Genomic DNA, 72,089 nt, shown 5'->3' on the forward strand with positions numbered 1-72,089 from the left:
CACACACACACACCATTTCACCTGCCAATCCATCATGACAGACAGGTTTGAAACACACTCTTTGTCAGAGCAGAGGCAGCGACATGGGTAGATAGCAGCAGGAGTGAGAACGTGCTGAAACGAGAGGGAGGATTCCTTTGTCCTCAGTAGCACCCCGCCATCATTACAATGTTTTACAAAATGGCTAAGGACCAGAGAGACGCAGTGCGGTCGGTCACGTCTGTTTCCTGCTGCTGATCTGCCTGAGTGCCGTCGCTACATCACCTCGCTCACAGAGACCCTATGGAGAACACTGACAGCATCAACACGATGCATTATTTATGCTCAAGCATCCTAAGAGACGCGTTCTCGTTGCAGCAGACAATAACTGCTCTCTCCGTCCAAGTAGCTCATGCAGATTATGATGTAACACATTAGATGGGTACGCTCGAAATTCAATATTTCACTGACAACCTTTTAGAGGTGGCGCATTTTTTCCTGTACTGGCACACAGCAATGCAATGTTCAGATATTTTATTTATAATATCTTATTATTTAAATAGTTGAAGGATTATTATTGATTTTATCTCAGGTAGAGAACACTTTTATTAGATTTTCAGAATAAAAGAGAAGTTTAAAAAACAATTATCATGTCTATATAATTACCAAAGCAACCCTATGACTCTGTACTCTAAGAATTCCTATGAAATCATCAGCCAAAATGTTTGCCTGATGTCGTGCAGGTCCCCCGCATCACCAACACAGCATTTACACACTTAGTCCTGTGGTGTCTGGGGGATGTTGGCAGAAGGCCCTGAGAGTCCTGTCGTCTGATCCTGGGGCCTCTAAGCTGAGAGCTTCTTTGGTGCAGGGCTGCTCGATATAATGATATATATCGGACGACGATATCAAACGTCTGTCGTTTCATATTATACGCTATCGTTTGTTTTGTGGTGTCGCAAAATAAACCGTTTGCGGCAATATTTTTTCATCGTTCTGACGGTCACTGTAGTGGCTATATTCATTTTGTAATGTTCTCTCTTTCTCTCATATTTCAAACAACCACACTATGAATGGACAAGCGACGGTTTTATGCGTTGTCATCAGTGATGGGAATAACAGCGTTACTTTTTTCAGTAACGAGTAATCTAACTAATTACTGTTTCTATCGTTACAACGCCGTTACAGTTACTAACAACAAAATGCAGTCGCGTTACTATTCAACAAACAGACGGTTGAAGCTGTGTTCAGCTTACCGCACCTTCAGTTGCAGGAAGTAGCTGTAAGTAATCTGGACGCTACAGCTTTAAGCAGCTGCGCGCTCCCGCAGACGGCGATCACTTTCTGCCCGACGATCACTTTTTGGCAAAACACCTGAAGCTCAGGGGGCAAAACAACGGCATGAGTGTTGCTGTTTGACTGAGGAAGAATAAAGTATCGTGGTAAGCCGATCACATGACCACTTCAAGATGACAAAGCAACAAGGTGACATATACCAGTTTATAAACTGTTGATAGGCCAGTAAAACCAGAGTCATGATGAACAATATACACGCCTGTTTTTCCTCAATAGTTTCGTCACGTTTACTGTCTAAGGACAGCGCAGCGAGACCTCCCTGCTTATGACATAAAGTAAAAAAACAAAAAAAACGCCCGTTCGTGTTGGTGGAAAAATGCACCATGTCGACCAATCAAAAAATGATATGGCAACATGACATTTGGTTGTTTAAGAAGAGGTGGAAGACGGCGAGAGAGAGAGAGAGTTTTGAGATGTGAGAGATTTAATAATAATAATAATAATAATAATAATAATAATAATAATAATGGATAGGATTTATATAGCGCTTTTCTAGGCACCCAAAGCGCTTTACAATACCACTATTCAGTCACTCTCACATTCACACACTGGTGGAGGCAGCTACAGGTGTAGCCACAGCTGCCCTGGGGCAGACTGACAGAAGCGAGGCTGCCATATCGCGCCATCGGCCCCTCTGGCCAACACCAGATTTGTGACGTTTAGCGTGTTTGGAGTGTGTAGTTAATGTGTTGTCTTGTGTAGTTTCTCCCTTTGAAAACACAGCGTTCAGCTGAATAGACTCAACTTTCCACTGTTGCCTTCTGTTGTGCTGAAAAAGCCACAGTATCCGAGTGTTGTTGCCAAGATGCTGTGCTTGGGCTGCAGCAGTGCTTAGCTGACTGGCCCATCCAAACTAACATCAACATAAATACCAGGACTCGAGGTTCCCCAGAAAAACATTGCATTATAACGAGATGATCAATGGTAATCACTTCAGCTGTGCGGGTTTAATAATGTGGCTGATCAGTGTAAACGAGTGCTTTAGTTACAAAAAAAGAAAACGCTCTGACCTAATGCCAGAGTCTCATCAGTTCACTGAAAGAACTCGTATTAACTTTTGACCAACATTTATAAGTTAAATTTAGCCTCTCACTAATTAATTTGCAACCAGTTGTGCTGCAACTACGTGGTGCTGGAGAAATCCCAGTGTCTGTGTCCTATTTCTATAGCAGATATATCAATTAAGGGCATAGTATGTCTGCAGGGTGCAATCAGGAGCTAGAGGACTGTTTTTAATTAACCACAATGTAGTTAGACCGTGTGAGTTTACTGCTGTAAAGACACATAAGAGCCCTAAGAGATGACAAGCTGTAAAGATTAGTTGTTTAGACGAGGAATGAAACCTACTTTTAACTCAAAGCTGATAGGAAACGGCAAAGTGAATGGTTGGTGTCCTCATTTGTCTCCTGTATTGCTCTTTATGATGAAAACTAAATGTTAATGGAGCTAAAAGCGAAATTTGTGCATTCGTTACTACTTTGGTAAATATCATAATCTGGAAATCATGCGAGTAAATGCTTGCATATTCAGAATGAATCTTGGGAATGTACAGAAAAATCCAAGTACGTCCCCCAGAGAATAAACAGGATTATCATATTAAATGTGATGATGACAAAGCTCTGCGGACCTTCTGGATTAACACCACTCTGACCTTGTGACTGGACAAGCTTCTCATCATCGTACTTCCTCTCACCTCTTTCAACGTCCCACTCCTCGTACATGGCCTGAGAAGCCCAATAGCTGCAGTTATTATCTATTCAGTGCTTTGGCTTTGTAATTACATGAAGATATGAAAAGAAATCATAATGGAAGGTTTTTCCAAAAAAGTCGGAACACTGAGTAAAGTGTAAATACAAGCCGGATTCAATGACGCACAAACCCATATTTTATTCACAATGAAACATGAGAACTCATCAGATGTTTAAACTGAGTCATTTTACTCGTTTGTGAAAAATATCTCATTTTGTATTAAATTTTAATGCAACACATCTAAAAAAAAGAAAAGCTGGGATGGAGACAACAAAGGCTGGAAAAGTACGTGGTCCTAAAAAGAAACAGCATGAGGGAAATTTTGCAGCTGATTAAGTGAACTGACAGCAGGCCAGTGACATGACCGGGACAAGCAGAGTTTCTCAGGAGTAAAGATGGGCATAGGTTCACCCCTCTGCAACAAACTGTGGAACAGCTTCAGAATAATGAATACTTGGACTTTCTCATCTACAGTGGGTAATATCATCAAAAGATGCTGAAAATTTCTAGGCTAGAAATCGATATTGGATGCTCGCGATCTTCAGGCTCTCAGGAGACACGGCATTAAAAACACACACAGTTCTATCATGGAAATCACTGCTTGGGCTCAGGAACACTTCAAATAATCAGCGTCTACAAGCACAGTTGACTGCATCATCCTCAAATGCAGCTCTGTCATGTCAAGACGTTGTCAAATGTGAACATGACTCAGACTAGGGCTGCTCAATTAATCGAATTTTAATCACGATTACGATCTGGGCTTTCAACGATCATTAAAAATGACTGAGACGATTATTAGCCCCTCCCTCATTTATCCGCGACACCTTAAAGGCCGGTCGGTGAAAATATTGTCGGGCATAAACCGCTCCGTGGCGCAAAAAAGGTTGGAGACCGCTGATTAAGAGGACCCGAGGGAAGCTCGGAAAGCTAAGCAGAAGTTATTTGGAGAGGAGAGTGACTGCCGTTGGTTGAAAAGAGAGGTAAAAAAAACTTCAGTGGTGTTGCACACTATGTTATATTATTTTTTAAAGTCATTATTCAACACATTGTCATTGTTAACCCTTTAAAGCCGGTCAGAGCAGCACGCTCCGTGTTGTGTAACTATTTTTAAATCCCTGTAGAACCTGAACCGTGTAAGCTAGCACAATAATTTGTTTTGCATATGAAACCGGAGGAGTTGTACTTACATCTGATGCCATCAGCTTGTCCTCGGTCACGGTTTCCTTCCACATAAAGCTTTGCAAAAACTGCATAAAAAGCGCTTGCAGGAACAAAAACATAATATTCCAGGAACACGCTTTGCCGATCCGATCAGCTGTTCGTAACACTTCCCACAGTGAAACAGACGTCAGCGCGAACTGTCGCATGTCCGCCATTTCCTGTCCGAAACCGGAAGTGCGGAAAATGTCGTTTTTTACTTGTAGGCCTTAAAAGCCTCTACTGGTCATGTTTGACTTTTCTGAATAGTTTCTGGGATGCTTAGAACTCGAACTGCACAGCTAGAAATAGTTTATTTTGATGCACCTGCTGTTTTCTTTGCAAATTTGCATCATAGGATTGTTTTTTGTTTTTCCTGCAGTATATAAAAATTGCTGTATCTCCAAAATAAAACTATGAAGACACACAAAATAAATTTCCTGCTGTTGTAAACTAATTTTTGCAACTTTTTTGTATTTAAAGTTTTGAGGGACAAACCTCTTAAATTTCTCCAAGTAGAAATATATGTAAAAAAAACAAAAACGATTTTCAATTTTTTTTGTAGTTTATTGCATTTTTTTGCAATTAATGTAATTACTATGGACTTAATGCATACATATTATTAAAATATGGGCTATAACAGTTGTATTGATGTATAGCAACTTGAAATGCTCCCACAAATGGCACTACAGCATGTAAAAAAATAATATAAGCTCTGGCGGACTTGGTCTTAAAGGGTTAAATAAATATCGTCAAATAATCGAGATCTCAATTTCAGTGAAAATAATCGTGATTATCATTTTTGCCAAAATCGAGCAGCCCTAACTCAGACGCTTCTCTGGGCCAAAGCTCTTTTAAAATGGACAAAGTGGAAAACATCTGTGGTCAAATTAATCAAAATTGGAAATTTGTTTTGGGAAACATGGACGCCACATCCTGCAGGCAATCAGCAGTTTTGCTTCTATCGAGACGACATCTGTCAGGGGAGGCCTCGAATATTTCTGCAAATAATGATAAACTAATAAAACAGCATGGCTTCACATTAGAGTCTAGATACTGTACTGACCTTGTGATGGACTGAATGAGCTACTACGTCACTGATGTTAAGGCTGAAATTACACATTTTCTACACCTTAAATGGTCAACCCTCCTCCACCGTGCAGCTCAGCCAGGTGAGCTGAGCAGCTACGCAGCATCTTGATAGCACCAGTAAATTTGCAGTAGTTGTTACACAGTAACAGATTTTTACTGCGATCATAACAAAAAGTAATAAAGTGTTTTTTGGCAACAACCGTCAGCAGATTTGGGCTAATAATTATTCATTCATGATTCGCTCTGCTAGGGCGTCGTGGGACTTTAGGCTTTACAGTAGTTAGCTGTTCTTCCTCAAATACAGTCTGGCAACACTTCCTCTGGACTTGTCTTCAAGTTTGCACCAGTAATTTTGCTTAATTATGATAAATAACTAATTTCCAAGCTGTGTTTGTGTAACATTTGAACACGTTTGCTGTGTTATTGTGTTTCCAGCACCAGCTACTGCCTGTTCATATACACAAGTAACCTGTTTAACTCATTGTATTTAAGCTCAGAAACATTAAACTCTCTCAGTTATTTACTGGACGATGGTTATTTGGTCAAACAAAGCATTTTAAGATTACTAATATTTTACAAAACTGAACTGGGAACAGTGGAACTGGAACTGGCTATTTGTGAACAATTCAGTGAAACTGTAGTAAACACGTACGTCCAGGTTTCTCAACAACATGATTTGTATTTAAAGCCTCGTCATTTATTTAAGCTGACGCTTGCATGCATTTTATCTGGGTCCAATTTTGTCGACGGACTCGGTTTTCCTTCTCCATCATCGAGCAGACCTGACAGACGACAAATGGCCAATATGAGCCCATCCATCAGAAAATAATAAACACCTGTTAACAGAAATCATACATCCTTTAAATATGAATACGTTTGATTTATGCGCAGCCGAACTCCAAGGATTAATATGATTACAGTTATTAAACCAGCAGGATAATGAGTTATGGAAATTCTAACTCATGAAAGCTTCAGCAGACTGCCTATTAGACATCATTCATAATCAGCTCCTCAGTGTACAGATCGGGTCGATTTATACCCCCACACAGTGCCACACCAGATGGCTAATATTTGGCATGCAGCAGCAGAGTGACAGGAGTTAAATTAGAGCATTGACATATTAACATTATTGTTGACACGAATAATCGCCAGAAAACCTAAAGCTTAAAGAAATGATTCGATTAATCACGTCTCATCATATTCATGACGGTAAACACAACAGCTGTTTTTAGGTTTCCTATAGAAGCAGAAGACACAAACTTAATATGCACCTTAAATGCAGCGTGAGCTTTGGGTGCTTAGACTTTCAGTGACGTGTAAAGGAACAGTAATGAATTTAAGAGTATACCTACTGTGGACTTTTACAAGCAACATCCAGGTTTTTACAGTAAGATGCTGCTGATGAGGATTGTCCTCCCTCGTGAATCATCCTTATAGAAAAATGAATGAGCCAAAGTTACAAACCATTTCAACAATGCATGCAAGATCAAGAGAGTTCAATGTGCCCGTCTCTACAGCACTTTGGGTTGATGTGCTGTAACTATAATAGACGTGACAGTCAATACAAAAAGGTGGCTGTTTGAGATATATGCTAGTAGAAAGATAGTAGGAGTATCGATCCCATCAAGCTAGTGTCAATCAAATGCCAAAATCAGCAATGGTATCAATACTATTGATATTTGGATCACTCCTCTATGGAGTCAAGCTGGCAGTGAAGAGCGACCTGTTTGTGATAATGCAGCGATTACTTGTGATAAGTCATGAAAAACTGCAAACTTGTTGCCATCTGTTGCAAATCTGCCACAAACAGGACAGAATTGTAAAATGACCAAGATGCTCAGCAGCCTTGCTGTAATATACGACTATAACCTGCATACAAGCAGGTGGCAGCCTGCTGAGTCTCCCGCTGCAGACATGTGTCTGACTGTAACTGTGTTAGCAGTCTCTCTGCTTTCATGAGAAAAGTTATTTGCAAAATAAATGTTTGCAAAACTTCCCCAATCTGTCTGAGAGTGACTGCAGCCAGTCCAGGTCGGACTGCTATTGGTTGCCTCCCACTTGGTGACCTACGCAGTATCCTTACGATCAAAGGTCGTCATCTAGAGGTTGTTTGGTTGGTTGAGTGTGTTGAGTGCTCAACCAGTGGGTGGTTGCTCCAATGAAAGACCAATTCATCTGCATCCCCCATCAAATTCTTTTACCACCAGTTGTTGGTTTATGCTCTAGTTAGCAAATAGTTAGCATGCAACAGGCTAATTTCCCACACCCACAATGTCAGCATTTAAGGCAACACTGTGCTTAATTGTACCACACCTAAAACTGCTCTCTGGACTGTTTACATTTGACCATGTGTGCAATCACATATTAAGGAAATGAATTTTCCAAGTTTATAAATCTACATCCAGCTGCAGCATGAACGCTAGCTTTTACTCAGACTCTCGATGATTTGTCTTTTTTCTTTTAAACGTTTGCTTCTAAAATAAATCTTAAATACAAGACGGAGTACGAAGAGCACAAACAGCAAATGTGAATGATGCACATCACCTAACACTTTATGGATTTTTACATTTCTGCTGCTGGAAAAAGCAGAAAAACAGCATTTGTCATCGTCTGAAACCAAGACTTCTTTGTTCCTTTTGTATTTGCTCACCAGCATAGCAAATGAATTTTTTTTAATATGACATACACAAAAATAGATATGTTCCTGAAGAAAAAACTATCATTGGGAATATGTAAGGCAGTGTAGGAAAGTGTGTCGCTACGTGGTGTCAGTCTGTATGCAAATACAACTTCATTAGTTTGGGAGATCAGGAGAATGAGGTGAGGCTGCGATGTGTTATATTAGAATGGAAGGCACATGACAGTCCTATTTCCTTTGAGACTTTCCTGTTCACTGTCTTCTATTATATTAAACCAAATCAATTATCCCAAAGGCAGCAGCTATAATAGGAAGCTGGGTGGGCATTTTTAAACAGAGTAGGCTGGCTGCTCAAATCTAAATAAGCTGCATGTGATTACAATGATGAGGACACTGAAATCCTGTAATTGAGACACGCAACATTATGATTGCATACTGATTGAATATAATTAGCTTTGGCTTTTACTTTGTTTGCTAGCTTCCTTTAATTAAAAAAGATTTTTCCTTTTCTCTTTGTGGGAATGGATTCAAATTATCCGGGGATGTTTGATAAGTGATTAGCCTGGTAAGGCCTGCTAAGATAATTAATGGTCCAAAAATGTGCCGCAGTAGCCGAGCGGCTTCCCCTGTACGCGGCCGCAGCGGCTATAAATCTAGCTGTGCCCATGTTTAATCCATAACGAGTCAGGCCGCCTTAAAGGATGTATTTTCGCTCTTCTCCTTTAGTCATTTTCATTTCAAGCTTCTATGAGCCGCTGATAAGCAGCTTTGACACCCAGGTTAACATTGCTCTGAGAGGTTCATCATGAGCTGCGCTATAAATAGCTGCTGCAGTTACAACCTCATGCATGACTGCTATGCATACTTACTTCTAAACTCTGCTGTGGAGTTGTGTCCTGACACATCCCTTACATTTCCACTGCAGGTCTCCAAATGTGGCTGCCTGCCTGCAGTGAATATTAAGTCCATTCTCCTCCAGTGTCTCCGTGGGTGTAAGGCCTCGTCCTTGCAGAGCAGAGCACACTCCATCCCCGACAAGGGCTCCGCTTTTATCACCTGATGCAGTGAGAGCCAAATGAGGGTTCGGCCATGTTCAGCCATTTATCATCCGCGATCAGCGAGCAGCCACAGGGGCAGAAAGGACCTTGGCTGCGTGTACGCGCCCCCCCTCCCCGCCATTTGTTCTTAAAGTCAACCAGGTTTAGTGTCACTACGGTCTGCTGCATTCTCTGCTGGGAAAACAAACATCAACACGGCGGCTTTGCTGATGCACTTTGGGGCTCGTGGCTCGGGCTTTTGCGTCCAAACATTCTGCATCTTGTGCAAAATACTCGCTCCGAGGTAAAAACGGATGATAATGATGAATGTGGCAAACGTGGTCAGAGTTAAATGGGGTGCTTATTTAGTCTTCTTCCTGGCATCCATTCTGTTTGCCAGCTGTACTGTAGAGCGGAGCGTTCAACCAAGAAATGTCTGCGTCTCATAATCAATTGAGAAATTTGTACACGGCATAAAAAGTTACTTGCGAGTCATTTTGACAAACAGTGCTGCTTTGTAAGATATTCAATAGCCCTAAATTGAACACGTTGGATTACTGCACAAGCCCACACTGTTCTACAAGCTTTTTTGGGGGGTGTTTGATGAATGTGCGCAGAAAACCACCTCCAGAAAGAAAGTAGTTGCTGTTCTCAGCTTGAACAACGAGGAGGAGAGGAAGGTAAATGAGTTGCTTTCCCCTCACATTTTCCTAAAAATAAGGGGGTGTGTATCTCATTTGTGCTGAGGAGAGGGTTGGTATTCTCTTTCATCTGCCTCATTGGCAACACAGCTCCACTCCCTTCGTAATAGCATGTTTGCACTCACCCTCTGACATACTCTTACACATACATTTGCTGGCCGGCTTGCCGAAACGGGAGTGTGGGAGTTGCTTCTATTCACCGTTTAATGGTCACACTTAACGACCGCTTTCACAATTGCTCGAGTGTCCTGGAGAGGATATGCTGCTGTAGGTAAACAAGCAAATTGTATAGAAGAAAAGCTTCTTAAAAAACTGCAATTTGTTTTTTGTGGGATGGCAGTGATTGACCACTGTGGACTGAACCCAAAACATTTGGTCTCCAGAGCAATAAAAGGATGAAAGATTTTTTATTTTACGTTTTTTCCATCTTAAAAAAAATGTATTTCAGAGATAAATGGTGCCTGACGTGTCCTGATGACGAATTCCACTTATCTTTGTATCCCTAATTTTTAAATATGTCAACATTTATGAAATGCAATAAGACAAAACTGTGCAGACAGTAATTGTTCCCCTGAAAAGGAAGTTTAAAACTCATCTCTTTGACTTCCAGGTGTTTACTTACATTCTCATCAGGCTGAAAACGTCTGTTCTTCACATTAAAATTTCACTTTGCTTCTCAGAGACATTTCCATCATTTTAACCTTTTCTTGGGCCATTTTCAGACCTCGGCTTCATTTATTCTGTTCCGAATGAGTCGGTGAGTTTGTACACAGATGTGTCTGAGCAACAAAAGCTAATGCAGGAGGAAGGTGTTACATTCTTTTAGATGCTAGTCTGTGCAGAGCTTTGCACATGTCTAGGACCTTACTGCATCCTGAACGAAAAGCATACGTGGCTACGCAAAGCTCTTTAACTCAAACAGACATCAGGAAGCTGCTTCGGATTGAGGTCTGATCACGTTCACACCAGTGTGGTTGTTTTAGTGTTCACAGCTGCACGAACATTTGTGAGGTCAAGTTGGCAGTTAATCCAGTCTGTGATAGCATAGCAATGAAATCTGATAGATCAGCAAAAATCACAAATCTGCTCCAGTCTACATACAAAGAAATTCATATTAATGACTTAAATTCAACCAGAGCCTCAAAGTTTTGAAACACAAATCCAGAAATTCCTCCAAACGTAGTGGTGTAGTTGCTGCAGGACGGTGGTTACAATATAACCAGTTTAGTCCCCTGCTGCAAAGACATGCATCGCAGACGGACTCAGATGTGCTTTTAAATTAAACACGACTTATTTGCAAACTTTCACCAATCTGTCTGAGAGAGATGGCAGTCAGGACTGGGACTGTTTGCAGATGGGTCCCTCCCCTGCAACGCCCTCAGCCTCTGAGAGCATCACAGCTGCATCGAGCTACTGAACAATCACCGACCTTTTCCTAGTCGCAAGGAGGCCGCCTTTCCATTTTTAGTGTAACTAAGCCAGTACTTCAAAATAACAGTCAGTGCCCAGATGTGTTTCAAGACGGCTGGCACACAGTCAGGCGTGTTGTTGGCCTTTTCTTTTCCTAGTATGGTTTAATAATTTTACATTATATACACGTGTGTGTGTGCATGATAATTCCCTGCTACCCAGCTCAAATGTTAGCATGCTGCTCTGCCAAATAAAGGTGGTGATTATCACCTGGCTTGTTTGGCTGATTAGCATTTTGTTTGAGCTTAAATTAATTTTAGAGTGTGAGCTTTTTACAGCAGCAGATGGTGTGCCTTCTTTCTGTTCCATTTATTCTTGTCGTATTTCATTCTATTAGTACAAAATTAAGGGAAAAAAAGCATTATTATGTTTCGTGCCAGTGCAACTGGTATTTGTTTTAGCAAATCCAAAGCAGAGTTTACTGAAGTATGGAAAACTGTTCCACGTTTATGAACAACTATTTTCAGACCTCGTGAAACTTGTTTTCTAACTTCTGAAGTGAGAACTTGTACCTGTGTGGAGTAGATATAATTTATACTTGTGTTTTTCTAATCTGTTCTGTATTTTTAGCAGCTCATGCCTCCGTCTTCACCATTTTGAATTAGAATAACAAAGGCCAGATGATTTATTTCTGCTCCTTTTGTAGAGCTTTCTTTTCTCCTACCTGTGTTCAGGAGAAAAGAGTGATGCAATGGGCTGATATCAACATCTGTGCATCCGTGAAGACAGTGCTGCCCAGATAAGACGCTCACAAGTGTAGAGAGGAGAGCTGTGCCACGGGGAGAGATATGCAGCACAGACAGATAAAGAGAAAAGCATGAAAAGAAAAGGTTGCTGCGAGAAATGGAACGGATAGTAACTTTACAATGACCTTAATGCAGATGCTGCATAAAAGATTTAAACACACAACCACTTCAGCTAAGAGCAGCATTGCTGTTTGCTTTATACACACTCCAGGCTGTCCATGTTCGAAGTATTGTTGGTTAGAAACAGACATTATTTTTGTTTGTGCAAATTGGATCAATGGATCAATTTTCTTGAATGCCTGTCCTCCTTTGCAAGTCCCACAATGGAAGCAATTTAGACGTATTATGCAAATACCACTCCCGATAAACACTGTGGTAAGCTTCAGAAATGTCTTGGAAAACATACTTAAGTGGGCAACAAAATATGATCACGTTCCATTTTGTCAACATTTTTGTTTTTTGTATCTGTAATTTTTCTTCCCAAATAAAAAAGCAGCGTTATATGCCCCCGTTTTACACCTCTACTATAATTACCAGCTCCAAAAACACTGGGACACTATAACGTGTAGAAAGAGAACGCAGCCATATTTTATCCACAATGAAACACAGAAAACACATCGAATGTTTACGATGAAAAAATGAAGCATTTTGAATTTGATGGCGTGGGGATCGTGGGGATGCATGTCATGGTAATTAATGTTTTTTAACTGTTTGCACGGCATACATCCTTAATGCACTTTAATAACTGGAGAATTGGGTGCACGTGTTTGAACTGGTTTTGCATTTACTCTGGCACTGACCGGATTGACCAATGCTCGGCTGTTTACTGAGCTCTTTAGACTTTTCCATTGTTCTGAGGATGAGAACTGTAGACTGACACAAGCTGTGAAGGTCTCTCAGAGATCACCAGTAACCAAACACCAGTTATTCAGACATGTCACAACTTTGCAAACTGGCCATAAACTGGAAACAACAATGTCACTGCCCACAAAGAACTAAGAGCCATGGACTGTGTCAAAAAGCCTCTGCGCCAACACCGACACCTTTAGCTCCAATGAAACTTGCAGCTCCCCACAAAGCCAAACGTCTTCTTTTTATGGCCAGAACACACAAAGATCGAGCTATTTAGCCAGAGGTATGGTCAGAGGAGTTTGGAGGCAAACACCTCTGCGTTACTGGTACATTGCACAAACCTGACGGAATAGTCTAGGACGACGAACTTCACCTCAAATCAACAGTTAGATGGTTAAAACTTGAACACAACTGAGTGCTCCAACAGGACAATTATCACGAACCAAGGATAGAGCAGGCTAACATTAAGCTTCACGATTATCTTCCCAAAACTCTTACGTCAACCCGAAACATCTGAAGAGACCAGCTGTTGGACATTTGAGTGACGAATCTTGTTTTATTCTTGCCTGGTGAAAAATTCTTGCTCTAAAACTTGAACACAGTTCAAAGCATTGATGGTGCCTTTCCAGATTTGCTAACTAATACATCCCACACCATCAGAGGTCCAGGCGTTAGAACTGAGCACAGGCAGTTCCACAGTTTTCCACTTTGCCTCTATCCATTTTAAATCAGCGGTGGTCCAGAGAAGTGTTCCTTAGCCCATGCAGTGATTTCCACCATTCAATCATCACAGTTTTAAATCCAGTGCTGCGTAAAGTCTAGAAGATCATGGGCCTTGTCACTTGCACACAGAGAAGTCTCCAGATTCTTTGACTCTTTTGATGATATTATCTACTAGAAATGACTGGATATTGAAAGACTTCTCAATTCTACATTTAGAAACATTATTCTAAAATCTTTCCTTGATTCTCAGCATTCTGGTGCCCCTGTACCAACATGCAAATTCAAAATAAGCTAAAATCTTATGTATCCTCTCACATGGAGAGGTGGGGCCTACCTGTGCCGCCACTTAAGGGCAGAGCCGTCCTTTCCTCGTACCTTCACATCCTGTCACCAGGACCAGCTGTGGCTGCCACCTTCCTCCACATTGTTTTGTCTGCTATGGTGATAAACTGGTTCACCCAGTCTAGTCTTTGTACTTGTGCTTTCCATTCTGGAATCCTCTCTCCTTGCTTGCTTCCAAGATACCTACCAGAGGTTTGTTGCGCGTCCCTTGAAGTCCTTACCTCTGTCCCAATATGGAGTGAGAAACAAAGACTCACCTGTTGTTTAAAGGTTTACAGGTAAGCACCTCAAGTTACCCAGAAGTCTGCTTGAGGCTTTTAACCATTTGCAAATGACCATAATCAGCCAGCACTGGCTAATAACCAGTTTCCCTCCAGTTACCTGGCTGTTTTTTGTTAATTCCTTGAGTTCTATAAATAAACCTTGTGAGTCTGATCACTGCAAAAACATCACACTGCGAATAAAATATGAGATTGCAAATCATTGCATTCTGTTTTTATTTCAGTTTTCCTCATCATCCCAAAATTTTTGGAATTTGAATTGCACATAAAAAATATCTTTCTCTATCCTGCTACACCCACCACTCTGTTTCTTAGTAAATATTAAAATGTGCTAATACAGTACCGTGTGTTCTGTTTTGCTCTCCAGGCTCTGTGGGCCACAGGTTTAGGCTTATCTGCTATCAGCTGGTGAACCTGTGGAGCTGCAGCCAAGTGCAGACCACTGCCAGCTAACAAGGAGCGTGTACGAAGAGAATCTGTGTCCTGACTTTGTGAAAAAATCCTTTTCGTGCTGTTGCCAGGGAGCTTGTCGTCCTGTTGTTTCGATTTTAACAGACTTCTCAGGAAACGTTTTAGGAGCCGTTTCGGTTCCTTCTGTTTTCTCTTTTTTGAGTTGTTGGGAACTGCAACGTCAGTAATTTTGGGTGGAAGATTTTACAGTGTTTTGGCCTCTGCTTTCATATTTGACAATAAAAAAACAAATAAGCCTAAAAATGGCACTGAAGGCAATTTATAAGATTTGATCTGAATATGCAGAAGTAATTCTGTCCTACTATAGACTACGATATAACAGAAATCAAGTTTAGACACTAAATTAAATTCAATTGTTTTTGTTGTTGTATGTTGGGGGTTGACCCTCACGTGTTTGGACCCTTGACTCTGAACACTGTGAAACATTCACAGTCAGCAGTGCTTTGCTAGCATTTCTATGATCAGCTAGAACATTTCTCCCAAAAACAGACCGATGGAGAGGGCTGTGCGCTGCGTTTACTCTGAGTAAATGACAAATGTAAATGAGGGCGACTACAAAAGAAAAAAAATAAAGTAGGTCATTGCAGTCAATTCTATAAGAAGCTAGGATGCCATTAACTTCAAAGAAAAACCAGGCTTGAAAACTATACGAACTAAGAAACTACTCTGCACAAGCCCATAGTGAAGCTATCAGAGCACGTAACAGAAAAGAGTGAACGGCAATCAAAGGACTCGTTAGGTATTCGTGCAACTGCTCGATGCAAAGAGGGTTTGGACTTTATTTAACCATATTTAAAACGTGTGGAGAAATGCTGCGGTTCAGCAACAGCGTAACGGACGAGCACCGATCGATTGAAAGCTGCACATCCCTTGATGACCGCTGATAATCACAGCACCGTTTTCATTGGATGGCAGAATGGCGACCTGTCTTCATCAGAACCGAGACGTTACTGTCACACCTTCTGTGGAAATACGACACGCTGCAAAAATAATGGAAGGAACAGACCGGAGGGAGGCACGTTGTTGCCGTGCAGCACGGGTACCTCACAACAAGGAGGTTCTAGGTTTGAATCTCCTGGTCAGCGGGGGCTTGTTCTCTCTTTTTCTCTTCGCCTGTGGCCTTCCTCTCACAGTCCAAAGTGCGCTTGTTGTGTTAACTTGCGAATCTAAATCTGCTGCAGGCATGGATGTGAGTGTGAACGCCTGCCTCTGTGCGTTAGCTCTGTGACTGGCCACCTGTCCAGGGTGTACGTCAGCTGGGATAGACTCTACCTCCCCCGAGGACCCTGAATTAGATATCGGTTGAGAAAACAGGTTGACTGAAGTTAAATGGATGCTTCAGTCAAACAGCAAAACAGATGGAACTCTTCAGAGAAAAGGAGGGTTAGCAGAAATCAAAGCTAGTACATAACCATTACAAAAGAAGGCGAGAACATCCTGGTCATTCATTTTAAAGTCATTGAGCAGTGTTGGAGCAACAAAGACCCGGGAATTCCACACAGGTGTCCCGACTTACTCCTGTTTCTCCTACGGGCGTCCTCTGACACATGGCATACTTGTCATGGCTGTGGCGGCTCATCAATAAGGTCACGGAGCAGCAATACAGATGCTGGGTGAGGTCTCGGTCCTGGAGAGAGGAGCTAATCAGAGTCTCTGCAGGGGAGCAGGCTGTCTAGTAAGACTCTATCTGCATGCGCTCACACAAATACATGCACTGTATACGCTCCTACATAGCCAGCAAACAGGAAGGAGAAACAGGATAAATTTAGATCTGTAGAACTTCGAATTGTAAACAGTTAGCATGCTGTATATTCTCAACAAGTGGAAATAGGAACAGAGAGCTCCAGACTCCAGCACAAGCCCTTTTTAAGGCCATAAACCTCGTTTGTGTTTAAAAAAAGAAGTCTTTAAATTTTCTTTACCGAGCCGTCAACAAAGCTCGTGTCCCACGGAAAAAACTGACGTGAGGTCAAATTCATTCAAGGATTTACTCAGGACGTCTGCTCCATCAATGCCTGTGTAAACTAGCATTAGCAGCGTGTAAAGATATAAAGGGATGAAAGACACACTTACAATGTGATTCAATCAGCAGTAAAACACTCTCAACTGTGAACATGCTGTAAACTCACAGAAAATATAGTCTTGTGGCAAGATAGTGCTGCTTGGCAATAACACACACACACACACACACACACACACACACACACACACACTTATAAGTTTCTTCACTGTCATCAAAATGTAATATTGCGCAATTCACAAAGAGGCCAAGGACATTTGTAAGTTAAGGGGATGGAATTGAATTTATATCAATAAAAAATGACACAAAAGATTTATCAGGTAAATTCTTTAAGCTTATGAGTCATCAGACTCTACGACCTCACCGTGACCTGGATATTTGTGTATTTCAAGTCCGACTCGGGGGGGAAACGATGCAGTTTCATTACTCTTACACTGTGACGAATATCTGGCCACTCACAAAACTTTACCTGGCCTCAGTGATCGATACTTAATTACGCCAGCTTTTCCTGGTTTTGTGGATTATTGGTTGGGGGGAGAGCAGCTTGTTTGAGAAGCCAGTGAAAACCAGCAAGCTTATAAAGACAGAAACTGTGTGAGCGATCAGTAATGCATCATTGCTCAGCAGTCGATAGTAACAAACTGCCTTGAATCAAGTGTAACGACATTAGAGGCAGAGAATAGGGAGGGATGGCAGATGCTTAGTTTGTTACCCAGCCTGCATTTGATGTAGCTATGTCAGCCAAGCCACAATTATGCTGTAATGTTCCTGGCAAACAGTGGGCAGGCCAATTAATAATCCAGAAAACATATGCTTCTGTTTGCAGCTTTAAAGTTTATTGTAGGAATTGTGATTTATAAAAAAAGAGGCAAGAATTTATGTATAAAGTCAGCAAAAAACCAAAAAACCATGAAGAGTTTATCTAAAATATGCTATAAATCTATTATGGCTATATGTGCTATACAATATACTTATGTTGGTTATGAGATTGCGCTCTAGTGCCGACACAGTCTGGGAGCGTGTGAGCATGATCGCCGGGGGCAACCATGAAAGTTTTAGGGCTATTGGTGCAGCCAGCGGATGAAATGCTAACACTAATAAAAACTGTCATTAATCCCTTTTGATTATTTAATCAATGACGACGCAGTGCATGTCAGCAAATGCAAACACGATTAGTCAATAGTCCTCAGACCACGAGCATCGACACTAAAAGGACTCTGGTACCAAAAATATCGTCTCTACCTAACAGATCCTGAATATTCATATGCAGAAAATATTTATAGAAATTAATATCATCAGGAAATATTTGGTCTTTAATGGAATATTTTAAAAGCTGTGGGCTGGATTACCCTGAAATGTGTCCTCTGGTACCCACAAAGAAATAGTTACAGCCTCTGACTTTTCATCCACCTGTAGCTTAAAGTCTTAAGTTGGTCCCAGAACATTCAAATAATCTGACTGATACTCTGGCAAAGAATTTGACAGATATACTTTTGGTCCCAGACGTTCTCATTAAGGTAACTGGCTGCTAGTAGCTGCCAGGGTCAATGTAACATCAGTCCCTGAAGGCCCCTCATGTAGGCCTAAAGGACACCCTCCAGTCCCCAGGGAATGGTTGGAGCGTCTCTAACTGGTTTGAGAGTAGATGAAGGTTGCAGCAGTTGTTAGCATGAAATTATTCAAAAAAGATGAATATAGTGCAGCACTAAAAACCTCCCTGTGATTGCTTCGGTTGATAGCAGGTTTCTGCCATCACCAATAGTTTGCATTAGAAAGGTCGGCTAACTTGCAAACGTCTATTCACCGAGCTGTACTGAAACTGTGAAAAGTAGAAGAGAAATCGGAAACAGAAACTGTTCTAAATAATAAATGCTGTCCCTGTTAAAACATGTTCGCAGCAGTGGTTAGATCCAGTTTCTGGTCTAAAGACTAAGTGACGAGTGTTTGCAGCCAGTTTGGTGTCTCCATGTTAAGTATGGGCGGCTACAGTAACCTGCTTTTGGTGCAGAGCTCTCTTTGCAACCAGTTTCACCCAGTAACAGCCAGCAGCCTCTTGCAACTACTTGCCAGGTAGCCTTTTTCTCACTTTGTTGCTTCCTCTTGTTTTGGCACACCCCTGTTGTAAATTGCAAATACCTGATGACACTGACACACAGCCTGCATAAAAAACGTGCTCCGGGACCTTAATTACAAGAAACAAGAAGCTTGAAAAGCCTGTCCCATTTTATGCATCTATGTCCAGCTGTAATATGTTTGATATGAATATGCGACTGTCCATCGCCCTGTGAGTAACGTCTTCTGTAAATAAGCTATAGTAAAGATTATCCCCATCATCAACCTGTTTTTCTAATGTCTCCGCACTCTCAAGGACGAAGGAGGAAGTTAATAAGACTCATTTAGCACAATGCAGGAATTGAAGGCTCACCAGAATGCAAAGATAATGAGATAATAAGGTTGCTTTGCAGTAGATAAACATCCAGTAAATATCACTGGCTGTCACAGGTGTTTTTGCATAGACCGTGTTTAATCAGCACTCATCAACATTCACAATGCAAAGGGGCCGTCCTTAGGAATTTAAAGAAGGGTAAAAGATGTGGCTGCTGGTAAACTAAAGCACTGCAGCTACAAATCTATCCACCTATAAACCTGCACTGATGACTCTAATGTATGATGCTAATGTAGGCAAGTTTCTTCTTTGTCCTGCTGGAAATCTGTGAGACGTGCTGTGACGCTGGACCGGCGCCGGTGTTTGTTCATCAAGCGGAAATAAGAAAGCTCTTTTTTAGTCTTGGCAACTGGACTCGACTGATGTCAGGAGCATAATGTGGTAGTCATTATCCAAAGGCTAAACACACACGCCTGCATCAGATCAATTACAGATGACTTTGATTTGTTTGCTTATTTCTCAAATGTGCGTCCTGTCGTGTTGTGATGTGACTGATTTATACACAAAAAGGTGCAGATTGCACTTGGCAGTGGTGGATTTATGTATTTGGATTGGAAACCAGAGCAGTTAGAGAATAGCTGTGACTGCAGGTTGGTAAGTTTAGCTTTTCTGCTGCTTTGCACGTTGACAACTTGAATTTAGATTCATCGCTCAACACGAGAAAAAATTATACCGGCCCGACCGAACCACCCCCACCTGGCTGAGCAGCGCCGGAGCAACGTATCGAGCAGTCAGCTCTTATCCAGTCAATAGATTTTTAGCAACTGTGGCTACGCTTGTCAGCTTTAGCTGATTGCCTGACATATTTCCTCAGTGTCTCCTGGCTCATCTACAGTTGTCAGTTCTCCAGACGTGGCTGTTGAAGCCATGCCCCTGGCCGTTCAGTTAATTCCCAGTACAGCGTGTCTATTTTTTTCTTACCTGGACTGGAGCCAGTCCTGTCAGTCCTGATGTCTTCATTGCCCAGAGTGGCTCTGTCTATCTGGCTCAGGCCTCGGTGCATTACATTTCTCCCGTCTCCCTCTGTCCCTCTGCTTTCGAGTCTCTGACCTCTCTTTATTTCGCTCTCAGTCTCCCTCTCCTCTTCTATTCAATCTTTTCCACTTTCTTAGCTCTATTTTGACAGTCAGCCTCTCTTGCACAACCCTACCTTTTCTTTTTGAACTCTTGCAGCACTCCCAGCTGTGGCCCGGCAGCGCCGCAGCAGTGCCACGTCGGGCCCTGTCAGACATATGGAGAACGCAGTGGACCAAAAGCTGGGTCACTTCAGCTGCAGAGCGCCAGCGACGCATAACAAATAAAGATGTTATGGAGCTAAGGTAAATTTGTCACAAGTGACATAAAACACTCGCTCTGGCACCTGGGATGAAATAGGTTGTTTTCTATAAAGATCACACTCAGTCATTTTCAGCCTCAGCTTCTCTGTATTCTCTCTCAGAATAGCAAAGCTGATGCAAATCAATAAAGTAATTTCCCCCCAGACTTGTCGTAATTAACAATCTGCCACGTGTGCTCAGGGGAACTGCGGCATTTGAATAGAAGCGACTTCCAGCTGCTGTGATTTAAGAAGTTTAAGACAGGAAGGCGAGAGGAGCTCTCTATGAGTAAGCATTTCACTAATGCGTTTATCATCTGTGTCCTTACAACTGATCTAAGCTGACATTGTGCTAACGTTTCTATTTAAGTGGAACTTTTCTCCTCAAGAGTCCTTTACTCTTACGAATTAATTTGCTCCAGGTAATCAAAAACGATGCCGGGTTATCGTTCTGCTGGCTAGTTTTTAAAAAGGAACAATAGAAGGAAAAAATCAATTTTTCTGATTTTAAGTTTCAAATTAGAACGAATGCTATAATTTTTTAAATACTGACATGACGGCAGAGGGATTGAATATGATTGTTAACGCACTTCTGGTAAAAAATATAAAACAGTATAGCAAACAGTTGTAACCACAAGAGACTAACGTATTTCTACCTGTATATATTCCCTCAAGGGGTGCAAAAGGAATCTCCGGGGTTGAAAATCTGCAGTTCCTCTAATGACCACTTGAGGCCGACTCCAAAACTGAGTAAATCCACACCAGCTTCTATGTCACAACGCCTGCTTCACACTGTGGATTCATTGTAGCCGACTGGAGTCACTGAAGTGGAACGTTTGTCCACGCTGGTGTTGAGTTAATCTGAAAAATCTGCCTGCTAAATAAATCAGTGTTTCATGTTTAATTAGTAACATTATAGTATTTTGTTAGCTTTTATTTGGCACAAATAAGTCTAAAAACAACCAGCGCATGTGTGTGAATGATTATATTTATAGTCAGTAAGCTAACGTCTAAGTCTTCTAGTTTCACTACTTTTTTCTGCTGGTTAGGATTATGCATTTAATCAGTTTGAACTGGTGGCACAGTGGTTAGCACTGTTGCCTCACAGCAAGACGGTCCTGAGTTTAATTCCACCATCAGGCCGGCTTCTTTCTGTGTGGAGTTTGCATGTTTTCTCTTCGGGTACTCCGGCTTCCTCCCAAAGACATGCAGTTAGTGGGGTTAGGTTAATTGGTAACTCCAAATTGCCCATAGGTGCGAATGGTTGCCTGGTTGACTGGTGACCTGTCCGGGGTGTACCCTGCCTCCCGGGACAGCTGGGACAGGCCCTCCTGTGACTCTGACAAGGACAGTAGGAAGAGGATGGATCATCAGTTTAATCCAAATAAGATAATGTAGATTAAAATATAGCTTTGTAAGTTTCACCTTGGGGATAACTAAAGTATGTATCTATCCTACACCGTGCACGTTAGATAATGATGTATATCTATGCTTGCTATAATCAGCTGGTATGACCTCCAGGCTAATGACGTATTGTGTGGATCTTTTGAAATAGCAGCAGCTTTGACAAAACGTCAGTACTTAATTCCCAGCAAAGAGAACAAGCTTCTTCTTTATGCATTTGCTATATTTCACAAAATAAATGAATAGAAATTAAATGAATTCTTTACTCAAGGTCTGCTGGTTAGTTTCCTTTCTTCTTCTCTTAAATGTAATGATGTAATAATGAATAATGAAGCATGCATTATGGCCACGAGTTCAATGACAAGTTATCAGGTGGATGCATCCGTGAGGTTTTGTCCACTGCTGTCTAAGGCCACGTCCACGTGTTGAGCTCATTGTGCTTCAGCAGTTTAAATAAAGACACGTCTGCATGTATACAAATGGATTTCTGATTTAAGATGATATTTATCAGGATACAAAAGAGTTTTGTGTTGTGGTTAAACAGAAGATAAATGAAGTTTCTTGCATACAAACTGACACCATTTCAGTGTTTCTGGATGTCTTTAGACGTTTCAGCACACTGTTATCTAAATGCTGCATTAGAGGCTTCTCAACTGTGCCATCAATTGTATTGCGGAGAGAAACGCTCTTCACAATCACAGGCAGCCTGCAGCGTTTAAGTTTTGGAATTAATGAAGGGAAGTTTTATTGACGTGTAATCAGCGTAATTATCCCGAAGAAGGCAAAGTGAATTCTAATCACTGCCAGTGCAACTTTTTCCAGATGATCACCTTCACTTCCTTACAAAACAGCCTCTCGTCTCAGACTCGTCGTTCAAGAAAGACAGCTCTCCATTGATGAGGAATAAGTGGCCAGCAAACAGCGGCGGCATTACCGGCGTGCCGCATACATACAGAACACTCGCTGTGTGTTAAGTACGCTCCTCGCCTGAAATACACTGATGAGGTGAATCCAGGAAAAAAGCTATTGTCCCTCCGATTTGCTGGATTAAATCCACACCACTCAACACGCAGGAAGAGGTAATGAAGACAAGCGAGAGGAAGGATTGCGTCGCCTTTCGGCAACTCTGGGGGAAAAAGTGGGGCGGTTTGATTCAATAACAGGAATATGCCGTAAATATAATGTACATTCATGTGCAGGTAACCCCAATAACTGGATATGCACTCAGCTGAGCATTTATGGGAGATTTTGAGATGATGTGTGAAATAGAAGTTCCATAAAAGTGGCCGGTGTGGGCGATCCGTCACATTTATGTTAGTCTGCGTATTTCTATCCCGGTCACCACAACAGCTCCAGACGCACAAAGCCACTTCTGGGGGAAGTGATTGTGTTAAAACCCATTTGTTTATGGGGACGACAGTGCGCACGACGCAACGGCGTGGTCTCACTGAGAGTTCTCCGGCTATGAAATCTGAAGCGAGACTTTTCTGCTGAGCCGTGTGGCAGAAAGTAGTTCTTTCAAACTTGACTTCACTGAATTTACTTTCTTTTCCTCACCTGCTTCTGTCTTCTGGCTTCTTTTTTGTTTCGTTCTTGAGCGTCGTGAGTCAGGGTGACTGCTGATTGGCAGCATGATGGGGCAGAATACGACCATTAGAAGAGATGAGATCTGACTGTCCCCACACTTGATGCCTCACTGTACACTTTTTTTCTTCTTTTTGCCAAGAAAGCAACAAACAACAAACAGACTCACTAAGACCAGGCAACCGGGCCAACATATAAACAAGATAAACAATGTCTCCGGGGTAAGCGAGAGGAGCAAAGGATGCAGGGGAGCTCTGTGTTTGTTCTCCGATCGATGCCATACATACTGCATGAGTTCCCTAAGAACTATGGGTGGAAGTTGTTCACTTCTATACAGGCAGTTCAGGCAAAGACAGCGCTGCACTATTATTGAGATGAGGTAAAACTATAAGAAGCAATGAGTGCGTGCATGAGCGAGAGAGAGAGAGCGGTCCTGTTCTCAGATAATAAAACGCTGGGATCGATCCGCAGGCTCAGCCAAGCAAAGGCCGGGGACACGTCTGCTTTACAGTTTTTTCTGATTGCTTAAGCACATTTTTTGTAACTATTTGCTAATTTTGCAAAACTCTTCACACAAATAAGAAAACCTGTCACCCAATAATCAAAACATTGTAGTTCTCTTGCAAAAGCAAACACAGCTAGATTAACTCTCCACACCTTCGTAAAAATGGTGTTTCCGTATCAAACAGTACACACAAGCCATCATCTCCTAAGCACACAATGCGCCAACTGCACACTGATGGTATGAATACAAAACACATCTGGCTTTTGCTTTCTCTGTGCACAAGGTAGGCTATGTCAGTTTGAGCTCATACTTCTGTCATAGATCCATAAGCATAGAGGGATCCAAACTTCAAGTACTGGTGTTTATTCAAACACATCAAAACAAACACAAGTGTTTATTTCCAAGTATAGGATTATTTGCAATCGCCATAATGACTATATGGGTTACTTGGTCTGCAGTGAACATGCTTCCTCTGCCCCAGCATCTGGTCATCTAGCAATTCTGTAAAGTAACAACTTCAGTATTTTTACATCAATGGTATTGGTGTGTTTCTCATTGGCATACGGCAGTGCTACAAATCTTTGTGCGAAGTGACTGTACTCACCGATTCTCATTTCAAGATGTCCTTATGGTGCTTGCTACAGTGTAGCGGCTCGAGTTAGGCTGGACCCGTTGGCCAGCTACCCTCAGGGTCATTCCACGGTTGATTACATGGTCCACTATTGTAGCTCTGATGTCATCAGCAATTCTATTTCTTACTCTTCCTACCCTTCCTCTCCCCCCTCCTCATCTTCCTCTCCCCCCTCCTCGTCTTCCTCTTGCTCCTCCTTGTCCTTGTTGTCCTCTTCATCCTACTTCTTCACCTCCACGTCCTCTTCCTCGGCTTCCTCTACTTCTCACTCTTTCTGCTCCCTCCATTGTACTCCGCACACACAGCTTACCTGTATTATAGTGCTTAGGCTGATTGCAAAGTGAACTAATTATCTAAAGAAGTTTTCACATGTGAAAGTGTGCCAGACAGTTGGCAAATTAGAGTTAATGATAGCCATACATGTGTATGCTTTTGCTAGGAGTGTGTTGGAAATTTGGTAATTGAGTGTTGTGCAGTGAATTGTGCCTACACTTTTGCAAAGTGTGTGTTACAAAATTGCAAACTGAGTGCAAAGCAGTTTTTGTGCTTTTAGTTTTGCAAACTCAGTGAGTGGTTTTGCTATAAGTCTGAATAGTTTTAGAGATTGTGCTACAGGAATCACAGTTAGGGTTTAAGCATTCAGAAAAAACTGTAAGTGGGAAAATAAAGAAGGAAAACCAAAACATTTGGATTACGTCGTCATATCCCTCCACAGAGCTTTGATTCTCTCAAATAAACACCCGTAAACCCCGGCTATACCCGAGCTCTCAGCGGAAATTAAAAAACAAAATTGGCTTCATAAATATTAATCTGTGTAAGGCAGAGGTTGTGCCCTTCACGATTATTCATGCTCTCTGGTCACATTCGTCAAGAGTAAACAGAGTCCTCCTGTTTACCTAATGCTGAACATTTGGTAGGTGAGTGGGCATAATTGATGCCTTCATACTCTATTCTGGAGGATGTAATTAAACATGGTCTGCTATAGCAGACATTCATCTCTTTCTTCACTTCCTTTTGCCACACACACACACACACACACACACACACACACACACACACACACACACACACACACACACACACACACACTCATCAGACTAACATGCAGAGCACACTTCTGCACGATTGCACTCTCATCCATTTCTTCAACAGCAGTGCCTCGATTCACTCGAAATTAAAGGCAGCGAGCAAGTTAATTTCACAGCTTTTTGGCATGTTATCAACTCTCCTGCAGCTCTAACTGTGGCCTCTGCCTTAGTGTCTTGGTTTTTTAGGCGTGGGCGGGGTAATGTATGATTAACTTCTCGCTTAAGTGTGACGGAATCATCAGCACGCAGAAAATAAGCCAATAAGACGTTTTTTATGCCTGTGCATCATTGCCTGTGAAGCACTGATGACAAATGTCTGGGGAAATCTTTTATTAAGGCGTGGCCTTCAACATTTTAAATAGTCCACACATACATAGAGAAAAATGTTTGCGTCAGTCGGTTTGGGATGTTTACAGCCCTGCACTCGTCTCCGTCCAAGATCTCAACCAAATCCTGGGCTCTTTTCCTTCTTTTTCTTTCCCATTTTGTTTTTTTGTTTTGCTCGGTAAACCACACTGCATATATTTCAGCTGAAGCCTGTGATGTTTTGGTGCAGGAATGCCTGAGACCGGCAGGATGTACTACCAACAGAAATTCCTTTGACCACTCTAGTTTCTGGATTACACTAAAATATGTCCAAATTGCTGGATACAGTTTCTGTTTCTGCTTTGTCTGTAGGGCGTCCAGCCCTGAAGGCAACTTAATATACACTTTCTGTCATTTACAGCATTACACAGACAGACATTAAACTTCAGGTAACGAGTTCCATCTTTGTTCTTGTCTCCATCCAGTAATGTGAGCTTAGCTTCAGGCTTCAGAGTGATTGTCTCAGGCCAACACCTTCTCACTCCATAAGCGTAATATTTTACGCTGGGTGACAAATCGTGAACATTTTACGCTTTCGGGTACCCAACACGTTCCTAAATGACGACATTGGAAAAACGAGAACACGTGACAACCGTTTGGACTCAATCTACACATGTTCGTTCATTTTCTTAAAATCGCTTTGGAGAACACTATTTTACGACATTTAACTGCTGGTTAGGGGTAGGGTTAAGTTTAGGGGGCTGGAACATCATTCCACTGCTTTCCACTGCCAGCAGTGACCACAGACTGCACCTCTGTGGAATTTAATGGCAGCACCATGCTGGAGCAGGTACGGGTGTAAGCATGACTGTGTGGCACAGACCTACACAACCATCATTGTTTTCTTCTCTTAATCATCAGCTATACCTGCCATTAGTAACTGCATTTATCCAGCGTAGCGTATCAGTACGTATCAGTAACATACCAGTATCAACGAGTGCTGAAAAAAAATCAGTATACTCTTACATTATGCATAACCCTATTCTGCATGCACAGCCATTTCTGCTGAAGCATCCTTGAACAAGCAAGACACCCTTGAAGTTCCAAGTACCTTCCCTTTACTGCCAAACTGCTGCTAGTGAAGTGTGAAATGGTAAATGGCCTGTATTTATATACACAAATTTACTGTGTCTCAGCGCATTAGAAGAATTAGGTCCTGGCAACATTGTGTGTAATGTGATGATTTTACGGCAATATATCTTAGAGTGCATGTCTCTGTGTGTGTGTGCATGGATCACTGAATCTAAGACATTTTTGCATTACATTTACCTGCATTTGTCTTTGTCCACCTGTCAGTTCAGTTGTCAGAGCAATGAAACAGGGGCTAAGCTAAGCTGGCTGGACCCCGGGGAGCTGCTGGCCTACCTGTAGACAGCCACGTCAGATTTTATTCCCTGCTCTGCAACACAATCATACAGTGAGAGAGGGCGAGGGAGTGCCATCAGTGGAATACTGATGCAGGAAGAGGCCAGGGCATCGACAAGCTCACAGAGGCTCGAGGAACATCGAGGCCAAGGGATGAATTCTTAAAGATGCATTTTGCAGGACTTGGAGGAATGTAGCTGGAGGAATCACACGAACTGCAAGGAACGCAGGAGGTCGGCGTGAGTTTGTAGGAGGCTGCTCCCAACGAGGTTAAAGGGGAGATAATTAAGAGTGATCTTTCAGCTGCTGGGGTTTTTTTTGCAAAAGTTGAACTTTCAAAAAGAAAAACCAGCTGGAACTTAGTGAAAAGTTTGGAGGCAACAGTTTGCAAGGTCAGTGAAAAGAGTCTGTGACACTGTAATGTACATGATGACAATATAAAAGCTGCAATGCAACAAATGCAACATTTCACAGATACAGATAATATCCTCCTTCTGTAGCTTAAACCTGTTGGCTAGCTGTTTCTTGCTCTCTGGTAACTTTGACAAGAGAAACATGATCACTAACATGTTAGAGAAAAGCATGTAGAGTCCCGCTCTTCCCTAATGAGTTGCGATAGATCGCTGCCCCTCCCAGAGCCTCGTACAGGAAGTTTCCTTCCATTAAAAAAAGGAGCTTTTCCTTCCCACTGTCGCCAAGTGCTTGCTCAGGGGGTTGTGTGATTGTTGGGCTTCCTTTCTGTCTTATAATATGAAATGATTTGAGCCGATTGTTGTTTTGTGGCGTTACATAAATAAAACTGAACTTTACCTGAAGATGCATGTACACGTGCAAACAGCAATTCACACAGCATAGCGAATGTCTCTACAGGCCAGCTGGATGAGATCAAACTGCAGGAACCAAGAAACAACGACCTCGTCCTCTTTGCTCTTTTTTATATTTTAGTTCACATGAATCTCAACAGACTGTCAGCTGATTACATCAAATTGTCTCATTCTCTCAGTGCTCACATAAAAGTCATTAATTTCCATCTAGATCCCAGGAAAGCTCTCCTCTGTACTTATTCCTGTTCTCTTTTTCGGACAGACAACAGACTGATTAAGAAATTTCGACTTTGACGTAAATATAAGCGTATTTAAAGTTTCAGCTCAAAATACCACCGAGATGCTTTCTTCCCTGCCATGCCTGAATAACCCTGGTTCTGAGCTCTTTTCCAAACAGTCTGTTTCAGTGTCTGTCGATGTAAATGGAACTGGAACCAGTGACAGACAGAAGCTGCCAATGGGAGCAGCGCAGCACAGTCGTCACAGATGAAGGCCTGAATCAGACAGTCTCGCCTAAGCTTTGGTTGACTTCTGTTTACCCGGAAACTAAATTCTTCTTTTTGAACAATCCCACTTTTCATTCTGTGAACAACAACAAACCCTTTGTGTTTCACGTTTTGGCTGCAATTAAAATTGTTTCTTTTACATTTCTAACCTGATTAAAATGACTTCCCCATTAAACCCATTTTTGATGACATGACTGATAAGTGACAGTAACAGGATGCACATGCATGAGTATAAGCCTAATCAACTTCACTGTTTTGTTCGGACAATCTGCATCTGTTTCCCGTGATGGAATAATAAGGACTGAGAATCACATGTCGACGGTAAGATTTTGTTTGGTTATCAAAAACAGTTTAAAGTTCTTAAGAAACAGGAAAAGGCTCAACAAGGAGCCGACACAGGACCTGAGAAACACATCTGGACCTTCATTCATCTGCTGTTTGCTGAAGCGTCATCATAATTTGAGCCACCATGCAACACCATTTGGAAAGCACCTGATTACAAAAACAACACCAGTGCAGTAAAGGCAACCCCTCACCCCCCCAGTGTAACACTGTCATCATGGACTGGCCTCCCCACTGCCAGGACCTCAACGTTAGTGAAGCAATGTTGAATCCTCTTGATAGAAGAGAAGCAGAAAAAAGCAGCTGACAAAGAAGAAAAGCTTGGAAATGATGTCAGCACGTGCAGAAAGTTGAGTAATCACTCAACAAGTGGGCCTGAGTGGAGACATTAAAACATCCATGCAGCATGAAAGCTGCTCATGGCTGACGGACCAACAGCAGCACATGGGAGAGTGGCCCACAGACCAGATGTACCACATGCTGTGAACAGCGCCTCCATCTGACAGCAGCACACAGGCCATCCTTGAACACGCTGCAGTACTGGAGCATAAATCCCAATATTCAGGCCTATTTCCCATTTTTGGTGTAAAATGTAAATAAATGAGGGGCGGCTGAAGACTTGAGGGAAGGAAGGGCACATAGCCTCTAGAGAGCCCTGTGACCATCTGAGCACTGCTGCTGGTTTACCTTTAGTCCCCTCCTTTTGAAACTTTTTGCATTATATCTTGAATGTATTGAAATGTTACACAGAGGCATCACTGCGGGGTGAAGAATATTAGGAAAAGACTTGTGGCTAGAAAGAAGGTTTAGTTCAGATGCAGGCGGACATCTGGGAGCCTGCGAAGAGAAACTGAATAAGAGGCGCTCCCTCCTCTCCGTACAGCTGATATTAATAAGCCCCATTTGCTCCTAAAGAGCTGTTCAGAAGCCAAAAAGCAGACGTGTGGTTACACTGGCAGCTCCAAAACTTTCACATGTATAACTGTGCAACTGAGAGGCAGATGGAAAAAGGTAAGTCGTGCTGGAAAATCCTCCCTGAATAAATAAACATTTAAAAAACACTGTTAATTTTTGCTCCAAGAATCTGTTTATGTCCGCTGTTTCAGGTTATTGGAGAAGTTCATGCAGAGACTACAGAGCAGCCAAAGCACTGCGAGCATTTTAGCTGATTTACAGTATTATTCCCATCTAATAGCTGGCTTAAAATGCTAATCATGCATGCTAATTCCTAGCTTAGTGTGCCTATGGATTAGAGGCCTGTGTAATGTACAGTTAATCCCATATACACTGCACTGAAAATCCGCCTTAAAGCGTTTCTCATCATCACAAATTTTCTCTCTAATTATGTCTCCTGAGAGGGGCTCAACTCCCACTTGGACTGAGTTGGTTCACGTTGGATCCTTAGATCCACATTAAAGTGAAAACAGAAAACATGCGCTGGATCAGGCTCTGCTTTTCCATCCAGATCGATAGATTGGACTTGACTGACGCTGTCTTGCATGCTTCGCAGCTCTTAATAGAACTGAATCTTATCAGAGAGCAAAAACATTTCTGTCTTCCCATTATAGCTTTAATCATCAGTTCTACCTCTGCACAGTCACATCCAGTCAACACTCAGTTTCTTTAAACTTCAGTTAAGACATCCAAGAGCAGTTTGGAAAACTGTACCGCTGAAATCAAACGCAATGTGACTTCTCTTCTTTCGGCAAGTGTGTGTTCGTCTGTGCGTTGCTGAAATATTAATAACCTATTAATTATCAGAAAAGTGGGAGACATAGCAGGGAGTGAGACAGAGAGATCGAGGCCACACGGATCTGAAAGAATACAAAGAGAAGGGAAAATGAGGCTGAATTTGGCTTTATACTGTCCATCCCTGGAGATTCTCCTCGCTGCTGATTGTTCTGCCCCTTTCAAAGCATCCACTGTGCTTTCATTACCGACTTCTGCTTATATTTTGATCAAATCTAGAAACAAGCTCCATTAGCACTCTTTTAGGGCTCTTTTCATTATCACACTGCACACTCTTAATACAGCAGCATTAAACTCTTTAATTTATTCACGTCTGATGTCTTTCATTCTGAAGCGACATGAATCCAAATGTCAGAGATTATTATAATACGTTACTATAAAATTATATAAATAAATCCAAATACTATTTCAATATAATGTCATTAAGTATAATTATATATGATATTGTAGCTGCTGTACAGCTGGGACAGGCTGAAGGAGAAAATGTCCCACATAGCTTTTTCATGTCAGTATGAATGTTGTTGAGTCATAAAATATTGGAAATACACGTCGTCTGCTAGCACAGCTACGACTGACTCTCGGTCCTCTTTTCTCCGCTGCATGCCTCCACCTCCTCCACCTGCTCTCACTACAGGTCACAGTGTCATCTGCAAACGTCACAGCCTCCAGACCCTCACCTGCGTCTCAGCGGGGAAACCAGGGTTAGTGCAGCGAACTCAAACTAGATTAGAAAAAAGACCCAAACAAAAACCAAGTGAAGCAATTTTGATCGTCATGCTTGATGAGACTCTACGAGCCTGTGAGTCAGCTGCTTTCTACAAGGTCTGCGTTCGTATTGTAACACCTACACTGATTTTCCTGAATATTGCCTCCTGCAAAATTACCAAACAACAAAAGCTAAACTGAAATGAGCAAACCCTGGAAACTAACATGAATTAAAAAAAACAATAAACTATACCAACTTGTAAACAGGAAGGACCTCTCGCCCCTCACCTTGCACCCGTCTGCCATTCCTACGGCACACCTCGCCACATGTCCTGCACCGCCCTCACATGCTTCTCCGCCAGTTTCTCTCTTGGCACCCGATCTCGAGCTTTCTCTGGATCCACAAAGACGCCGTGCGACCGCTTCTTCTCTGCACTTCACCATCGGCGCTCTCAAAGCAAACAACCCATTTGTAGCGCTCGAAGCCATACAGCTGTTCGCTGATCATCACCTCTCTCGTTAACCTGGCTTCAGCAACTCTTTCCCACAGCTTCATGCTGTGGCTCATCAACTTTGTCCCTCTGTAGTCGCTGCAGCTCTGCACATCACTCTTGTTCTTGAATGATATTAGAATTTCAATTGCCCAAACAGCTGAGCAGACTCTGTGAACAGGCTGTTAGTACCACTAACCATACAGCCAGGCCAGTTATTCAGCACATAAGTGTGTCATCAGACCACAACCATGACTGAGAGACAAACAGTGTGTACAGACCCGTATGTCAGTCAAAGGGGCTTCAGCCCTAATAACACATAGCCTACAGCTAACAGTAATTTTTATTAGATACAAAAGCAGTTTTCTACCATGTAAGCGTGTGAGCGTGTTTACTTGAAGGACACTTTAACACGAGGCTCCACCTATAAGGCCGTCAGTGCAGTTTTGAGCCCTGGAGGTCGTCTGCTTGGTCCTCTGGTTCAGAGTGTAGACGTGTTTGGACCACCTCAATTTTTTACATTAAAAACAAAGCTCGAGTTCATAAAATATAATTCATCACCTCAGTTTGAACAGGCCGACAGTATGTGGAGCACACAGCTCTTAAAATACTTCCTACCAGTGGACCAGATCTCACAGGACGTGTGGTTCTCCTGCTGGGCTACAACGTGCAGGTGCTAATGAACACAGCCCAGCGAGGGCTAGCACAGTCTCCTGCATGTGCACTATACACTAGTGGTTAAAGTCCTAGAGGTAGTAAAAATATAGCTTTTCTTCCTGACAAATAAATCCTAAGGTGCAATTATATATGTTCTTTTAAAGTTTGCGAAGAAGAAATATGTGAATTTGGAACATAAGGGTCCCAAAAACGTCATTTTGGTGATTCATGGATCACAAAAACTTTTTATGCAAAGTTCAGTTGAATTCAGAGAATGATATGCATGAAAAAAAGATGACTCAAAGAGTTTACAGTGACAACTATAGATGGTAAAAGTTGCAGGTTTATCTTCTTAAATTTATCGTGGCGTGCAGAGTTCTTATGCAAATCTGTGGTCGCGCGGTTTCGAAAGACATTATGGATATGGCCTTGAAATTACCGAGGAACTATTTTGCCAAGAGGGTGCTTCTATTTCACATTCGTGGCACAAAAAATACCTGAAACTGTCAACCTGAGCCAGCAAGATTAATTCTTGCTTCTTTTATTGGGTTCATTAGCCAGTGAAGGCTGAAGCCAAATATGGAAATACTGTACATCTTAGGTTGATACAGTGCATATATAAAGAAGTTGATCATCTCCTGTCCACCTCTGCCCTTTTGCTCCATCTAATTTAAATGATCTCAGCATATTTCTGCAGACGTAGAGTGTATCAGCTGCACAATGTTCTTTAGAGGGAAAACCAGCACACCGCAGACCACGGCCTCTCTGTGTGAGGATCTAAACGTATTCTACGCTAGATTCGACACAGCGAACACCATGAGACCGGACAGTGTGCGCACCGCGGATGACGTCAGTGCGCACACTGTGTCTGAGGAGGATGTGCGGAGGTGCTTCAGGAAGGTGAACGCACGCAAAGCTACTGGTCCGGACGGGATTCCCGGCCGCGTCCTCAGGTCATGCGCGGCTCAGCTGGCTGGAGTGTTCACGCACATCTTCAACCTTTCCCTCTCTCTGTCTGTAGTCCCAGCCTGCTTCAAAATGGCCACCATCGTCCCTGTACCCAAATCCTCCACCATCTCCTCATTGAACGACTGGCGACCTGTAGCCCTGACCCCCATCGTAAGCAAATGCTTCGAGAAGCTGGTCAGGGACTTCATCTGCTCTGCACTACCCGACTCACTGGACCCTCTACAGTTTGCATACTGCCACAACAGGTCCACTGATGATGCCATAGCCCTGACACTACACACTGCCCTGTCACACCTGGAGAAGAGAGACACGTATGTGAGGATGCTGTTTGTAGATTACAGCTCAGCATTCAATACCATCGTTCCCTCGAAGCTGGACAGGAAACTGCAGGATCTAGGACTGAGCAGCTCCCTCTGCAGCTGGATCCTTAGCTTCCTGTCTGACAGACGCCAAGTGGTCAGACTGGGCAGCATCACCTCATCCCCCATCACACTGAACACTGGTGCTCCACAGGGGTGTGTACTGAGCCCTCTCCTGTACTCACTCTACACCTACGACTGCACAGCCACTAACAGCTCCAACATCATTGTGAAGTTTGCGGACGACACTACAGTGGTGGGTCTTATCACCAACGGTGATGAGACGGCTTACAGGGAGGAGGTCAGCGCCCTGACCCACTGGTGTCAAGACAACCATCTCACCCTCAACGTCGCAAAGACAAAGGAGTTGATAGTGGACTTCCGGAGGTGCAGAGAAGTACACACCCCCATCACCATCAACGGCGCTGCTGTGGAGAGAGTGAGCAGCTTCCGGTTCCTTGGTGTACATCTGGCTGAGGATCTTACGTGGTCAGTACACACAAACAAAACAGTGAAGAAGGCGCAGCAGCGCCTCTTCTTTCTCAGGAGACTGAAAAGATTCGGCATGAGCCCCCGCATCCTCAGGACCTTCTATCACTGTGCCATTGAGAGCATCCTCACTGGATGCATCACCACCTGGTATGGCAACAGCACCGCCTACAACTGCAAAGCTCTCCAGCGAGTAGTGCGGTGCTCTGAACGGATAATTGGAGGTGAGCTTCCCTCCCTCCAAGACATCTACAGGAAGCGCTGCCTGAGGAAAGCGGGGAGGATCATCAAGGACTCCAGTCACCCCAGCCATAAACTGTTCAGACTACTTCCATCAGGAAGGAGGTTCTGCAGCATCCGGTCCCGTACCAGCAGACTGAGAGACAGCTTCTTCCATCAGGCCATCAGACTGATGAACACGTCATAGACACCTCAGCTTCACTACTGGAACTTCAACATTATGCACTCCACACTGTATATAAATGCCACTTGTTTTGCACATATTCAACTCTGTATATTTTATATATTTTATTATTATTATTATTATTTTATTTTTTTACTATTTAATTTGTAAAAATGTGTACACACACACACACACACACACACACACACACACGTAGGAAAATATTTAGTATACACATCCAGAAATGCATACACTATTATATATTGTACATATATTTATTAGTTTCAGGTTGGCCATTCTTGTATTTTGCTCGTTTGTGTTGTTGTGTTTGCACATCTCTGTTGCTTGTGGGGCTCGCACACAAGAATTTCACTCGCATGTGCTGTGCCAGTGTGCCTGCACATGTGATGTGACAATAAAAGTGATTTGATTTGATTTGATTTGATGTTCATTGATTTATATTCCTGCAGATACTTGAAAACCAGCGGGTGTCCCGTTGCTTGTGTCTTGTATTCCCCAATGTCGGTGTTTGAGGGCCAGAATTGAATGTATTGATGCACTGACTTCATCACTAATACATACGCATTTTCTGACATTCCACAGTGGATTTGTCCCAAACTGGCATTCCTGCACAGAGACTGTCGCAGCACAAGTTAGGGTGTTTCTGTACTTTCTGCACACGAGTGTCTTATCTCATCTTGTCTGAGTGATAAACACAGCATTTAGACATCACGTTACATCATTTACATTATAGACCAATAGTCCTTTTTGTATATTTAATGTCCACTATAGTCTTAAAATAGTCTGTATATGAAACAGGATCCTTATCAAAGATTGCTCTTAATCTCCAGATTTGCTTTTTGCCTCTGATGGTGGAAGAAAATATTCCGTCTCCTGCTCAGGTTATCGCTGCTTGCAGAGCTAATCAGGCTGGTAATGATGGCTCTGTGTGTGTTGGTGCGCACACGCCTGTTCAAGTGGCCCTTATCTCGTGTCCTCTTGCAGCCTCGTCCATACAGCGCATTAACCGCTCTGCCTTTCTCTAACTTCTACATAATACACGCACATTCAATATGTGCTTGGAATATCAAAAACGCATTGTGAGACACATCTTATCTTTTAAAAGAGCCTGTTTTGTTTGCTCTCTGATAAGTGTAACACAGCGTCCGGCGATTTCCCCCGATGTTTGCTAGGTTCTTTGAGCCTAGCAGCGATCATAAGCTGGTCCCTGCTGACCGCACTGCCTCACTTTACGGAGATTACAAAGCACTGTGCACCACGAAGGTCGCAGAACTGCGTGAGCCGAGCAGGAGTCCACATCAAAATGCAAAATGATGCAAAATATTATAATAGAGATTATAAATAATAAATATTTTCCTTTCTTTATTGATCCCAATATCCACCCCCAGGTGCTGAATGCTAATCCAATACCAGGGTTCTTTCCTTTTGAAATGGAAATTCTGACAAGCCTCTGAGTCGCACTGCTAACGGCTGCGTGAGCTCACGTCAGGCTACAGCTGCACATTTTTCCCATTTCCAACTATTTCTAACTTAAAATGGATTGTTTTTGATTTTAGAAACAGTTTGCCATTTATATCCTTTTACAACTGAGTCTCACTTCATATTCCTCTTATTGTATACAAGGCTGCACTCATTATATGTTCCTCAAAGAATATGTGTGACTGGAGCTAAACTTTAATAATGATTATTTCAGGCTTGTTAAAAGAAGAGTCCACATCACATACAGTAACAATAACACTCATGTCAGGCGTTATATTCGCTGGTATTCTATGGGCTCAAATTGTGGTCATAAATATTTTGTACTTGTAAATCAGGATTTGTATGTATAAAAAGAATTTGTGTGCGGACTTCAAAAAAGCGCCCCTCCGACAGCCAAACCCATCTGTTCTCTGATTGGATAGTTAAATTTGTGATTGACATGACATTGGCCAATCAGATCAAAGGAAGAAAAATAGGGTCAACATTCATACTTGTAACTTGAAACTTGAGTGCAGAGTTTCTCACAGATTTTTTGGCTGAGTCCACACACAAATCTTTGTTACACACACACACAAATTACACATACAAATCCTGATTTACAAGTACAAAGTATTTATGACCACAATTTGAGCCCATAGTATTCTGCTTATCTTGTGGGGTTTTGTTCAGTCCTGACATATGGAAGCACATGAAGCATCACACAGTTGCTGCTAATTTGTCAGCTGCACATCCATGATTAGACTGTTGCTGTTCCAGCACAGATTGTGACCTGGTGTCTGTGCAGGCCTCACTGTCCTGTTCAAAGTTATTTGAGCTTTATGACATGGATCATTCTCCTGTTGGAAGCATCTGTCAGAAGATGGGCACACTGTGGTCACAAAGGGATGGACGCGGTCGCCAGCAAAGCTCAAATCAAATCAAATCACTTTTATTGTCACATCACATGTGCAGGCACACTGGCACAGCACATGCGAGTGAAATTCTTGTGTGCGAGCCCCACAAGCAACAGAGATGTGCAAACACAACAACACAAACGAGCAAAATACAAGAATGGCCAACCTGAAACTAATAAATATATGTACAATATATAATAGTGTATGCATTTCTGGATGTGTATACTAAATATTTTCCTACGTGTGTGTGTGTGTGTGTGTGTGTGTGTGTGTGTGTGTGTGTGTGTGTATACACATTTTTACAAATTAAATAGTAAAAAAAAAAAAAAAAAAAAAAAAAAAAAAAAATAATAATAAAATATATAAAATATACAGAGTTGAATATGTGCAGAACAAGTGGCATTTATATACAGTGTGGAGTGCATAATGTTAAAGTTCCAGTAGTGAAGCTGAGGTGTCTATGACGTGTTCAGCAGTCTGATGGCCTGATGGAAGAAGCTGTCTCTCAGTCTGCTGGTACGGGACCGGATGCTGCAGAACCTCCTTCCTGATGGAAGCAGTCTGAACAGTTTATGGCTGGGGTGACTGGAGTCCTTGATGATCCTCCTCGCTTTCCTCAGCTCAGGTAGGCTGTGGTATTTAAACAATGCTCAGCTGGTACATTCAAGAACTCTACAGCCCATTGCACAGAAACAGCAGAGCAGCACTTTCTGAAATACTCAGACCAGCATCTCTGGCACTGACAACTACACAACTTTCTTTGCACCCTTTGAACTTCAGGAGATCTTCTTGATGTCTATATGTGACAATGCATTGAGTTGCTGCCATGTGATTGGCTAATTTAATATTTGTTTTAATGAGCAGTTGGAAAGATATACCTAATGTGTCTGGTGAGTGTGTCCACTAACCTTCTGCTGATGCATGCTGATTGGTCCATTAAGGCTTTACAACAGGACAACTTGCATCTCATATCAACAACAACTGCTGTCAGAGATCTGGTTAAACCACAAGAGAAACGCGTATAAGAAGAAGCTGTTTGTTGTGGTTGAAGGTTAAGAAATCAGCTTCAGCGCTGTGAAGAAGCCCCAACACAAAAGTGTGAGTCTCCTTCACTCTGTATGATGAAGCTGGTCGTTCTCAGAGTGGCACTTTTTGATATTAGAAATGTTTTGGCATGATTGTCTTTCTGCTTCTTCCTCCTCCACCACTTCTTCAGTAGACTCAGAAACTACACTTGCTGATTAGGAGTTAAAGCGTTCTGGAACTTTCAGTTAATGAGTAATTACATCTGATAGGCAGGTTAATGTTACTGTCGTGTGACGGATGGTTGCTCAGTTATAAGAAAGTACTCACATGCCACAGCCTGCTTACTTTCCTCCTCGTCCCTGTGATGCATGCACGGTGCAGACGTAAAGGTCAGGTTATTGAGGTATCACGCTGCAACAGAGGAGTGAACATTAACATATCACCCAACACACAAACTGTTTCCTGCAGTTTGTCACTAAATGTGTTTGTGAGTGAAATGTTGCATCACCCAGGAAACATTCAAGTGCAACACTGAGAATGAGCGGAGGAGCTCGTGTTCAAAGACCGGCACTGCTCAACAAGTGAAAGTCTTTATGCTGCAAACTTATATCTTGCATGTAACGTCCTAATTCACTGTAGAGCAGCGGACCGGTTTTTGTCCGACAATATTTTCATGGACCGGCCTTTAAGGTGTCGCGGATAAATAAAACCAGAACCAAAAAAAAAAGAAGATTAATTCATAACACACAGGAAAAGACCTGAGGAAGCCGAGTTAACGATAAAAAAAATGCTAAAAACCCTGAAAACCACGAATTTCAAACCAGAGCCTGAACTCTCGCCACCCGGTAGCAAACGATTCAGGGACCAGGCCCGGGGTTGGAGAGATCCTCATGATGTTTTTGGGAAAAGTCTTGCAAAAGAAACTGAAATGATTTTGTAAACTTGGAAAACTAAAATTAAATTAAAGAGGAAAAATATTCTTAGTTTAGTATCTATTAGTCTGGTAAAAGGCGTTGAAGGACATTTTCATTTAGACTCAGCTGCTCTAACAAGTTGTTTTTATTGTAACACCTGTACTGAAATTGTTGCCTCTGACATCGGCCTGCATGCAGTAATAATAATTAAACTAATTAGACTTAAACAGAGAAACAAACAGAAACGGGATTAAAACAAAAACATTTTCAAGCAATAAAAACTCAAATAGAAAGAAGAAAATCAAGGCTGTGAACTAAAAACTGAAAACACAAACTATAATAAGTCGGTTACTAGATTACATCAAGAGTTGAATTTGTATTTATGGTAAAGATGCTGACACTCACTCTGGCTCTACAGCTTCTGTCGTGCATAAATCTCACAGAAAATTTGTTTCACCTTGTTGAATCCAGCTGATCAGCTGATCACAGCCAGCACACAGAAAAATGGACTGGAGCTCACAACACGAGTCATTCTCTTTCATTTTACTCTTTAATGTAACGTTCCCCCTCACACTGCACTACAACACAATCTTAGGGTCTCACCATCTGCAAGATCGCAGTGCTTGTGGGTGTTAAACCCATTTACACAGTTTACCCCTTCTGGTATGAAGTGATGCCTGCAAAGATAATAACCAAGGTTATCTTAGCTTCAGCTTGAAGACATCACTCTTGACAGTAAGGTGTTAGAACCAGGGGGCATGAAACTTGAAAGACGGTGACATTTACCAAAAGGAGAAGGCTGTATTACAATCACGAAGCCTCGAACGACATCACTCATTTTGTAAATAGGAGGAAAATGTCATCACCATAAAACTGCTCGCCGTGTGTTAGAAGTTACAGGTTTCGCTTTTCTTTTCCCCACTGGTTGGATTTGAGTAACTGGTTAATTTTATGAACAGATCACGACTACGATGATTACGAATGCCACGAACCGTGTACGTTACTACTAGGGGTGCAACGATACACAAAATTCACGGTTCGGTTCGATACTTTGGTGTCACGGTTCGATATTTTTTCGATACAAAAAAATGTTCATGCCTTTTTAATTTGTCATTTATTAAAATTATAAATATATATTTTAACTCAAAAGTACAGTTTTTAAATTTAACCCTAACCCTTGTGCGTGTTTTTTATTTTGACAGCGAATGCGCACCTGCGGACCACTTATGTGCAGCCCTGGTTATTTAGCTCGTCATATTGCAGTGTGGAGCAGGGAAATTATTTTACTGCTATTGTTAAATAATTGTCATTATTACCATTGCATTAATAATATAATCTGGAGTTTATATTGCATTCAGGGGTTAAACAGTGTCTCTTTCAGAAAGACTGAGTTGCAGGCTGACAGGAAGTTGTATGCAGAAGTGAAAGCAGGAAGTTATTTTGAGCAGCAGGCTAAGACGAGGCTTTAACAATGTAACAGATAGCTTTAAGAAGGCTTTAAGGTTTTATGCACACAGGTATTAAATTAACTTTGTATTCCAGGTGCAGTTATAACTATTTTATACATATCGCATATCTGTGCTTATTTGAGTTGATGTTCAGGTTCTTTAAAGGTCTTAAGCTTCATCTAGTGAGAGTGTCTAGATGATCCATGCTGAGGGAAAACTAGAACATAGAAGGAATTGCAATACATGCTTACAAAACACTTATATATCAGATCATTTTATATTAAGCTTTTAAGTAGAGGTTCTTGGTTAAAACATTTATTTAGTAGAAGACATACACATAGTCTCAGTGAGCTTCTGGTCTGGTAAAAGGTCAGAAGTGCAACAGGTGAATTGAGAAAGAGCATTTGAGGACGAGACACAGACAGTTAAGAGGTGACACAAAGAGCATGTGAGGTCAACACATACACACACATTAGTTAGATTTATTTAGAGGAGAGATTAGTTATGTCTAGACAAAAAAGAGGAACAATTCACTTTAAGATAAGAACGGAAAGTACCAGCCGTAAAAATAGAAGATGATCTTCTAGGTGAAAAGTCATTCTGGTGTTGATCTGATCTATGTATAAAATGTATCTGTGACGCATGAAGGGGCGTCAGTAAATCAAACCCTGATGCTATAAAATATCTGTTCATGCTTTGATTAAGTCGAGGACTACTGGCTGTCTGCGTACAGAGTGTCTTCCCACACGTGTGTTCATTAAAATCATTGTTGGACCAAGATCCTCTGGACCAAGAGTGGTTTGTACTCTCCCTCCTCAATTGTGAACCTTAACAGCAGCCACAGAAATTCTTTTGTCCATGAAACCATAAAGCTGCACTTTCTTTTTGCCTTATAGTCTGATTTGTCATAACTTCTCCGTTTTGTGGTAAGCTTTTCTTTGGCTGTCACTTCTTCACCCTGACCTGTCTTATTTGGCTCAGCAGAACTGAAATATATATCTGTCTGTGAAGGTTCTCAGTCATCCAGGTCATCGTAGTCAAATATATATCCTGCTGCTTTTACACACGCACTCACATAAGCTCAGCGATTCTCTGCGCGATCAACCTCTCACATGTTTAAGCTGCGGGAGATTTCACTTGTCATGTTTGCATAGTAAGCTAACGATTAATAAGACGATGTCAGAGGAATTGGTGCACAAATTATCATCACTCACAGATCAGTGCTGTCGCTCTCTATACACAGTTCACGTGATTGCAAAGTGAAAGCAAAAAACAAGCGCAAATTCAAACGCGATTTCAATATGTCACATATTGACAGTGGCTCACCGATGCCAGTGACATAATTACCCAGCTACATTTCTGAAAGAATGCAAAAGCATTGACATATATTTTTCCTACAATAGCCCGACGGGCAGGGAAGAGATAGATTTTGGTAGCCCGACTGAAAAAATCGCTAGCTCCGGGACGTCGGGCTAGCGATATTGCAAGCCCTGTATCTGATTGAGGAATCACTCATCTTTGGAAAAGAGTTTATTACAGAGAAATGTCTCTTTCCAAAATAAAAGCTATACTATCCACTTCTTCTGGGCTATATTCTCAGCAGCATAAGGAGAATCATGTGCTAACAGCTGTCTAAATGACTCGGCTAAAGTTAGTAGCATGCTTGTTGTTTTTGTCTTTGCACTAGGATGATGTCGGCGTAAATGTGCAGTCATATTCATTGTGTTCCCACTAGTGCTTTCAGGTTAATCTCGTTGAAATGACCTTAAAGCCACAACACGGCAAATCTCCGTTAACGAGCTACCGCCGATCGCTCCGTGCGTGGGGCTAGACGGCCAACACGTTAACGAGCTAACTACGCTAACACACTAGTTCCCACCCATGTAATTGAGCATTGCGTGGCACATCCAACATACTGTTTTACTTTAGTCCATGACTCGCTTACCTTCAGGGTCATACGTCACATGAAAACCAAAATAATTCCAAACGCCAGATCTGAATGAGAGTGGGGGAGGTTCATGTTGCAAGGAGAGCTTAACTTCTGTCTCGCTAGCTTGCCCTGCGCTCTTCCTTCTGACTATGCTGTCTGTGTTGAGCGCTCAGTGGATCTGCGCTCGACAGTGCAGCCTAGGCGGAGTAGTCGAACGCAGATTCACTGAGCGCTCAACACAGACAGCATCGTCAGAAGGAAAGTTGATAAAATAAATTACAAATGTTGTATTGTTCGATACATATGCGTACCGAACCGAAAGCACTGTATCGAACGGTTCAATATCGATACGAATATTGTTGCACCCCTAGTTACTACTTTCACATAATGGCATTATGAGTTTGGATGTGTCTGTTACGTGTCTGCGTTGCAATTCCACGACTTCACCAATCGAAAGTCAATGCACGAAACAAAACTGGGATTCCTACAAACTGGTGCCGTGTTAAATCCATTATACATACAAACAGAGAGGAAAAATGGATCCAGATGCATCAGCTGCAACACTTCAAATGTCTGTTGTGAATCCATCCGTGTCACAGGGGTAAATATAAAAGCTAAATCAGTCTCTTTTAAAAGTTTTGAATGTTGTCAACACGAGCCCGCGAGCATCACAACTACTGCAAAGCAGCATCCTGGGAATTAACCTTCCTTCTCGGTGGTCTCCGTGGTGGTCTTTTTCTTTGCTTCATTATAACTTACAGCCACCAGTCACTCTTCAAACGAATCTTAAAGCAGCCTCTGCCTGTGGTGATACTATTTTAAACTCTGCTGTCTCTGAGGAGCGAGCATCATTTACAGGAGCTGCGAGAATGAGACCAACACGGGACATTTCCCTGTCCAGCGTCAGACGCATGTATGTGAGAACAACCTGTCAAGCTGACGCACGCCATTTCCTCTTCTGTGAGTCGGCCAAATATTCCTTTTCTCCCACAGACACAGGACACTCAGCAAAAAGCAGGACATATCTGTGATCAGAGATTTGTGACAAGGTGTCTCAGTACCAGGAAATATTTAAATATGCATTATTTACGAAAGCATGTCTTTTAGAAGTTTTTAAAAAGAAGAAGTTAGAAATATAAAATTAGACACATAAAGAAAAAGATGATTGCATAAGATGATCACAGGCCGATTTTCACTGATTGGATACTTTTACTGTGGGAAAATGAATTTTGATGGATGGATGTAACACTCAGAGGTATCAAAACAGAAAAGCTGCCAGACAAAGGCAGAAATGTGATTCTGGGCAAAGGTGCCAAATAGGAAGTGTTAAAAAAGACCCCAGCTAGTTAAGACAACGAAAACATGCTAATGTCATCACGACTGCAGCGGCGCTCAACAGGGAGTATGAAATGTGGGGGACAGGATTTGGAAGGCTCGTTGAAAAGGTGTTGCCTTCATGGAACATGATTTCCCAGTGAAAAGAGTTATTAGCACGTCAGAAAGAATTACATTACTGCCAAGGTGCTTCTCACCAATGAATTAGTAACTCACCTTCAGTTTTATATCCCATTTGCATTTCACATGGAATCCGTAGCCTAACTAATAGTCTCATTTAAAACATGTCATCTTAAATACTTTATGCAGTTTCTTCTCAGCGGTTCGAGACACGCAGCAAGCGTGTGGATCCAGTGTTCTCTGCTGTTTTATTACACGGTTCCTGCTGTTCAGGTAAAACGGGGCATCTGCCAAAAGTGATGCAGCTCTGCAATTTTATGGTAATTATCAAGCATTTTAGAGCAAAGCATCACTCTTCAAAGACGTCTTCACTTCACACATATTACTGTTTTTTTTAATTTAGCAATTTCTCTAGATTTGCCATTGGCAGGCTTGTTTTCATGGAATGTGTTGGTATGGGACATACCCAACACCCCACACCTGTCGAGGGTTCTCGTAAACAAGAGCGAAGCTGAAAGGTGATTGGACAGGAACCCTTCCTGGATAAAGCAATCGGACAAACCAGGCCACTGCCCCGGGGCCCTGGGACTCCAGGGGCTGCAGCAGAGTTATTGTATGTCCACTCCTTGGTGCCAAAACCATGAATATTGTCCTTGGCAATCACTAGAGGACACCATGCTGAGTCCTCATTTTAAATCATCATCATTTAAAATGGATCCTGTTTTATTTTCTTTTTTAAAAAAAGGTCATAAAAGTCTTTAAGGCAGTGAAGACGTTGCCCAGCCCACTCAGAGATCCTGGTAATTGTTTTATTCATTTTTGCCATTGGGGAACTACGGCAACATTACATAGTGATCCAAGATAGACACTGGGGGTAGTGATGTGTGCTTGGCTGCTGATCACTTACTATTTTACATTGAAAAGATTTGTAATTGCCCAATATTGAAATGAAATAGTGCAGCATATGGATAATACTCCTATGAGAAATGTGAAACATTAGCATCATAATTTTGCACATGTAACCTGAACAGTGTTCATATTTGTTTGTACACCTGAGGCCTGCACCGAAGGACCGGTGCTACTTTGATAAAATGCACTTTATCAGAGTGGTTGCTGCAGAGGACCCGGTGAGTTCTAAGAGCTTATTTCTCTGTAGAAAGGACAGAGTGAAAGCTTCAACTCCTGCACCCACTCCTCTTTGGATTAGTGATGTTATTCTCGGTCTCCCCTTATCTCTGATTACATTTTTATCAATAGCTAAAAGCATAAGGGGAGTAGCTAATAATAAAGGAGCCGTGCTGAATTTTATTAAATGAAGGAAATGAATCATGGCCAGCAGCTCTTATTTATGCTGTTTCCCTACAAATAAAAAAATCATACTCATTCTTAGGGGTGCAACGATATTCGTATCGATATTGAACCGTTCGATACAGTGCTTTCGGTTCGGTACGCATATGTATCGAACAATACAACATTTGTAATTTATTTTATCAACTTTCCTTCTGACGATGCTGTCTGTGTTGAGCGCTCAGTGAATCTGCGTTCGACTACTCCGCCTAGGCTGCACTGTCGAGCGCAGATCCACTGAGCGCTCAACACAGACAGCATCGTCAGAAGGAAGAGCGCAGGGCAAGCTAGCGAGACAGAAGTTAAGCTCTCCTTACAACATGGACCTCCCCCACTCTCATTCAGATCTGGCGTTTGGAATTATTTTGGTTTTCATGTGACGTATGACCCTGAAGGTAAGCGAGTCATGGACTAAAGTAAAACAGTATGTTGGATGTGCCATGCAATGCTCAATTACATGGGTGGGAACTAGTGTGTTAGCGTAGTTAGCTCGTTAACGTGTTGGCCGTCTAGCCCCATGCACGGGGCGATCGGCGGTAGCTCGTTAACGGAGATTTGCCGTGTTGTGGCGTTAAGGTCATTTCAACGAGATTAACCTGAAAGCACTAGTGAGAACACAACGAATATGACTGCACATTTACATCATCCTAGTGCAAAGACAAGTGGAAGCAGACAAAAACAACAAGCATGCTACTAACTTTAGCCGAGTCATTTAGACAGCTGTTTAATATGCTGCTGAGAATATAGCCCAGAAGAAGCGTACAGTATAGCTTTTATTTTGGAAAGAGGCATTTCTCTGTAATAAACTCTTTTCCAAAGATGAGTGATTCCTCAATCAGATACAGGGCTTGCAATATCGCTACCCCAACGTCCCGGGGCTAGCGATTTTTTTCAGTCGGGCTACCAAAATCTCTCTCTGCCCTGCCCGTCGGGCTATTGTAGGAAGGAAAAATATATGTCAATGCTTTTGCATTCTTTCGGAAATGTAGCTGGGTAATTATGTCATTGGCATCGGTGAGCCACTGTCAATATGTGACATATTGAAGTCGCGTTTGAATTTTGTTTTTTTGCTTTCACTTTGCAATCGTGCAAACTGTGTATAGAGAGCGACAGCACTGATCTGTGAGTGATGATAATTTGCGCACCAATTCTTCTGACATCGTCTTATTAATTGTTAGCTTACTATGCAAACATGACAAGTGAAATCTCCCGCAGCTTAAACATGTGAGAGGTTGATCGCGCAGAGAATCGCTGAGCTTATGTGAGTGGGTGTGTAAAAGCAGCAGGATATATATTTGACTACGATGACCTTCACAGACAGATATATATTTTAGTTCTGCTGAGCCAAATAAGACAGGTCAGGGTGAAGAAGTGACAGCCAAAAAGCTTACCACAAAACGGAGAAGTTATGACAAATCAGACTATAAGGCAAAAAGAAAGTGCAGCTTTATGGTTTCATGGACAAAAGAATTTCTGTGGCTGCAATATGACGAGCTAAATAACCAGGGCTGCACATAAGTGGTCCGCAGGTGCGCATTCGCTGTCAAAATAAAAATCACGCACAAGGGTTAGGGTTAAATTTAAAAACTGTACTTTTGAGTTAAAATATATATTTATAATTTTAATAAATGACAAATTAAAAAGGCATGAACATTTTTTTGTATCGAAAAAATATCGAACCGTGACACCAAAGTATTGAACCGAACCGAACCGGGAATTTTGTGTATCGTTGCACCCCTACTCATTCTGCAGTGGCTCTTTGTCCTTGCCCCCACGGTTTTCATCAAGTAGCAACCTCTGAGGCTGGAAAATAAAAATGTTCCTCAGATGGCCTCTTGAGCCTGGTTACAAACACACTCTCACTAATGCTTAAATGCCCAACTTTAGGAGGAAATTAACATCTTTTGAGCCTGGTTACAAAAAGCAAACAGCGTGTGTGTCTATCCGATTGTTCAGTCTGACGTCACTAGCTGTGTCTGGGCCTAAACTCCGCTGCAGGTCCATATATCAAACGATCACTATGGCATTACTGAGAGTTGAAAAACTGTCTAAAGTCTTTCATCTTTAATAAAATGATCAGCGTTCTGCTCTACCAGGTGTAACAATTGAGTTTAACATCCAGGCATCCATGAAAACGGAATTTATGACATTTAACGGAGTTAGAAGTTAGCAGGGAGTTAGCTCGCTAGCTTCTATCTAAATACAATATAGCATGTCCTGACTGCGGGGTTTTGGAAACAAATTAAAACGTACAGCTCTGTTATCACTTCCAACATAAATGAAGACAGGAAACTAAACAGCAGTGACGTTTGTAGGGTTACTGAAGTTGGGCTAGCTGGTATATAATGATGTGCTACGTGACCGCTAGCGACACAGCTATGTTAGCATAATATAAACAAGCTAACTTTTTTTCCACTCGATAAAAGTTAACGTGAGTGTTCTCGGTGGTCAGGAACAAATGTAATCGCATGGCAGGATGCTGTAAAAGGACCAAACTTCAGCCAGGAGAACAACTGAGATAATCCATCCACAATACGAGGTTAGTCATTCATATACTGCTGCATGGGCTGGGCTGTAGTTACATCCTAAGGTTTTAAAAACTGAGCTTAAATAAATGATTAGCGGTAATAAAAGCCGAGGGAGGTCAACAGGGATCGCTGACTGTTTTAGGAGCTTTTTGAGATTAAATAGAAGAAAATACAAAATATTAAACATGTTAACAACACAAAAGCCATATTAAACGCAGACTACTTTAGGCCTGGAAGTAGGATTCGTCACGTCATCACTTAACAACCGGATAGCTAATTGTTGCTGTCAGTGGCTGATTTGATGACTGTTAAGGTTCACAATTGAGGAGGGAGAGTACAAACCACCCTTGGTCCAGAAGGTCTTGGTCAAACAATGATTTTAATGAATACACACGTGCGGGAAGAACACTCTGTACGCCGACAGCAAGTGATCTCCGACTTACTAAAGCACAAACAATTATTTTATAACATCAGGGTTTGTTTACTGACGCCCCTTCATGCGTCACAGATACATTTTATACATAGATCAGATCAACACCACAATGACTTTTAACCCAGAAAATCATCTTCTATTTTCATGGCTGGTACTTTCCGTTCTTATCTTAAAGTGAATTGTTCCTCTTTCTTGTCGAGACATAACTAATCTCTCCTCTAAATAAATCTAACTAATGTGTGTGTATGTGTTGACCTCACATGCTCTTTGTGTCACCTCTTCACCTACTAACTCGTCCTCAAATGCTCTTTCTCAATTCACCTGTTGCACTTCTGACCTTTCACTAGACCAGAAGCTCACTGAGACTATGTGTATGTCTTCTACTAAATAAATGTTTTAACCAAGAACCTCTACTAAAACCTTAATATAAAATGATCTGATATATAAGTGTTTTGTAAGCATGTATTGCAATTCCTTCTATGGCTCCAAGTCACTTGCACAATAGATTGTCCGGACATCGCGCCGAACAAAGCTTCCAACCCCCAATTAATTGACCGAGCTCCAACTCTTTAATAAGCACAGGTATGCATTGTGTATAAAATAGTCATAACTGCACCTGAAATACAAGGTCAACATAATAACTGTATGCATAACATCTTAAGGCCATCTTAAAGCTATCTGTTACATGGTTAAAGCAATGATCATACTGCAGATTATATTATGCTGGTCAAATACTTTTTGTTCATCCCCACATGACTCATCTGTAGTTTTTAACCAGAAGAGGGATTTCTCAGCAAGCTAGCTGTGCTGGTCCACTCAGGCCATCAGGGTTGGGGCGGGGCTTAGTGTTACAGGGCTACAGCTATGCTTAGAATAAACAGGTTAGGGTTTGCTACGTGGTGTAACTATGACGATACAAAACTATAATCTCACAATCAGTGTTGGGAAGGTTACTTTTAAAATGAATCCCACTACAGATTACAGATTACATGCCCCAAAAATGTATTTTGTAACGTATTCTGTTACGTTACTCAATGAGAGTAACTATTCTGAATACTTTGGATTACTTAATATATTATCATGCTTTTTACAACCACATGAATGTCCTATTGCTGTGTGATTTATTACTATTACTGAAGGTTACTCTCCACACCAACACCAACTAGATGTTTAAATCTTGATATAAATGAGTAACAGTAGGTGGACATTAGGTAAGGCTGCACTTTTTGCAGCGATCTCGTGTAGAAAACTATTCCACGCGTATATAAAACAGGTCCGCGGCTCTGAACCGTAGTAAAGGGACCTCTGGCTAATACGTCGGGTTCGTGTCGGCTCGTAGCTGAAAACTAGCTTTGCTTTGTTGTCTGGGTCAACTTTGCTAGCAGAGACAGAGAGGCGTTGAAAGGCTGCTTATTGAAAGGCCAGCTCTGTTCTAGGATGCCCTCTGGACCCAGTGGAGGTGGTGAGTGACAGGAGAACGGCGGCTAAGCTGTCATCCCTGTTGGACAACGTCTCCCACCCCATGCAGCAGACTGTGACAGCACTGAGCAGCTCCTTCAGTGGGAGACTGCGGCACCCACGGTGTGGGACGGAGAGATTTCGCAGGTCTTTCCTCCCCACTGCTGTCAGACTCCACAACAAAGACTTTAACTGAACAAACACACACATCCACACATGTGCAATAATCTTTTCTGGCATCGTTGTATTTTTACTCAGTTGTATATAGCATTCGTATTCTATTTTTATCTTATTGTATATTTTTATTCTATTTTATTCTACTGTATATAGTATATTATTTTATTCTATTCTGTACAGCTGTGTACTGTATTTATTCTTATTGTATTCTAATTTTTGCGTCATAACTTTTGCACTGTCCACTTCCTGCTGTGACAAAACAAATTTCCCACGTGTGGGACTAATAAAGGTTATCTTATCTTATCTTATCTTATCTTATTGTTTCGGAGGAAAACAGGAACACGGTGTACAGTCGAGTCTTAACAGCTTACTTACAGCTGGGCTCGTCAGGCTCTCTGTTTGGCTGCAGTGGTTATTATTATATTTACATGCTTCCAGCTCCTGTTTCTGCTCGGTCACAGCTCGTACTTTTCCTTTTTCTCCCTCCCTCGCTCACAGACACATCACGGGTATGGCAGTCCATCCTCCCTGCAGCACGGACTACACTGCCCATCAGGCTGCATGCTTTAGGGCGATGCCTGTAACACTCTGCTATTGCCTTCATATTAAATCATATTTTGAATAATTTTAAAAAATATTTCCTCACGTCATTATGAGACGCGAGACTAAGACACGGGCAATAGAGCCTCTTAATGCGCGTTTTGTTTGGGTTTCCACTGGCGTGGAATTACCAAAAATAGAGAGGGCAGAGCCGAACATATGAAACAGGAAAAGAACAAAGTAACTGTATTGTGAATATCGCCTTTTTAAACAGTAACTGTTACAGAATACAGTTACTCATATTTTGTATTTCAAGAACGTAACGCCGGCACATGTACTCTGTTACTCACAACAATGTGACGTGTAAAGATGAACCTGAGCCGTCATTCGTTTTGATGATCCAGGAGCACCAACGCGGGTATCCTCGCTCACAGGGATGACGAATAATGACACGGACGGCTGTGTTCATCTTTTATATACAGTTTGTTTTTCACGTTTCTTCACCGTAGCTGTTGAACGTTGTGTGTCACTCCTGTCGAGTGCATTTGGTTGTAAATGGAGTTGAATAAGGAGGAATAAATTATCGCCGGGAGCAGCGTGGGCTTGTGCCTGTGGTGGCCAATCACATCAGCTCGTCTAATTCCCTTTAAGAGCGGCACGCTCCTCTCTACGGGGCGTCGCCGTTACAGATAAGGAGCCTGGTGGGAAGAATGTCCTCGTGCAGCAGGTGCAGAGTTGAAAGGTGGAAATATTTTGCAGCATCATGTCAGCTTTCAGCATCACTTAATTACATAATAATGTACAATCACACCCAGCATTACACAAACGCCCATGTTCCAGCGCGGTTCATAGAGCGCTGGCCTTGATGTTGTGACACTTTGCTGTCTCTCATCATGGATAACACGTCCAGACCCTAAATCCTTTTAGGCCATGGAAAATCAGCCTCGTTTGTTTACCTCCAGGGCTGAGTTATATCTAACAATCATTCGTCACAGGACAGAGCGCCCGTCTCTCCCTTTCATCTCGTTCCAGTTTGGCCTTGAAGTACACCCTGAATATGATGCACACACACACCCCTGCCTCGCTCCAACCCTCCATAGACACAACGCACAACAAACAGGCTTTTTATTTTAACTCATTCTTCCATAGAGACACAAAGCATACACATTTGGCTGTTGTGCTTTTCATGGGTTTAGTATGCATGAGGTGACGGGGCCTGGGTAACCACGCTCCAAGAGCAGAGAACTAATCAGGGAAGGATGATTGTTCCCACTCACCTTTCAGCATTGCAATTTTAGGGACATTAAACAAAGTGCCAATGCAGAATTCAGAGGAGATACAAAACTGTGAAAGCATTCAGACATATTTCCCCCTTTCCTCTTTGTTAAAAGCAGCCAGAGGAGAGTTTGGATAATGTGTGATGTCCCTAATGCAGACATAATAGAGCAGTGCTAATGTTGCTACACCAACAGTGGAAATGTCACAGTTGACACACTCAGGCTTAGTGGAAGCGTAATTAGCCTAAACACGGGAGGACTACGCGACTGAGGGCGGCCTGAGGGGGGGGGGGGTTACGATATGAAAAGCAGAGTGACACGATGAACATTTCACGCCGAGACCATTTCTGCCTCCTCTAACGCTCCGCGGCTCTTTTGTCAGTCAAACGCTCTGAACAAAAGATGACTCATCAATTTGCCACACCAAATTACCCCTGCTTTTTGTAACCTCTCTCTCTCGCTCGCTCTCTTCTTCTCCTCCTCATTTCACATTAACCTAAATTGCCTCTGGTTTGCATTTCAACATGAACTAAATGACAAGCAGCACACGCAGCGCTTTGCCTCTTTTTCCGACTCATTTCACATTCAGCCATGGAAATTAAATCAGGACAGTGGTTTTTTTGACATTATTGTACCCTGGTAATGAACATAGCAATTAGGTGGGGAAAATTAATTTAGAGGAAGAAGAAGAAAAAAGGCCTCCATTGAAATTTAAGAGCCTTCAGCAGATTGCCGGTGTGATGGTTTTCTAAAAGTTCTGCAGGGCAAGGAGGCATGTCACCACTGGGGGCTGCTCTTTCACACACTCTCCGTCACACACGAGCACACAGTGGCGGTGGAGTAATTCTGATTGATGTGCAGAGGATTGGCCCTCTCTCAGCTGGTAATTGCTTCCATCCCTCCTCCCAATACGAAGCAGCGCAGTCGAGAGAAGAGGAACGCGTCTCCCTGCTTATGGCTTCCAGCAGGACGGCACAGAAATCCCCCAAACTCCTCCAGAAACACTCCGAAATGTTCCGAGGCTGTGCTTGACATTTTTAGACTGAAACCTGACAAGAGCTGACGAGGGCTGAATTTCCTGCTTTCCCAGCCTGGTGAGCTCAGTGGCCTCAGGTGTCGGGGGAAGATGTTAACAGGTATTTGTTGGTATCTGTGAGATCGAAGTCAGATTTTCGAGCTAATATCGCGCTTTAATCTCTTTCAATTAAACATTTAATGAGTTTTTATGCGCTTCATTGATCAGACGGAGCCTGAGAGGGACAGAAACGAAGCTCTCAAAAGTTTCCAATCACGACCACGACCGGTCCTTTCTCCTGCTTTAGACTGCCACCGCAAAGAAGACTGGAGCTACATAAAAATGCGTAGCACCTGCATTATAACGCTGGTGTTGCTCAGAGATTTGCACTCTTACCTTGATGTTTCTGAGCTCCCCTGCTTTGTTTTGTCAGAAATTCAATAAATCCCATTACTCCTCAGTGCTTCATGTTGATGATGTGGATCGTGTTAAATTCCACTTCTGCGCTTTAATCGGTTTATGAAATGTTGCTCGTTTTAAATGAAACCCCCACACAGTGTGTGCTTTAATCTCCGGCTCACTCTGCTACATTAGAAAGTTGATCAAATGACAACGAAGAGACACAAAGGAGCTTTAGTTTGGCCACAGGGGAGTCCTCACCTCTCATCAGGTATCAGCTTTTACAGTGCGTAAGATAACTTTTAATTCAGCTCAGTTTCATTCATTTAGCACCAAAACAGTTTAGTTTGTGAGGTTAACACTGCAGCAATACAGAGAAAACCCAACAATCAAAACTCCCTTTTAACAGGAAGAAACCTCAGAGCCAGGCTCAGGGAGGGGCGGGGCCATCTGCTGCGGGGGGAGGGGAGAAGAACAGGACACAACATACGCTGTGGAAGAAAACCAGAGATGATTAAGTGCATTTAGAAAAATAACTTGTTTCATTATAAACTGAAATCTGCTACACTAATGTGAAAAGTGCAAAATCAACCTTCATCTCAGTGGTCATGGAGACAAACATGCACCAGTCAAAGCTCCTGGAAGTTGTACTTCTACCATGTTTTTGTGGTTGCAGAGTTTTGCTGTACGTTTCAATCCTGGATTGTTTGAGTGACATGTTTCTGCAGCCTTTGAGTGTGTGTGTTTTTCTTCACGCTGTGTGTGCGTGCAACACTGGCCGTCAGAGTGCAGTTTGCATGTGGGGTTGAGGCACCTTTAGAGGCATGCTATATTCTGTATATGTTTATTTAAAAATCAGAGTCTAAGATGAGCACTTTTAGGAATTAATTGGGGGTTTTGTCCTGTGTGTTTGAAGTACGGTGCTTATGATATACTTAAGAGTACTTTTGCTACTTTTACTTATGTATCAGAAACAAAAACAATGTTTATGGGCTAATATCCAAAATCAATGTTATGCACTGAGGGTTGTAGCCACATAACGGATGTTTGCGGCTAAAGCAAAGCAAGGAGGGAGACTCGGCTTTCCAAACTGTGAGAGCAGGAATGTAGGAGTGGAACGAAATGCAGCGTGACGGCAAGCGCTTTGTTTTTCCGTAACTATCGACTGCTGGTAAATGCAAACACTCTCCTTGAATCTAGTCCCTGTGAGCAGCTGAGTAGCGAACTTAAGTCCAGATGTTTCAAATACATTTTACTGATTGTTTGAACCCAAGCTTCTTTTCCACACCTATGTACACACAGATAACCTTTGGAAAAGTTGTTGTTTTTGGAAATATACAAAATTGGTCAGACACACCACAGATCAGTAGAAAGCAGCTTCCTGCCCACGTAAAACAGTCCAAACTAAATTTGAATCACGAGCATCTGATTTACAGACAACAGTTTTACTTCCCAGCAGTCATTGTTATTACACAGGCCTGGGTGTGGATACAAGTGCACAATAACTACACTTACACACTTCAACAAAAACAGAAACACAGCCCTCAGGAGTCAGCACACAAAGCCTCCTCCCCAAAAGCAGAAACCAGTTCAGCCACGAAGCCGCGATGGAAACATGCAGAGAATATCAGAGGAAGGAGACAAAGAGGGAGAAGCGTGGATATGCAACCCTCGTCTGTCTGCCTCACAGGCGTTGATGAGGAGGGCAGGTGGGAGCAGGCAGATCCGGCCAAAGTTCAGCTGACTTCAAGATAACTTTTCTGTCTTCTACTGTAGTCCATATTTTAAAATTCAGGATGCGCTCTCTCAGAAAACAACTACAGCAGTGAGTAAGCTGATCAGAGAATGACACACAAACAGCTCAAAAAAATGTAAGCAACAGTTTTTAATCAAGTCAAGGTTTGCTGCGTCTCCCAGCTCAGTCTTAACGGTGCGTTCACACCGAGCGCGACAGACGCGACCAAGTTTACACGTAAAGTCAATGCAGGAGCGCGATGAAGCGCGACTGGGGGTCCCGCGAAAATTTGTGTCGCGAAAACGCAAAAATGCATCAGTCACACGAGTAAGTAGCGTTTGACGTGCGAATAAAAATACGCGCGCCAGTTTATGTGGTGCATTTTGTGCATTCGCACATATCACGTCTACCGCTCCAACTGGAAAAATCTGAACCCCACGTCAAAATTTATTTCAAATAAATCTTTGTAATGTCTCAGTTCTACTACACAGCAAATGTTGGCACACAACTTGACACATGTAGAATTTATTTCATACTATACTAAAGAAAAAATACACTACTATATAGGAACATAGTGAAGACCAATTATCTAAGAGGATAAAGACAAGTTAGTTTATTTCGGAGGAAAGCTCCACTCCAAAAAAAGAAAGGCAGGAACGCTCTTCAGAGGTTTGTGGGGAAGTCACTGGGACTTTAAATGAGCATATATTAGCACAGGTATAAATAAAGGACTGCTGTATTAAACACTTTTAGTGACCGCAGGCAGATGAACAGGCGCTCTGCAGGTGGGATTGAGCGCCTGTAGTTGGTGTCTAGGCGGGCGCCGCTTGGACCAACGCGGGACAGCAGCTCCTCAAACTGGGTGAGGGACAGACGGTGGTACCGCTGAAAGCAGCCGTCATCCAGACGTGAACAGTTCGCGTTGGTCGCACGTTGAGGTGCGACTGTGCACGCAACCAGCTAGGGGCGTCTGGCGTTTTTTGGTCCCATCTATTGCATTCGGTGTGAACGCACCATAAGATCGTTGTGGGGATTCCATGAGACAGAACTGTAGAAGGCCCTTTAACCCATCAGCAGGATCGGTATCTGCTCCTTTTTGCAAGGAGGCCCAGGGTGAGAGCTACAAAATAACCTCCAGCAGGACACTGGTGACGTGTTCTCTGATGTAACAATCAGAAACAGACTTTATGAGGCTGGCCTGAGGGCCCGATGTACTCGAGTGGGCTCTGTGCTCACTGCCCAGCACCACAGAGCCTGGTTGGTATTTGCCATAGAAGACCAGAACTGGCAGGTCCACCATGGCGTCCACAGATGAGAGCAAGTTCTCCCTGAACACAGGCGTGAGAGGGTCTGGAGAAGGCGTGGAAAACGTTATGCTGCCTGCAAATTACCGAATTTCCCAGAGGAACCCACCCGAGGGATTAATAAAGTTCTATCTTATCTTCTATCTTATCTTACATCGTTCAGCATGTCTGGTTTGGTGGTCGGTCAGTGATGGTCTGACATGGAGGGACGCACAGACCTGTACAGGCTCGCGTTCCTCACACCTCCCCACAATACTGCAATCTTCAGCAGATCTTCACTTTGAACTTTTATATTTAAAAAGGTTGATAATGATTAAACAGTCATATGAAATCAGTTCATAATGAACCACATTCATCACAAATCCCATTGACATTTTTCAAAATGACTAAATTATAACGCACTGATTGTGGACACTTAGTCTGTATGGAATACAAAATGAGCAGTATAGAAAATGCTGATTAGGTCATGCTAATTAATAACCTATCGACTGATAAATATAGAAAACATGTTCACAATATCATAACCCTGTTTCTGCTTTAGTACTCTCAGGTCTGTGTGGGTGAAGCTGGGCTGTTGTTTCTCCTACGAGAGCATCTTATCATCTTAACAGCAACGGGAGCGCATGCACTCAGCTTCACTTCCTCTTCTCCCCGACCACAGACGCATCAACAAGCTTCTGGGTCTGAAAGGTGAACCCAACATGGAAGTGCTTTACAGCTGCAGGCTTGAATGGCCACCAGAGGGCAGGTGGTTGCAAAAAGACTTCTTGGCTCGTGGACTGAAAAACGTCTCTGGGCTCTGAGATTTGTAAACACTTTTCTGATAAGTTTATGAGTTCAGTCACTTATTTCTGGTCATATGGAATAAAACATAAAGTCAGTTTTGGAAATTGTGCTCATTCTAAGAGTCAGAACGATTGATTGTCATTGGCTTGTTTATTGACTTTAGATTCACAAGTCCTTAGCCAATGAACACGCAGTTTTACAGTCAAACCAGTGGGTGACGTCATGGCGGCTTCATCGTGTGACGCTCTAAACAGCCGCAGTTAGGAACCAAAATTACCTTTAAAAATAAGCAGTAATGAGTAGCCTAAACAAAAACAGTAACTAATACTAAAACACATTTGGAATAAACTAAATTCTCTTTATATCTAATGAGTCTTGTAATAACATTTCACATCTTAATGTACGATCTGGAGACGAGTGGCCTCTTGCAGGATGACAGTGCCCCCCCTCGTCTATAGGACACCAGGGCTCACTGAATAATTTCATCAGTGTGAAAATCATGTGAATCTTATGCAGTCAACAGATCTCAAACCTGCTAAACAATAATTTCAGCTCCTTAACCCAATCAATCGTTTTGCAATATTTTCAATTAGTTTGCCAAAGGATGTGGAAACGGTTCATTACTCAATGAAACATGTGGAAACCTGTGTGTGTGTGTGTGTGTGTGTGTGCGTGTTGAATAGCTATTGAAATGCTCATCCTCCCATTAAGCCCATAACGTTACTACGTTCCGACACACACGAGACTTATCTGAGAAAAACGGAGAAAAGATTCACGAAAATCGATATCTGTGTGAGGTCGGTAAGGTTGCTTTGGTCGACGTCTCTCTTCAGTCTTCCCACCTTCCTCGTAATGGGTCGCACTAAAGCGATTCATACAATAGATGACATTTCAGCAAACTCACTGAATATGTTTCTATGATTTCATGTCTGGCAAACACTGGTATGACAGCGTCCCTGAGCAGCGATGCTGACCGACACCACTGCACGCACAAAACGTGTAAATCTTGCACATCTTTTAGTGTCGCTTATTTTTTAATAAACAGTGGCTAAAACAATAAAACTACTTGGATGGCTAAAAAAAAAAAATTCAGTTCCCACTTTTTCAAAGCTTTGTTGTCTTGGTTGCCATGGTGATTTTCTCCCTCATCAGTTGTTTGAGAAACATGATCCAGGCATGAAACATGCTTCTAACTGAAGTACAAACACTTCATGCTGCGAGTGTGCAGGAACTATTGCACATGCTGGAAAACGTTCTCATGTTTAATGGTACAAAACAGACCTTTGCTGTGAATATTCGCTTCCTTATTTCTGCTCAGTAATATTCTTTCTCTCTGTTAAAGTCAAAAAGCACATACAGTTAAATACATTTTAAGCCTTGATGGAGGAAGATGTCAAATGAAATGTCCATTTTAATAAAACAGGAAAATTGAACAGGCGCATTTGCACCAGCACTTTCAGATTAACAGAAATGACTTTGTTGAGCACATTTATTACGTCTGTTAGCTGTTTTGCTAATAAAATCATTTTATATTATCAACACAGCGACAGACAGACATATGTAGTTCACGTATCTTATACAAATACCTGCGTACAAACATTTATATGCAGACAGTCCCGCGCTCATCATGTGTACAAAACAGGAGAACTGGAAAGCCAACGCAATCATTTCTTTTACGTTATTGTTTTCCAGTGTCAAGCTTAATCCCAGTTTTCACCTTGATTTAAAGTCCCATCGATCCATCTATTCATTCTCTTATTTGTTCATAGTTGATGGGGGCAGAATATTCTCTGAATATTCTTTTCCAGAAACCAGTTTCTTCCATTGCTGACATCTGGATCCAAGAGCCAATGTTTGAGACAAATTTTAATAACTGAAGACTGGAAATATTTCTGCATAACTGTAAGTCAGGAAGTAGGACAAATATAACAAAAGCTGCTGTACACCAGGATTTGTTCAAGGGGATTTGTTTTCCTTTTGACAAAAAGAAAAGAAAAAGAAAAACCAGCCTCTCCTTTACTTTTTCCTTCCTGTCACTCTTTGAAACGCTGCTTTCTTGCTCCAAAACTCTCCCCTTCTTCCTCCCTCTCATCCTCCCTGTCAGGTTTGGAAGTATGTTCCTGTGTAACACTATAATCCAGTAATGTGATCACAGGCGGTTTCATTTTTAATTACAACACGGGCTCTGGTTAGAGTCATGACATCATTTTCTTCAAAGTGAGGAGTGAAGCTGGGTCTCCCCAAAATAGCAAAACAATAACCTTCAGAAAGGATTAGATGACACCGAGAGGCAATCTGGCGCTGATCAAGCGAACGCCATCAAAAGTTCGGAGCCACAGACACAAAGTCTGAGACTGTGCAGCATGTTTTTAGACCCCGACAGCAGACCTGGCCTTGTGGAAGGTTGTGCGACAGGAAGCAGTCGATCACAGACCTTTCTTTGATCTTTCCTCTCCTCTCTTCTTCTCCCCTCCAAATAAACAATGATGGTAGGGTAATGAGGCCTCCGGGTGTTTTTAGGGACACGAGATGAGAAGGAGACCTGGCCACACAGAACGTATAAAACGAGGAGACACGAGGAGAAGCAAGAGCCCAGCCGCCTCATTAGGGAGCTATGAACGATGGTAGCAACTATTCATTTCCTCTACAAACGACTGTGCCGCCACACGCACAGTCGCAGAGTCGTACACGTGAGCACATAAATACAGACACACTTATAGCATGTGCTGCAGGAGCCATACAAACATGTCAAACCACAGAGGGCGCATTTAAACACAGTGTGACGCCGTTCAAGATCATAATTCTCTTTTTAATGGTTGGCAAAGAAGGAGACGGGCCGAGAGAAGAGTAATTCGAGAAAGTAAAAGCTGCCCCGGGGCGCACAATGCCATGATAAATTCTTTATAACTTAAATTAGAGGCAAAAAAAAAATCACCATTTTAATATAGCCTTTATAAATAAAAGACACCGCTTCAGTGTGACGCGTAGGAGGTGTGGCAAAAATGATTTCTGTGACGCTGCGTAAGAAACTTTAAACTGTAGCTTTCAATTTTTAGGAAAAAGTTACAAAAAAAGTCACGAACGCCTGAAAAAAAGCACAAAGCGCAAATGTCCAAAGGGCGCACGAACCGTGGGGAGGATAAGCGTGCACGTCATGTTCCCACCACCTTAAGCTTTAAGTCTCCAAAAGTGTTACAGGTGGTGGTTTAAGGACACCTCGTACCAAATATTACATCAACTTTTTATCGCTGGAAGTTAATTATAGTTTTCTTTTTTATCTCAGCTTTTGGATCGTTAGTCTGACAAAGCAATTAGTTTTATGGTAATGGTATGTTGGGCTCCAAACACCAGGCTGCAGTCAGTTCCCATCAATGAAATACGACCTTCACCGTCTCTCAAACTCCACGCCCTCTCGTTGTAACTCAGTCTTTCTGTCGCCGAGGCCGAAACAAGACAGTCGTGGTGATACCAGGAGGTCCTGTCAGTCGTTAACATGCTGCCATAGAAGACGTTACTCCATACGAGTAAAGTTACTTCACATTTAAAGAGGACCTGTTATGCCCATTTTCATCTCCATATCTGTATTATTAGATCCATCCATCCATCCGCTTCCGCTTATCCTTTTCAGGGTCGCGGGGGGCGCTGGAGCCTATCCCAGCTGTCATAGGGCGAGAGGCGGGGTACACCCTGGACAGGTCGCCAGTCTGTCGCAGGGCCAACACACAGAGACAGACAACCATTCACACTCACATTCACTCGCACATTCACACCTATGGGCAATTTGGATTAACCAATTAACCTATCCCCACTAAGTGCATGTCTTATTAGATGCTACTGTTAAATAATGAATGGTTCCAAAAGACATTAAAAACATTTTTTATTTTACTGTGTGGATCTCGCTGCAACCACGTAAACCTAAACAGCCTTTGTCACGTTGCAATAGGCTGGATGTTGCTGGAGTTTTCCCATGATGCACTGTGTGCTTCTTCTTCACTCTCTCTGTGCTTATACACCACTCTGCATTTAATCATTAGTCATTATTAATCTCTGGCTCTTCCACAGTGTGTCGACCAGTCACAGGATATGTAACAGCAGATGGCCCCGCCCCTCCCTGACCCGGTTCTGCTGAAGGTTACTTCCTGTTAAAAGGGAGTTTTCTCTTCCCGATGTCGCCAAGTGCTTGCTCATAGGGGGTCGTCTGACTTTTGGGTTTCTTTCTGTTAATGTTGGGTCTTTAACCTGCAGTCAGCTCAAATATAAAGTTGACTGTTGTTGTGATTTGGTGCTATAGAAATAAATAGTGGCAGCTGGCAGTGCTAGCGCTCAGCCTCCTGGCTGCAGAGTCTTTAAGGGCACAAATCCTCTGGACCGTTCTAGAACACATAATTCCAGAGCTCGGCAGATCTTAATCGGCCTCAGTCACTTTCTTCACTGTTTCAACTCAGAAGGAAATGACTAAGTAAGAACCAGGAATAAGAAATGCTGAAATCATACTACATGTAAACCATACTGCCACTTTCTGTACCTGTAACTTATTATAGTAAGAACCACAGTTTCCTTTATGACCACCGGGGGTTTTGACTAACGTGTGCTTTTATATGTTAAATGCCACATAAATAATAATGAAAGCTGAGTTACTACAGTGACTGATGTGACGAGCTGTTAGAAGTTCTTTCACCTGTTTGTGAGTGAAACTCCTTTTTCTTAATGAAGTAGTAAGCCAGCAGGTGGGCGGGACTTCAGTGCTCGCAGTATCTGAGTTGACCATGTTAGTGACAGCCACGCTCGCCAGCATCGTCTGCTCTGCAAGCTGGAAAAAACATCAAAAGTAACCATGCTTACAATGTTAGCAGCTTTGGTAGGTAGTTGTAAAAGAAAAGAGGAATTTTTCTTTGAACACTGAAATCTAAAACATGTTCACAATGACAATAAAATCCTGATGATAACAGGAGTACACGTTTCTTCTTGGCTGGTTTTCTGTCGCTGACCTGCTCTCGGCTTTGGAAAGCTGAAACTGCGAATGTGGCGCACGCCGATTTTTACGTGGAAACTATGTTTAAAAATATAAGAGCATAAAAACAGTTCAGCCATCTCTGAAACTTCCATCGATACAATCAAAAAGAGGCTGTGACCTCCAGCGTGGCCATCAGTGTGATGACAACGACTGCACACAACATAAACAAAAGGCCACATTTTGCACTCTTGGCCGTGTGACTGTGATCATCACAGGCAAGTCAGATAAAATGATGGTTTTTATTCTGCAACGAGATCAGTGTGATGAACTGGACTGAGGGGATGGAAGCAGATGCACAAGGCCAGCTTTCTTTTCTCTGATGTTTCTCTTTGTTTAGCTCCTCGCAAGCTTGGAAAAGACTTCCGCCCACGTAAAGACACACCCTCCACACCACTGGGTGTTTGGACAGAGAGCATTAGCCTTGGCAAACAGGAGCGTGCATTCATCGAGCCGCGCTCCTTTTTCATTTCCCAATCAGGTTTTCAGCCTCGGCGCTACCTTTTCACCTCAGCTCCTGCATGTTTAATCCCCTGCTTTCATCGCTCCCTGCACACCTCCGTCTTTGTCCTGCTCGCATTGTTCATATTCCCCCCCACGTCTTCCCAAACCTCATTCATCCTGCCTCTCATTGATCCCTCCCGCTCAATCCAGCCCTCAGCCCCACTCTCCCTGCATCAATCCAGCTGCCCCTCACTCTTCTTCTCCTTCTCTCTCCTAAGGACAAACACTCCACAGGTTGGACTCTCTCCCTCCTCCATCAGCCTCCCTGCTCTCCCGGCAGACAGCGTGTTTGCTCACGGATTAGGTCGGGCTTTGTGCCATTGAGGAAGGAAGGAACTAATCAGACTCTTATTTGTCGTTGCATTCTGTGTCTTATGGAGAGAAGCTGACCCGCCGGAGGCTGACGCACACGTGCACGGATGCACGCATGGTGAGCAGAGTGAAAACCGAGAGTCGGACAAAGAAAGAAGCACACACACACACGCACACACCAGCCAGACGCAACCCGACACCCCGCCAGACTCGAGCGTGGGTGTGCGTTCGCTCCTCGACTGCTCTGTTGCTCGCCGTTTGTGTACGCACACGCGTGTTCCCACACCGCCCCGCTGCTGCCTTTGTTCCCAGGGCAGGCCTGTTTTCTGATTGGCTCGCTAATGTGTGGGATACAGATCTGTGTTATTCCTCATCAGCAGCGGCTCTGATTTGACAAATTCTGTTTTCCCTGCTGTCATCAGGCGCGCGAGGTCACGGCGGCGACGTGAGACAGCTGCGCAGGCGAGCCGCTCGTATTGCGCCCCCTGTCTGACCGTGTGTGTGTTTGCCCAGCAGTCACGGTGTTTCCTGCAAAGTGTGCTTGCATACAATCTCATATTGTAGCACACACCTCCAGCCCCTCTACCAACAAGTCGGCTGATTAGCCAGCACTCACACTCGTCCGCTCCATATTTCATGAATCTACCAGATGGGCTTGGCTCGGGTGAAGTTCTCTCCAGCTCTTCGTTTCAGGTAGCACGACTCAGTTTTCAGGTAACGCAGGTACAGAGTTTGACACCAGACTCCAGCAGGTAGCCGGCCCCCTCTGTTGACACTGCGTCCACACCCGGGGAGTCGATTTCAAGGTTTGATGTGTATTAAAGATAGGGACAGTTAATGTTTCGGCAGAGTTATTCCTAAACTACACGCACACACGCACACACACACACACACTGACTGCGCACTACTACAGTACAAAGCTGCTTTCATGCATCCCATAAAGAGACAATGCACTTCCACGAGGTCTGTGGGGCTGCTATTGACTTTTAGACACCAGATCAATAGAATCGGATGTAAGCTGAATTTTAAGGTTAATAAAAAGTGTAAGTTTAGCTTCTCAAATCCACTCTGTGCATTCATTAGTCATCTTTCTTGCTGTTTGCAGCTGGTATTTGTACCCCAGAGCTGTATATCCAGACACGCAGACGATGGATTTTGAGCTTTCAATAAGGCCACCATATCCGACACGGGGGAGCCGGGACGTCTGGTGCACGCGCAGGCAGTGTTGTGTGCAAAGTTAAAAGCCTAACTGGAGCTGGAAATTTTATAAATGATGGTCTAATGCCATCAAGTGTCCCAGTAATCCATGATAGTGAGCCACGATTCTCAAAGAACCAGAACCCCGAAACTAATTTCCCTAAAAAGTTTGCAGCTGTTTTTAATGCTATTTTCTCTCTGCTTGTCTAAATGTGCTGTGGCCCATGGACGTGTCCCATTTATTAGCCTGTACCTGTTTTAGCGTCCTTGCCACGGCTCCCAGTATGTCTTAGAATCGAGATCTTAAAGATCTTGCTGCTGACTTTTAAGGTATCTCATGGCTACGGCTACACACGAATCTCGTCTTTTACTGTAACTGTTCTACAAACACAGCTAAAAGCTAAAAACGTCGCTGCCAGAGCCCCAGATCTAAGGAATAAACTGCCTCGAGAAATCTAAGCAGCAGAGGAAGTGACCTTTTTGTTGTCTAAATAGTTTCCTGATGTGTTAAAAACATTTTTATCTTGATTTTGTGATGTGCCTTCGGGGGGAGGGTTCATGGTAGTGACAGAAAGAAAGAGAGCTCCCTCTGTGGGATGACTGGGCTCTGCTGCTGAGGTGATTCAGACACCTGATCAGGCTGTTTCCCGGGCCCTGTACCTCGGCACTCTTGCTGGAAGGATTAGCTATCCCACCTGGCCTGGGGGCCCCGAGGATTTGGGATTATGTTTAGGAAAAGGTCATGATTTGCATTCAAACAAACCTTTAACTCTGCTAACCATGTGTCTGAAAATCCTCCTGCCAGAAACTGAATCTGTAATTAGTTGAGCTAATCTCATCTTTACTGACATGTGATTAGAAACCCGTGTGAGCTGAAGCTAACGCCACAGACCTTCAGTCGTGCGGTTAGTTCGTCAGCAGTTCCGGACATGACGGTGGACTGATATATTAACCTGCTTTGGCTTTATGCTCAGCTCTTTCTTTACCACGACGTGTCCAGATCACTGCCGTCGGTTTCCATTTCTACTCCTCCCCACTCATGATGTCACAGGATACTTGGAAGTTCTCCACTTGTCATTCCCAACCCAGTGTGGGTAGTCTACCTCTTTCTCTCTGTGAACCGTGGACTTGGACTCTGAGGTGCTAATTCCCATCAGTGCTGCCTGTAAACCACCCCACTGTGACCTGGAGGTCATTACTCACAGAAGCCCACAGAACCACATCGTCCGCAGAGACACGACCCAGAGACACCAAACCTGACTTCACCTCACCTACAAATCAGGTCCAGAACAGTTATGAACAGAATCACCGACAGTTTCGAGAACATTAAACGGTGTAAAAAAGTGCTGTAAATTTACACGAGTAACAGTGATACTGATTTTGACTTTGTTAATACAGGCACAGTATGAGGATAATAATTCACAGAATATTATGAAAAGAAGTTGGAGAAATGAGTGTTTGGTTAAACACAAGGTCCCATTTCATGCTTCCTACCCTGTGCTTAGACTGTGGGGAGTGTGCTGCTCTGAGTCGCTGGCTCTCGCACACGCGCACCATTTCTCATGTTGAATTTGTTGTCACGGATGGCGTAATGCCGAGTTGGCCCGTGGTGCTCCTAATGAGAGCACAACTCCCTAGGCTGCTGCCACCCAAATGGACCCAGAGAGGCAGCAGCGGCTCACATGCACAGATACCAACACACAAAGGAAAGCACTGTATGTGCGTTCATTGAGTCATGTGACCCGCACTGCTGAGAATTTCTCAGAAATAATTAATTTGTGTGAGATCTAATCACGAAGAGCAATGTGACCAGACTGCGTAAGTCGATCGTCGCCCCGGGGCGCCGGCTCGACCAACATGGACCCTGAGTCACCCTCCCTGGAAGAGGCGAGTCTACACAAAGACTTTATTAAATGGAATCCATGCTGTAGGAGAAAGTGTTTGCTGGACGTGTGCCGCGGTCTGCCCATGCATTATGCAAGAAACTCGAATTAACAGAATTTATTTAGATTTAAAATGACAGAATGATTTTTGAAAAGACCAACTTGCTAAATTAATACATAACAGACACAAACATATGGGCATACGATGTGCGTTCATGCTTGGAAAGGTGGCCAACAGTGAGCCGTGCAGAGAGCACAAATGAGTTTTGCCCGTGGAAAGAGTGGCAGCGCTGGTTCTAATATAGAGTAGACACAGTGTGTCATTGTGACCCGGTGGCTGCAGGGACCAGATGGAGGACTGCAGCAACGGGATTGAACCCCACACAAAGGGTGCACGATATAAATTCACCTTTAATAATCACAGGGATAAACAGCGAGCAAGAGGAGGAGCTACTGCATGCAGCTGCCGTCTCACCGCTCCTTTTCCCGTCATCGTTAGCGAGCACTTGATGGAAAACTTGGCCGTTTCCTTGGCCAGGCTGAACTTGCCAGCCTTTTGGAGGTTGAAATATAGGTTTCAAAGCCAACTAAATCAAACACAAGTCCTCTTTGCCAAATATCTCACACACATATTTGTCATTAGCTGAGAGCGCTGCGCCTGCGAGGACACACGGGTACCAAAAAATGCTGTAGGAACTGACACTCTGAGCCAGTGAAGGCATGTTGTAATCCCGAGTTCCTTTTTGCTGACAGCTTTTTCTCCTTGATTTATGACCTGGAGGTGAAACAGAGTTCCCCAGTCCACCTCGGAGTGAACAAACTAATGAACCAGATGCATTATTTATTATTGAAAAAGCACGGCCCAGAACAAAAGCAAAGGTTTGGGTCAAAAACGCTGAAACATTCCACATTCAGAGCGACGGATGCTTTTCCTCCCTGCCCTCTTTACTCTGCACATCAACCTGAAGCCTGTGCCAGCTTTAATATTGGCTGAATAAAAGATGGTTGCAGTGTACTCTGTAATGTGAGTAGATGGGATGGCAGTTCCTACGTTCTAATTCAGGAATCAAAGTGATTGCTGCTTATCTTGATCAGCGGTGGGCTGGCATGCTAGCTGTGAGAGCCTGTAGAAAAGATTAGATCTTAATTGTCAGACATTAGAGTGTGATGGCAGCCAGAGAGACAGGGAGAGATATGACTGTGCCTTGTAATAATCCTTCAGTGTTGACACTGAGATCCAAGTTAAAACAAGCACAAAGGCTTGTGTTATTCCCTCTCTAGTTGCATTAATGAGAAAGGACTTATTCTTGTATCACCTTACTTCTGCTGAGATGTTCGCCAAGATTTGGCACAAATATTTCATGCTGCAAAAAGTATTTCAGCAGGCGTGCTTCCTGATTGTTGCTGGAGAGGATATATCAAAGTACGCAGGCGTAAAGGGTCATGGCATTCTCTGTTAAATACCAAATGCTGCTTTTGCACAGTCACCTGAAAAAGAAAAAACATCCCAGAATGCCGGCCTTCGCCAGAGAGTGAAGCCGACTTCACGTCCACAGCGGTGCTTGGACAAGCAGCATAACTTGGACAAGTTGCAACAATATGAGTCAAATTTCAGTTCACTGATGGCTCAGTCACACAAGCACGACGACCTCTTTAGAAAATAAATCGATGACTGTCAGGTGATTGCATTGATGTCTTTACAATCAGTGACAAATTGCAAGTAGCTGCAGTGACCTGGAGGTTGAGGATGCTTTAGACTCAACCGCCGGCTGAAAGCTTTTGATTGCACAGAGATTGCACAGGGAGGCAACCTGTCCCCAAACAGTCAGAGTCAGCAGTCGCTCTCAGAGAGGAGGTTTGCAGAGAGCTGTGGCATATAAACACAGACAGACTTGTGGAGGTGGGAGCGGTGAGTAGAGCCACGGGGTAATTAGCATTAGCTGAGCATAGAGCATATTTATGCTAATCTCCCAGCACGGCACAGGTATAACTGCTTTTAATGGTGGTTACATATTTCTGTGAATTATAAGCGCCTCAAGGCTCCTGCTTGGATGCACTTTTGCAGACTGATACCTGTGCTGCACCCATAAACATCAGCTCCACGCAGACAGGCCCACGTTTATGGTAATGGGAGCCAAACCTGCTGCCTTTGGCAAAGGTCTGTGCACCAGAGTTATTGCAGCACACTAAAACTAATCAAAATGCAATCAAATGATAATAAATACACTAAGAAAATTTAAATTTAAATATCTGTGCTTTTTAAAACTAACTGAGCTTTAGTCTCCAGCTGGCGGAGACACTGGTGCACATGTTTATAGAAATACAGATTACGACTTCACTTCGTGTTGTTGTCGGTTGTGAAGTATCTGAAAAATCCCACCCGTCTCATGTTAACTGGGACAAACACCCGAAACGAATAAGAACTCGACTGAAACCAAACATTTCTTATCAATAACAACTAAAGTGAAAGAACAGCAAAAGCTCACACTTGAAACCATCTAAAGCTGCAGTGGATTGAAGCTAACAAAGTAAAACAAATGGAAATTAAAACGATGCACCGGTTCCTCCAAAACCTTGGATGTTTTACACATATTTGAAATAGAGCAGATTCCAACTTCGTGTTGTATAAAACCTTTCTGATGCTTTAAGTAGTAAGTGCCCTCAGTAAACTCTACACTGAGCAAGATAGTTTGTAGCAGAGAAACAGTTTTATTCAGGAGAAGTATTATTCTGTTTTTTTGTGCTGTATTATGAATAAATTCTCACCTTAAGTAAAAAAAAACAAGCTTGTGACACTCAAATACAAAAAAAACCCCTAAAGACAATAAAAAAAGATGTCGGGTTGCTCGAAAAGACGGCGACTCTGACAGTGCCAGAAAAATACTGGACACAAATAAAAGCTGATATTAAACACAATACTTCATTTTCACAAAGAGCCGTACAGTAGTAAACACAGGAAATAACCCAGTCGACGGGGCAAGCCCTGTGCTGTTACTGTTTATCTTTTAATGTGATAAGTCAGTCCTCGAGCCAACGAGCTGTTGTTTCTACCATGGATGTCATCAGTCACAGGAGCATTTCGCACTCCCTTCACATTAATAACAATCCTTATTTATTTTAATCCTCATTGGTTTGGCAGCGGCAGTGAAAACACGTACATGCATTTAAACATGCGTGGGTGAGTGAGAAATAATGGAGGCTGATAGCATATGGAAGTTTCAATTTGTCTGGATAATGTAAAGGAATAAATGCAGAAAAAAGGTCTGGACCACATTTACATCATATCCAAAATGTTTGCCAGTGCAGTAAAACTGTAAGTAAACATGTAAATAATAACCTAAGTCAGCTATGCGTGGAAACGTGGATGAAATCGATAACTTACGGCCAGAGTGGCGTCCACACAGCAGAGACCACAGAAAGTCAGCGACAGCCGGCAAAGTGAAGTGGGCGTGTCGAGGGGCGGGACCGGTGATCATCTCACTGGCACAGTGATCGAGGGGCGGGGCCAGTGATTGACATGTGACAGGATAATAAACACAGAGGTTATCTACAGGAGGCAACCGGAGCCTGGAGCGTCTGTGTTGGGCAAGTTACTTTGAAAACGTAATTACTTATAGTTACTAGTTACTTCTTCAAAAAAGTAACTGAGTTAGTAGCTGAATTACAAGATTCTAAAAGTAATTAATTACTAGAAAAGTAACTATTGCATTACTTTAAAAAAAGTTTAACCCTCAGGGGTCCAGGGTATAATCGGCCATTTTTAACTACACATTTCACATTTCTGTTTATTTGCCTTGTTTGGTGTCATTCTCTTCAGCACAGCCTCACATGTCTGAATCTACAGTTACGTTTTCATTTTGACAGACTGTATTAACACAATTGATCTTAAATCAGACAAAAAACATGAAAAATCGGAGTAGAAAAAGTGATATTTTTACTGTAACAACCACAAATGTGTTTATTGAATCATATTTCATAACTTTAAATGCAAATATAAATTGTCAATTTTAAAATCATACGCACAAGTTTTGCAAACAACAAAGTTACTTGCAGCCATTTACCTTTTATCCTTTTTTTTTTTTTACAACCACTTCAAATTATTTACAGAACAATCAGCTGTTCTTCAATAAGATGCCACAAATCATTTGTGCCACTGCAAATATTTCTGTCCACTATAAAGGAAACATCACAGCCTGATGCCTGCAGGTCTGACAGCAGCAGGTGTGTCACTCCTGTTTCTACCCGGAGACAGCAGTCGCCTCATTGTTCTGACACACAACACAAAACTATCCACAACACTACACACTAACTACACAAGACAACACATTAACTACACCAAACACGCTAAACGTCACAAATCTCTCTCGCCGTCACTCCTGAAACTTCCCCCTCTTCCTAAACAACCAAATGTCATGTTTCCATATCATAGTTTGATTGGTCGACATGGTGCATTTTTCCACCAACACGAACGAGCTGTTTTTTGTTTGCTCATAAGCAGAGAGTGCTTGTTAGCGCTGTCCTCAGACAGTAAACGTGACGAAACTATTGAGGAAAAAACGCTGCATATATATTGTTTATCATGACTCTGGTTTTACTGGTCTATCAACACAGTTTATAAACTGGTACATGTCACCTTGTTGCTGTCTTAAAGTAGTCATGTGATTGTCTTACCACGACTCCTTTATGCTTCCTCAGTCAAACAGCAGCACTCATGCCATTGTTTCCCCCTGAGCTCCAGGTGTTGTGCAGTGATCGCCGTCCACGGGAGCGCAGCTGCTTAAAGCTGTAGCGCCCAGATTACTTACGTGCGGTCAGCTGAACACAGCTTCAACCGTCTGTTTGTTGAAAAACAGTAACGCACCGCATTTTGTTGTTAGTAACGGTAACGGCGTTGCAACGATAGAAACAGTAATTAGTTAGATTACTCGTTACTGAAAACAGAAACGCCGTTAGTAACGCTGTTCAGGATTCACTTGAATGAGCGACGTTGTTAGTCGAAGGTCAGTAATTCTTCATTTTACTGCATCTGAGAAAGAAGAGCAATTCTTATTTTCATTTAGTTCATTCAGACAAAAACTAAAAAGGAAAAGAAAAAACTGACTGAATCTCACAATATTGTTTAAACCTCACCGAGGTTTGCATAAAACCCTGGTAGTCTCACTTTTAGGTGATGCACCTTAAAGCAGCATGGTGGTAACATCCACATGTGTCAGGCTCACGGCATTGCCATCGCAACATCTTGATTATTTCCTTTTTTCAGCCTTTTTCAGCCTGCATGACCCAATTTTGGTAAAGCTTCAGCTGTCAGACAGATCGCCTCGCTGCCTCCAGGATGCTACACAGAGGGCTTCATGATCGTGGCTGCACACCAAGCCCAAATCATCACCCCTCCACCACCGTGCTTGATACGAGCTGTTTTAGTTTTTACCATATACGACCAAACAACTTCATTTTGTTCTCATCTAAGAAGTCTTGGCAGCCCAGCTCTTGGCAACTTTTCCACAAAAGGAATACTTCTTCGGTCCGTTGTAAGTATACGGTCATGAACGGCTGCCTGTAGAGTCGGACGTGTAACTCTGTTTGCATTATGTCTGAGCATCACATCATCTGGCAGGAATCTGCTGAGATGACTGTGAAATGAAATGTTCCAGACCAGCAAGCTACCGACATCTGCTTTGATCCAGGTGATCACACTTACTGACAATCAGTAAGTAATCAGTCGATCAGCAGCTGTTACCCTCTCTAGTCCTATGGAAGCAGTAAGTACACATAAAAACAACACGACTGTAGTAACTAAGCAGGTTACATATATAATGTATTGTTTTAACTGTTGAGCTCCTGTAATGAGCCAATGAGCTTCCACAACACAGAGATTAAGTGAAAAACGACATTCTTCTGACTTTGTTCTGCATACAGATTACAGCAACACTGACCTGTGGCTAACACATTTGTAAATCACAGTGTGAATAATGCTCATATGATTCACGGTTTCAAGAAACACTAATATAGTAAATCAAGCAGAAACCAGTCAGAATACACTCTGATCCTCTCAACCAGCAGACCCAAACAAACAGCCTACAAGCAGCCTCCCTGTAAAAAACAACACTTGAAACACAAGTCATAAATATTTCTCTTCGTATTTACCCTGGAAGACGGCCAGGCCGC

The 72,089-nt window shown here is 42.6% G+C and overlaps 2 long non-coding RNA genes across 3 annotated transcripts; one reads left to right on the top strand and one right to left on the bottom strand.

Annotated features, from left to right (window-relative positions):
• Positions 1–11,353: 11,353 nt before the first annotated feature.
• LOC308397437 lies at positions 11,354–38,823 on the bottom strand. The gene is made up of 3 exons (XR_013971765.1): positions 38,599–38,823; positions 38,154–38,240; positions 11,354–16,261 (listed from the first exon to the last, which is right to left on the bottom strand). It is a non-coding gene; the product is annotated as an uncharacterized lncRNA (long non-coding RNA).
• LOC308397436 lies at positions 16,177–22,089 on the top strand. 2 transcript variants are annotated; one of them, XR_013971763.1, is made up of 4 exons: positions 16,177–16,309; positions 20,274–20,419; positions 20,618–20,704; positions 21,091–22,089. It is a non-coding gene; the product is annotated as an uncharacterized lncRNA (long non-coding RNA). The 2 variants fall into 2 exon arrangements; XR_013971764.1 differs by lacking the exon at positions 16,177–16,309 and having other exon boundaries at positions 18,250–20,419.
• Positions 38,824–72,089: the final 33,266 nt, after the last annotated feature.

This window comes from Rhamphochromis sp. 'chilingali' (genome assembly GCF_963969265.1).
Source record: "Rhamphochromis sp. 'chilingali' genome assembly, chromosome: 5".
NCBI classification, from domain to species: domain Eukaryota; kingdom Metazoa; phylum Chordata; class Actinopteri; order Cichliformes; family Cichlidae; genus Rhamphochromis; species Rhamphochromis sp. 'chilingali'.